Below are 70,886 nucleotides of genomic sequence, written 5' to 3'. Positions count from 1 at the left end.
CTCAAAGGGCAGGGGGAAAACTCAAAAATGCAAATAAAGCCTACTTCTCACTAAAAAGATATTTAGTTCCAAAAATATTTGAGTGGAGAAATTCATTATTGCAGCTCATTTTAACTAGAGAAGCAACCCTAAGCCTTCACACAGCCAGAAGATCACACTCTGAACACACCAAGGGCAGTTTGCAGATGTACGCCACGCTGACCATAGGGTCCAGCTTCTGAGTTCAACATAGGTAAAGAGGTAAATGCCTTTGGTGCAAAGCTATGTCAAGCTCGGTAAAATGTGTATCCATACAGATCCTAATAATAACTCATTATTTCTTGAAGAAAATGGGTTGGGGAAATAGCCACTGGGCTGGAAGAGAAGAACACATAACACATGCGAAGCTACGTAGAAACCGTAAGTAGCAGGGTTTGTTAATGTCATTAGAACATTTCAACAAAGTCTACCTCCACCAAGCTTATGAAGTCCTGCTTACAGCTGAACTCAGAGCAATTTTAACTGAAACCTAGCCCAAAAGCCTGCAAGAATCACGCTTTCAGAAACTCAAATGTGAGCACTACAAAAGCAGTTTTCCTGCCTGGAGCTTTGAATACAAGACCTTCTGTAACAGGAAAAAAAATATTTTCTGCAAAGTGATCCAATGGACTGCGGAAGCATTTAGGAGACTGCTTTAGTCAAAGTCAAAAGGGGGGGAAAAAAAAAAGGTCCATAAAATTGGAAGACAATGTGAGCAATGCAGAGCTATTCATTCAAAAATGAAAGCTGCTGCTGGGAGGGAAGGGGAAATGCCCACCACAATAGCTTTGGAAAACACTGCCCAAAACCCTCAGGAAAGAAAGAAAAAAAACACACTTTCAGAAATCGAGGATGATAAAAGTAACACAGAGGAATTACAGCAGTTGCACGCTAGGAAATAAAGACCAAAAAGAAAACCACTGTGGCCGAGCTGTTTATCCCAGCTCCCACAAGCCTGGTTTTTACCCTGTTTAATCCAAGAGTGTGTTTAGTTAACCTGGCGCGGGGGTTTGGGCAGCTCCCAGCCTCGCGCCAGGCACCAACGCAGCCCCTGGCGCTCCCCATCCCCCTGGGACGAGCCACGGGACCAGTCCAGTCGCCGCACCCGGGCTGCTGGCACCGGCACCGCGCCGCGAGGCTGGCTGCTCAGCACCGCGCTGGGGCAGCAAACAAGGAGTGAAGGATTGGTTGTGCAGGGATGGAGGTGCTTTGTCAGCCGTGTGAGCCCCTCTCCACCCTCCCACGTCTCAGAAAGAAGCTACACCTCCCAATGTAAAGGGCAAGGGCCCTCCCAGGATGGGACAACACGCACATGGAATAAATATGGGGTCGCAGATGGGAACAGTGGCACACATCTCACTTGCTCTCCCGTTATACGTAAAGAAAACGTGTGTCTGCTGCTTTGTCTCCTCCTTCCACAAATCCCTCCTTTAAAAAACTCCTTGTTGCAGGAGAGAGACAGCAGGGCATCTTTCGAGCCACCACCGACGTTACAGCGGTAAGTCTCGGCATATTTAAACGCAACCTGCTAAATCACTGGGAGACTGCGCTTCCCCTCAGCGTGGTCCTCACTGCGCAACACGGAGGTACGGAAATGCACGGCGACTGATGGGCAGCACCATTGACATCATCGCACACCATACACGTACCAGTCCTGTCCTCCTAAAGCAGCCTTTGAACAGTTCTACTTCCACTCAAAGCATGGCCAGCGAGGCCCAAAAACAGCTACTCTAGAAAAAACTTTTTTTAAAAAACGAATATTTCAGGAATGAGTTAATACACCTGGAAGTATCAGCCACCTCCTTGCACTGGCATCTTTCCAGTCTACCAAAGCCTATAGTGGGCCCTGCCACAGCAATTTTGCAAGGTTAGAGAACATACACAGGGAAGCGGACACCAAGCCACAATTCTAGAAATCTACCAGAAACCATTGCCTTCGGGCTGCCATTTCCACCTTCTTTCTCAGCCTTGTCTTCCTGCACCCTGACAGCCCGGTGCGGGACCCTCCAGCATCCTCTCAAGGGCACTTAGAGAGTAAAGTCCAACCACAGCAGCACATCAGCCAGCTGTGACTTAACTCTGCTTCTCTCTGCTGGCTAAAAGGCCAGGAGCAAAGCAAGACCAAAGATCCCATACAGCCAGAAAACTGGGATCCAAGCAAGAGGATGTAATTTCAGTTTCGTAATCATCAGCACACTGAATCCAAGTCTTCCAGCAATACTATTACTCTCATTCCCTTGCCTTTAATTACCATATCTTGAAGACCTACAAATATTTTTTATTTAATGATCCAGCAATTCTTCTCAGAACTACTTAGGATGAAAAAAAAACCCCAAAAACTAACCCTTATCAGATGAAACCAGCAGGACTCCAAAGAAGAGCACTGGCATTTGTCTAAAAAAAGTGGCACCATTCAGACAGTCTCAAGCCAGGAGCAAAGCACAGCCAAACAAGTCTTAATGAAAGCTGTATCTGAGGAAAACAAACAAGCGAACTGCAGGGAAACTCAGCCAAAAAGAAAAAGCAACACAATCCCTTGTGAACTGATAAAATATTAGATAGTTTGTTGCATTTCTAGCTTAGAGAGAAAAAACAAAATATCCTGAGTGTTTAGTTTCTTTCTAATTCTGGGATATGTTTTTTGGCAGTAAGCCTGGGTTTCACCTGAGGGTAATGAAAAAAAGGAACTAAAATCCCAACGTGAACGACAACTGAAGAGCAGCCATCTGTGTGGGTGTTTCTCTTTCCAAACCAAACTCAGAGTGAAAAGGGTTTTCCAATGAGTCAGCCAAGGAAAGAGAAACTTCATCAAGAGTCGCAGCGGGATCTGCCTTCATGCAAGTCTCAGGGCTAAAACCATTCCCCCTGCCCACTACCAGCGGCCCTCCCAGATGTCCCTCTGTCTACTGTTCCTTATCTTCCATTTTAAAAACTGCAGCAAAAGCTGCTGGGAAGCACACGATGTGTGGCAATTAATTACAGAGCAAGGCAGAAAAGAAGAATCTCAAGGATAAGTGGCAATTTAGACAGGCACCAAAGGCTGACCCTCCATGAGGGCTACATGAGGTCTCTGCCTGTGAAAGCAAACTAAAGACGCTCGAATTGGTGCCGTCATGCTGAGAGGGCCAGGTAGGCATGAACTGTGAAATGCCCAAGGAACGGATCTGCATGCCACAACTGCCCATCTGCGCTAAATGAAGATTTTAAGAACAGTGACCTGAACTTGCAAAAGCCAGCTCCGTCCTTCACTGCAGGTAACCCAGAGACAGCCCTCCCACAGCTGCAACCCCACATGACACACCGGGTCAGTGCTCAGCCACTGCCATGGCTGCTCCTTGCCCGACAGGCTACCTGGGGCTGGAGGCTGCCAGCCAAGTGCACCTCACAGCCAGCTCAAAACCCAGCACATTGCAAGCCACAAAGTTAGGCTAGAGCAGATGTAGACTTGAATTATGCTGCTCAGATTCCATTCAGCTCCCTCCAGAGCAGCTCCTCTACCGCCAATGGAGACAGGGCATTGCTTTGGACATAAACAGTGTAGATGCATGTTTGGTCCAACCCAGGACAGCTATTTTCACGGTGCTTCACCAGAGGATTACAATATATGCCCACATACTTTAAGCATAGTCCAACAATATCAGCAAAAATTTACTGATGGTAGAAATATTTTGTTACCAGAGTACTCAAAGCTCAAGGTGGACACCCACCTCCAAGCCCTCAACCACTGGAGCAAAACCCTCCTTGCTTTTTTACCTGAGGGTCAGAAGAAAAGCTGACCCAGGGATGCCCTGAGATTCCTGCTCATTCCCTAACGAGCCCTGTAAAAGGAAATTGAGCTGAATAGTCACATGCTTAAGGCCATTTAAAGTAGAGACTGCCTTTCCTAATGTATCAGAGCTCTTCTGGCCTCTGAGGGAAAGAGACAGAGAGGAAGAGAAATACCTTTCAGGCAGAATGCACTAATAAGACAGGAGTTCCCCTGAAATAATTAGCAATATAAGAAAAAAAAAAAACAACACAACAAAACCCAAAACCAACCACCCACACACTTTCTCTAAGGAAAAGCTTCAAACATATGAAACCACTATATCCATAGGTGATCAACGGTATGGCAAGCACAGGGCCGATGGCTGCAACAACACTGGGACACATGCAAGATGTTCTGCATCCCACCCGGACAGGGGATTTGCAAACAGGTTTGCAATGAGCAAGTCCCCAGAGAACCAGGGAAAACTGAGTAGCTAAAACAATCCTAATTTTCCAGCTGATACAGATGGGTTTTCAACAGGAAGATAATAGGGGTCTTAGGAAAACATAAGTCCTCCCCAGAGAGAAGAGGGTCGTTTCGGCACTTAATTTTTCCCAGTGTTCTCAGGAAGCTCAGCAGGAAATGGCAGAGACTTCCCCCACTGCATATTATTTTATTCTTTGAATTAGATTAATTCTCCCTGGGAAGATTACTGCTCTAGACAGTTGATGGGTGCTCTTACCTTGATTCTCATGATGCTTCTACTCCAGTGACTGAAACAGACACTTAAAAGTTTCATCCCCAATTCCTTCACAAAGATACAGCTCCGTTATCTGCAGGCAGTGTATACCCCACTTGGACCAAATGCAGAATACATCTAAAATCCTAGCACTACTTCCCCTCTTTCTTCTGGTTTCCAAACATTCAGAAGAAAATTGAAACTCAACAATTTCTCCTTGTTTTCCTAATGGAACCATGACAAAGCTGCTGTGCAACCAACTGCTATGGAGGGAAAAATAAAAGACAGATAAAGCAAACTGCAGAAGTTAACCTGCAGCAGCAAACAAATAATTTATGTGCCTACACATGGAGCCAAGCCTCATTTGTCAGAGAAGTAAGTATCAAAGGCTTTGAATACAGTCACCCACTCCCTGGTGTCATCCTCAGACATCTCGTGTTTGCAGCATTAACAGGTAACGGTAACAAAGACGCCTCTGTAAAAGCAATGGTGGAAATGTCAGGGGAGATGCAAGAACAACAAAAGCTCTCTGCATCTCTGACAGGTTGTTCACGTGAGAAGCCATTTCAAGACCCAGAAAGGTTCGGAGCAGTTGGTGAAAGCAATGAGGTGTATGAAGACAGTTTGTCCCTGGAGCAGCAGCTGGGGAGGAGAGGAGCAGACAGCTGCAGCAGTGCCCCATGACATCCCGCACACCACCTATTCAATTCAGGGTATCTTACAAGGGTACTCAAACAAGGGGATGATAGTGCCTGTATCATCACACAGCTCAACCCCCAGCAAGCCTCCAGCGGCTCCAAGCACGGCGCGAAAGGATAGCGCAATGCACTGCATGGACGTACTCTTCCCATGGATGCCGTGGTTAAGGTGAGTTTGCTAACTCTCTGCTCAGGGTCAGGCCAAAAGGTTGGCTGCATCGACCCCCAGACCCTGAACAGCAGTTCTCATCCATCCACTGGTGGTAACCTTTGTGGCAGCCGTCGCGAGGGAAAACAAGAGCAACCCAGATGGAATTATCCACAGCAGTAAACGCAACGCTGTTTTCAACTTGCACTACCCATCCTTACACTCCCACAACAGCGTCTCAAGCTATTTTTTCAAGTCAGTGTTTAGCTTTTCACTAATACGACATTTCCTCTCCTTCCCCAGCCCGAGTACTTGGTGAAATCACTTCTGCAAATTGCGCTGCAAATGCTGAACTTTTGCCAGTTAGACAGGGAAAGCCTCGACTAAAAATAAACCGTGTTTCAGAAAATAGATCCCTTCCTAGTACGATGAAGTAGCGGGTAATGCATGCAAGCAGACCTGCCAGCAGAACGAAACTTCCAGATTTGCATGAGAATCTCATCAAGCTCAACAGACAACTGCAATTACTGTGACTTGTCCCATCTTAAAAAAAATAGGGGGAAAAAAGGAGAGAGGTAGGGTTGAGGGAGAGGTAGGGTTGAGAGTGCTGGGGTAAATCAAGTTTCCACTTGTTTTGGCAGGAGAAGTGCCACCACCACCATTTGCCTGCATCCCCTGTGAGCCGAGCTGCTCATAACCCATACAGGACAATGAGGATGACACCACTCCCTACATGACCACTACAGGAGGTGAAAGCCTGTTACAGGAAATTCGCTGCGACTCAGGCATGTAAGAGAAAACTTGGGCTTTTGCCACCTGAGTCACCAGGAGTCTGGGCACTGACTCAGTGCGGGCTCCCTCTGACTCAGACACACCTGCGACAGCTTGCTAGCAAACAGAGGCACTCCTACCTTTGCTGTTCCCTTCTCATTACGGTTCTCCCTTTAAAAAGAGGTCTTTTACACCAGAAAATTAATTTAAGAAAAGGAAAGTACGACAGGAAGGCTTGCAGGGGAAGCACAGGTAGTGTTCTACTAACCAGCTCTGCTTCAAGCCCTGCAGCGGAGAGTACATCTGCTTGCACGGCGTGATAAACCCCAGGAAACTGGGGATGAGGTGGGAACAGCTCCGCCCTGACTCCTACTCCTCCAGCACGTTCGCTGCAACGCCCAGACAGTCCCGGACGAACCAGGTTTTCAAGAAAGATTGCTTTCCATAATGAATCCATTTCACTTTTTCAGGGATCAAGAAAGCCTCATGCTGCGAGTTACGGTTACAGCTGCCTACAAATGGGCCATTCAAGCACGCCAAATTCGAGGTAATGACAGTTTGGGGTGAGATACATCAGGAAAGACATTTGCAGAAGGAGCTTCTTTGGCTCTGTAAGCTCTTATGTCGAGCTGAAGGCTCGAGCTCAGCATGCTGCGCCAATCCCTCCTTGTCCATCGACGTTCCTGGGGCAACATCCATCTACCCGCTTCTGACCTCCCCTGAGTGACCACCAATGGCAAAATATTCCACTCCAATTCCAGTGGTTGCACACACACCTCTGGTCAGCTGGGAACATAATTCCAGTTAATAAAAAAGTAGGCTGCAACCCAGCCCTGTATTTTCTCCTCCTCAAAGCAAGGCAGGAATTGAAATGGAGGTGCCAGCGGCCCTGGCAGTGCAGTCGGGGCACCACCGAGAGCATGTTCTGCAGCTCAGTGACTACAGCCCACTCAAGCAATCCACTTACAGTGCCAAACAGTTGCAGGGAGCGCAGATGAGACTTTTCAGTTGAGCCCTGATGCCCTAAAGCCATAAATAAATCAAATAAGTCGGGCAAAAGGACGCACTGGGCAGCGCAGCAGAGGCACTACTCCACTGCTTCTGATAGCAATCAGTGGCAGAGCAGAGCAGTAATTACCCAGGGAGGAATAAACTGCTACAGGCTGTTCTTGCCATACATTAAGAAAACAACAGCAGATTTGTTCATGGTTGGATACCAAAACGAAAACAGCCTCCTCCCACTCCCGCTCAGGATGGCGGGCAGACACACGCTACCGGAGAGCTACCAAGGGCCAGCAAAGCAGGAGGGCACAGCCACGGCGCGCGCAGCCGCCACTCGACTGGGATTCCCCAGCTGGCGCTCCGGGAAGGAGAAGGCTGTGGCTGCGCCAGCAAGGAGCGTGGCCTCCCAGGAGCCACTCGGCAGCGACGCGGTGTTTGCCAATGCCTTCCTCAGAGGGCTGTCGGCAGGCTGAGTGCCAGCCCTACCTTCTGCCTGGGTGTTTCCACAACACATCTGGATGGAAACCATTCACTGCAGAGCCATCTTTCCCACAGTTATCTGTCAATCCACAACCATAAGGCAAACCTCACGCTATTGCACACCTATAGACCTTTTCCTCCTCACCAGGAGCATGGCAAACGTACCTGTGCAAAGCATCGGCTTCTCTTACGGCACCAACAAGGAACCAGAACACAATCCCCATCGGCATACAGGAACAGGCAAATCCTGTAAGCGTTAGAATAGTAATTAGCAACATTAATAAGAACCGGATGGTGAAAGGGAAGGTGCCAAGGCAACCTCATAAGAGACAGGGGGTGTTAGATGACCACCCCGAACGCACTCCTGCCCACCCAGCACAAGGCTGTCAGGGGACTTCTCCAAAATCACAGAAGGAAGCTGAGCTAAAAGGCAAGACATGGAGCCCCAAACCAAGGCTGTTCGTCCAGCAAAGCCTCCTCAACACTCAGTGCATCGAAGTTTATGTCTCCAGAGCATTTGTGCAATTTCTTCTAATTTGCAGAGCAGATGAATCTCATCTGATCTCAGAGCCAGGCTACTTCCATTTTTTCATTACTACTATTATTATTATTGATTCATCATTATGGTTTCACAATAAATGGGTTTATATCTCCCACTGATTGTTTTATAAAGCTTTTGTACATTAGTCACACAAAAGACATCTAGCAGCACTGAGCAAAGCTGTGACCGGAGTTGCCTCCTCGGGCTGCAGAAACGCCTCGCTGCAGGCATGCAAAGTGCCCGCTGCATTCTGAGAAGAGGTATCAGAAAAAAGATGTTTTACTAAAAACAACTCTATCAGCCATAAGGAGACATTTTTCTGATGATACAACTGAAGCAAAGGTCACTGCATCTAATACTGTTATACTTTTCCCGCTCTGTTCACAACAGTTTGGGGACAGCAACAAACATGGTGGATCAACAACCATCCTCAAGCACGTTGTACCGGAGAAAGGATTTGAAGTGGGGCGAGGTAAGGAAACAGGGTGGGACAACTTCTCCAGTCAAAGCACCAAACCAGCAAGGGGGAGGTACAGGTTCAGCCCAACAACATCTCACGTATTTCCTATCAACTGGACCTCATTAAGAACTGCGAGAAAGCTTGCTCATGCAGCACACTGGTTTACCTTGGACTGAGAAAAAGAGACTTGCTTGTTTTCGGTAGTCTCCATGGGTGACTCACAGACGTCAGCCGCTGCCAGCTGGTATTTAAAGAACTGAGAAAAACTGTAATCCACTTGGCCCTCCATTTTCCCCCTTCCCTTTACAGAACGGCTGAAGGCATTTCTAAGGATGAAAACAATGCTGAAGACCACAAGACCGCAGCACAGACCTTAGACTCCAGCTCCAGGCACAAATTTTCCATCACCATTTATAATTGTTCTCCCTGTTGCAGTACGCTACCACTCTAGCCAAAACACGAGAGTTATTTCCTCGTGTTGCGTGTCTCCAGGAGGGTCTTCTGTTTTCCTTTTGAAGTCAGTAACTGAACACTGTTCTAGAGTGGAACATAAAGTCTCTGTACAAAGACAGAAATAACATGACAAATCCAACCCGGCCAATAATCTTCAGTGGCAGCTTATTGATAAAAGAACGGAAAGACAACTTTCCTCCCCTAGCAAGGAAATTCATACCTTAGCTTCACATGGCTTACATCTAAAGGGGCTGCATTAGCTTTGTAGGACTTCATCTGCACGGCATCGACCCGCTCCTGCCGCAGGGCTCGGCACATGGGGCAGAGCAGCACCGCTGCCGTGCAGATAAACTTTTCTCCTTTCCTCCTCTGACTCCTTTTTCCTCTAACAACTTTCTCAATGAAATTGCTACTATTAGACAACGTTGCAGAAACATCACTGGCAAAATTCAAACTCCTCGCCTCCTGGTACTGCTGGGCAAAGCAAACAGATGTTTCTAGCTTCTCTAAGTGCTGCTGGATTTAATCAAACCCATACAAAGGTGGCCTGGCCTGCCTTCCCAGGGCAAGCACAGCTCTCAGACAAAGCATTTTGTCCCGCAGCATAGGATATACTGGAAACACAGTCGAGTGCCAGGGAATCAGCCCCCTGTTCCCAAACTCCTGTCTCACAGTGCCCAGCAGTGTCACTCACCCCAGGGCTGCTCGTCCCTGGAGACATGACCAGTGACCCCTTTCTGTCCTTGACCTTGATGTCGCAACGTGTTGCTTGTTGGCAGGCTGAACTAGTGCTGGAGAGACATGGCAATGTTTTATTTCACCTCATGCAGCAAATAAAGACTCACCAGAGTTTTAAAAAAAGTTATGAAGCATAGGAGCAGAGGACTGAGTGATATCGGGTGATCTACACAGGGAGAAGGAAGCATCACCAGATCGAGTGAAGGGTGCAAGCAAAATGATGGGGCAGAGAAATAGGAGGGCTCTGCACAGCAGGGGAGACCAGAGAATTCCCCTCATCATAAGCAGTAAAAGAGAAGGGTGGCATTGCCCAAGAGAGCAGGCATATGACTTTGGGGGACCTGCCAGGCTCCGAGCCTGAAATACCCCTGTCACAACCAGACACACCTACCATAAAATAAACCCTACTTTGAAGCTTAAATAGGGGGATGGCATGTTTCCTGCCAGCTTTGAGAAATAAAAAAACTTCTTTAAGAGGCTTATGCTAATTTTCTCCCCCCGTCCTGTGATGATCTTGCAACACCAGCAATCTCAAGTTCAAGCAAACAGCTCTGGCCCCCCATAACCAACAGCAAGGCTAAGTGTCTGAACTGCTTTTAACAGGAAGACGCACAACCCCCTTCGACACAAGCACGTATGATGAACTCCTCAGATACAGTCAGCACGTTGAAAGAGCTATCAAAACCATGCCAGCTCTCCAGCCAACAGACCTTGAGAAGTCATCATCAAGGCAATAACGTACTTGCAACAGCACCTAACACAATGCTTTTCAGTCCAACAGGGTCAGATAAACGTTCAAACAAGTCAGGCAATAAACCTACCCCCAGCCTTATGGCTAGAGGAGAACAGGACAGGAGGATTCATCCTGCTCCCTCCCAGAGAAGCACTAACACATCAGTCCTTGGTCTGCAGTGTATTTAAGCAGAGAAATCATAGAATCACAGAGTGGTTTGGGTTGGAAGGCACCATTTAAAAATCTAGTCCAACCCCCTGCTGTGGGCAGAGACATCTTGCACTAGATCAGGTTGCTCAAAGCCCCATCCAACCAGACCTTGAACACTTCCAAGGATGGGACATTCACAACTTCTCTGGGCAACCTCCTCCAGTGCCTCACCACTCTCTTCGTAGAAAATTTCTCCCTTATGTTCAATCTAATACTCTCCTTGATATGTTCAGCAGAAGATTTTATTTAAAAGATGTGCTCAAAGTCCTCCCGGAGGGATACCTCCCTTGAGTTAACTGGGAAGCAGAACGTTTTCAGCAGGTACATGAAGATATCAGTCAGTAAGCGGACCTCAAAGGTCTTACCAACACTGTAGCCTCATAGAAATACTAACACGATTTGCAATCCTTACCCCTCCTTTACAGGGAGGGAAACTAGGGTAGAAGCAGGACATGCTGTACCAGGGGCTACATGGCTGCTCTTCAGCAAGCTGTGCCCGCTCCCGCATGCTTATCAGCTTAACTGATCCAAAATCATCCTTTGCTGCCAAAACAGACAGTCCTGCCTTTTTCCACCTCCCTCTTCTACACATCCCAGTCATCTCTATGCTTGTGGTAGAAACCATCGTTTGCTTGATCCAACTGGAAGCCATCCCAGAAAGAAGATAATAAAGGGGAAGGATTTCTGGCAGGAGAACAGCCTGAGATCAGCTAAAACTGACGAGAAGCACAACCTCAGAAAGACGGCACAGTGGTACATCTGGAAACCTAGATAAGGCTACAATGCTTCAACCCATCATAGGTTTGTCTTTGCACAGGAGTGAGTCACTTAAAAACCACTGTAACAGTTCCATTCACTGCAAATATGTCCAGCCACTCACTTTTCCAAAGATCCATCCAAACAGCTACCTGAGGTCTCCAAACTAGGCTGATGCACCCAAACAGCAACACACCGCAGCTATGCAAGCCTCGCAGCTTACCAATGAATAGTGGTAAAACAAAATTTCTTCAGGAGTTTTGGGGATTTTGTGGTGGTTTGGGTTTTTTTTTGGCATGTTTCGCCATAGCTGAAGGGTGCTTGAGCTCAAATGGTTTTCAGCAGAAGAGAAGCAAGGACAGACACATATGAAGGATCTAGAAAAAGCTCTTAAGCAAAGCAGACAGCAGGACGCTGAAAATAAACACACAGAGCCCTTCACAGCACCAAAGTTCAAACCCATCTGGACATTTCCGCGGCTGTGGCGGCAGCCCATAGAAGGGATTTTCCAATTCCATGCAGAGAAACTCTGGAAAATAAGGATGGAAAAACAGAAGCACAGGCTCCAACTCCAAGCCAGTAGTTCATCCTGAGACGTGACCTCCTTCATACCACCAGGAGAGTGGCAGGAGACCACGGCACAGCCCTGTGTGTCCCCACAGGCTGACTTGTCCCTGGCACAGGGTGGCCTGAGCCCCCTCCACCTCTATCCCGCTTCTCCTCTGGCACAGGGATGGATGAAGGGGTCCTGATGGACCTAGGTGCAGCTCAGGGCACCAGAGCAGCTTCCTTCCAGCACAAGCCTTCACAGCAAGGCCAGCCACCTCACCTTCAAACCAGCAAGAGCACAACCCCCACCTAAAAAAGTACACGCCACAAAGCTGTGCTGAGTAGAGGGAGCTGATGCACCAGCATCCCAGAGGTACCATCCCAAACACCCCGGCAGCAGTCCGACAGAGCTCCCCACCCCGACCTCCTTCCAGAGGTGAAGGTGGCAGAGCTAACCCTCTCTTGTTTTTCTGAGCTCAGGCAGCATTAGTCACTCAGGCTCCTGATGAAGCTGCCCTGGGGCAGGCAAGCCTTGACTGCCATCACACCCAAACCACCAACTCCAACCACCAATTCCGCCAGCTCTCAACACAAATAGATGGGCACCGTTCAAACCCTCATGTTCAAGCCTCCTTTAAACACCCATCACAGAAACACCCAGAGCTGCTCCTCCACTTAATGCAGCTTTTTTTTCCCCACCAGAAAAAGCAAAAAGCTACTCAAACTGAGTTTCTATGGCATTAAAATCAATTAACCAGTTACCATGCAGAGCACATGCACACCCCAGAAATATCCCAAAGCATCCTTAAGAAAATCGTGGACTTTAGTACAAAGCTCAAGCTTTCACCTCTGCAGAAATTAATCTTGTCTTAGTTTGAAAGAAAAAAAAACTCTGGACAAACCACAACGGATTCATTCAGGCCAATTTTTACGTAGCAGAGTTTTCAGTCAGCAGCAACTAGCTGTAACCACAGAGTTGATGCTAGGCAGGACGCAAGAGCCATCACACGTGCAATATTTATGCTGGGACCTTTCCACTACCTGCATGTCACCTCCCAGCAGCGGGACTTGGGGCAGAGGACAGCTCCTTGGCTTGCAGGAAAAAGCAACTCATTGCACTCACTGACACGCAAGCGACCACTGGTAACAGCTGGAAGCAACGTCCATACCTGGCTTGGAAGACGAGCCAGCCCCTCGGCTGCACCTCCCCAGAGGTGTCCCAGCCCGTGACACAGCTTGGCTTTCCCCACCAGCTTTGCAGCACCAGAAGGAATCACTCTGCAACACAGCTCTGCAAGTAGACTTCTGCAGTGGGAGCAGCACCTGGTGCACAGCCTCTTTTGCTCATTTCTTAATATAATTTCTTGAAATAAACAATAAAAGCTAAATTCATGCTCTACCAGCTCAAGCAGAATACTGGCTAACCCATATTTTCATTTCAAAGCCAGCCACTTCCAGCAGTCAGGGAACATGGACTAGCAGCACTGTCTGAGCCACAGACTAAAGACCAGGGATGTGTTTCCCAGTCGAGGGCTGGAGGGGGCAACTCCCACCCTGCCCAGCCTCTCTGGGGACAGAGCTCTGTCCATCCAGCTGCCCCCATGCTGGATCCAGCACCCTGCAGCAGATAACTGCTTAACTCTCCAAGTATCGAACTGCTTTGACATGCAATGGGAAGAGATCAGTGGAGATCCAACCAGCATCCATGCCCAAGGCAGGAAAGCAGTAAGGGAAGAGATCCCTGTAAAATCCCAACAGATTACTTGGAAAACTGTTTCCTTAGACACACAGGAAGCTGACAACAGTCTACCACTGCCAAAGAGGGGCAGAGACACCCCTGTCTCCCTCCTGTTCCCTGCAGTCTGTGCTGGAGGGAAAAGCTCCAGCTGCCACCGAGCACCTGCCTGCCACCGGAGTGAGTGCTGCACACGAGAGGGCAGGACAACGATTTTCATTCTTCGACATTAAAAGCACAGTGAGGGCAACACTGCAGGAAAGCAAGCTCCCTGCCCTCTCAAGAGTCTGCAAATGCCAGAATAAATGAGGGGATTTACAGACTAAGCCCGAAAGCAACGCACGCACACTTGCCAAGTCGAGTCCACCCCTTGACTTGACACAGGCGCTGTGCAATTTTTTCCACGGAAACCGGATTACAGCACCCCACTTTAAGAGGCAGCTAATCACATTTTAAACATGTCAGCTGGAAACAAGTTCAGCCCCTTCGATGGTAAAGGTCTTCTGAAGCTCATTGGTTTTCTTAGCTACATATCCTCCTCCTGCCACTTCCTACTCCTAATTCAACTTCAAATTCCACTTGCTGTTTCTTGTGGCATCTTTCTCTGGCAATATGAGAGACCATGAGCAGCCTCCAGCCAGACCTCTTCACCACACAGAGGTATCAAAGCACAGCCATCAAGTCACCCCTCAAACAATCATCATGACTGTCCCAAAGTTGAGCAGATGCAGCGTCAGAAGGTCTCCAGCCTCAAAAATTCAGAGAAGACCCAGAGAAGCTGACTTCCTGATACCGCAACATCAATTAACGCCAAGTCCAGATGCTTGTGGCTTTTCAGATGTCTTGTTAGAGCCCAGCACTGAGGCAACATTGCTCACCAAACGTCACACTGTTCAAGGTTATCTCCAGCACTGTTCAGCATCCACAGTTCATGACCTGCACAGCCTGCCATGGAATTTACCCATAAGCTCAAGACAGACAGAAGGACAATGTTATCAAGCTCTATCTGCTCAGCCCCTAGACATCTAGAGTAAATAGGCCTGGAGTCTCCAGGAGGCCAAGCGATGGTCCTACCAGTCCTTTCTCCTAGTGAACAGTGCAATGGGTGTCAGTCCACAGCAGCTCAGGCCGTTCCTCCATAGCTGTGCTGGTACAGTTGCCTGGTCAGCTATGCAGCAAACCTGATACGGACGCAGATGTGGCTCAAAAATACTTCAGTAAAGAACAAATTCAGTACTGGGCCACCCAAACTGTTGTACCAAGGCAGTGAGAAGGTGGCTCAACCGTGCACCTCGGCCAGAAGAGCCATCAAACAAATCAATGTTTCACAGATTAGATACAGGTTTCCCTGTGAAACTCAAGCAGCAGGTCAGGGAGCAAAGAAAATAGTGATGCTTTGAAATAATTTCAGTGACTTTATCTGGTTAGCATCGTAATCAGCACCAATACTTCTGACCTACTTTATTACCATCCAGAGGAAATGAACATATTACATCCTCCCTGATAAGTCCCTTTCGTTCAGACAACGATGCCCTCACGACCAAACCTCCGTTTCGACTTACGGAACTGTGCAGAGGAGGGAAGAGAGAAACAGTAAGAAAAAAGGCACCACAGACCCAACAGTTTTCGAGAAACTGAATTTCTAAACATGCAGGTCATTTTCTTACCAGCTCACTCCTCATCTACACTGTATTGAAATGTTTGACAAGATACACAGTTCGCTATCAGTGCAACTTTGCTCCGCTCAAGCCCAAATCAGATGTCAGAGCTATGAATGCAGGAAAGGAAACCCTCAAGAATTTTATAATTCTAACTAAACTAAACTAAAACTTGAGTAGTCAGCTACGACGCAAATGGAGGAAACTTTAAAAAAAAAAAGCAATTGCACTAGCTCAGACTGATACCTGCATCCCCCCAACATCCTGCCCCACGGCGGTGAGCTGCAGACGTGGCTCTCACACGCTTGGTCAAGGCAACTGCCGGATGGGTTTCCACTGCACCCCCTCCACGCGCCTGGCAGGCTGCAGCTTTAATAGCCGGGGAAAGGCATGCAAAGCATGGCCTTCACCAATTAGCGACAGAACTGAAGGGAAGGGGAGGCAGGAGATTTAAAAACTCGCCAAGTGGCGAGTCTCAATGAGATCCCGCTGATTTCCGGCGAGCGAGCTGGCCCGAAGCACGCGCGTAAAGAAGCCAGGCATGTCTGCGCAGCTTCTGCAAATTAAAGTAAAGAGATGCGTGAGCAGGTTGCGGACTTTGGACGGCTGTCTCAGCTGCTGCTTAGTCACTGACAAAGCGAGCACCCCACTTTGCTGAACAAGCACATCTCCCCCACACCTCTCACAGCAGAGGAGGGATCAGCAAGCTGCTGAATACACCAAAAACAAGCACTTCCGAGCAAGCCGGCTTTAATTCTGCTGTCAGGATGCCAGCAGGGCCCCAAGCCCTAAGTAGAATCAGATTTGTATAGATGGACACTTGGGCAAAGCTGGCATGATGGGGGAAATGCAGGGGGCCTGAGCAACCCCAGTGCACGCTTCCTATTCACGGACCTTTTTTTACCCACCTTAGACTGACAACAATTAGTTTCCCACAAGGAAAATCCTGTGCTGAGCTCCAAAAGTGGGAGCAAGCACTCCATGTGCTTGATTTTTGGGGTACCACAGCACCACAGTTCATCAGCGCTTGTGAACACCCATCCTGCCGGAAGCACCGCTCGGCAGCCGCCGGCAGCACAGGGAAGCTCCTCTGGCATAAAGCTGAATGGTGCTGGCTCCCGTGTTTGATTTCCAGGATCCCAGCCACAAGGAGAGCTAAAAATATCCCAATTAACCATTCTTTTTCAACACAGACTCGCTTGATGGTGCCACGAGGGTATTACACAACTGCAAACAGGAAGACGTGGTCTGCAGAAAGAGAACTCGAACTGGGAAAACAGTTGGCCAGGACAGTAATTTCTGAATTCAAGCATGGACCACAACGCCCAAAAACACGGAGGAGCTTGTGCTACTTGCAATTGTGGTGGCTCGCTCTGATGTGCTTGCAAACTTTCTGGTGTGACATACATGGGGTGTCATTTTTGCTCTGCATTGATTATACGCAGCGAGCTCTTTCTGGCTATATCCCATGCAAGCTGTCTCCTGAATCGGCTGACTGCTTAGCTCTGTGTCATCCTGCATGTCAAGAGTTAAGCAGGAAACTTTTACTTCTGGTACAACCCATTGCAAAGAGACAGCTAGCTTCCGGAGCTACGTATTTCTTCACATGCAGATTTAGCAGCAACTTTTTTTATCACTGTCCAGTCTTTATGCTGACATCTAGACTTTAGACATCGTCCTGTGGGTAACACAGGGGTACATCATTCACAGCAGTGCGCCCGGGAGAGCCAGCAATCCTCTCCATTTGAGTCCGAGCATCAGCTTTACTCTGGAATTACATTTATCTCTCCGGCACTAGGTTCCCATTAATGGAATTACCAGGCAGGCTGCTTCAGACTTAGCACTCGAGAGAGGCGGGCTGGGATGGCACTGCTCCAGCCTCAACCCGCAAAGCCAGCACTGTTTCTCCATCCTCCAATGAGCTGCTGCCCTAACACGCTCGACCCGTGATGAGAGCCAGGGAAACAAAAGAAACAAACCCGAACTGTCCAGGGCAATCAATATCTTTCTAGGAACACCCAGGCCTCTTGCCAGTTTTCTTCCAACTCCAATTTAGCTCTTCTGCAGCACAGAGGGGATGGCACGCGCAGGAGCAACCCGGCAAGATGCCGAACCAGGAAGCACGGCTGGTGCTCAAGCAGACACTTACGGAGGCGAATCTGCACCAGTCCCTCTGCAAACACTGATGCTGAGGGTGTCAAAGCAAACCCACAGCTAAGGAGAGCACCTATCCACCTCGAAAGTCACGGAGCAAGCACTCGAGTCTGAACAGTTGTTTCAGAATACCTGCTGCTACGTAAAACGGGGAGGCGTACTATAGCAAACCATCCCAGATTGCTAACCTCAGCATGAGAGATTATCTTGCACATGCTAGAAAACTGCCTTCCATCACACAGCAGCTATTGCACTGCCATGCTGAGCGGTTTGCAGCATGGCATGAACCAGCCCCTTAAAACCACCCCCGCGTTACCCAGGAAAATGGACAACTAGGAGTGCTGCAGGCTGCCAAAAGCTAAAGAGGATGCAGGAACCTGACCACAAAGCTCCACCGATAGCACTGCGAATTCAGCATCTCTGGGGGCTGTTCTCTGCACAGAGCAGCTGTAGTGTTTGGGTGGGTTTTTTCCCAGTCACCTGCAAAGAGACTCCTCTGTCCTTGGCAGTGAGGGAGCTGCAAGGAGAAAACAGAGATTCACCAGCACTTGACGATGTTTGCCCCCAGGCATGGAGAGCCAGGCGCACAGCACTGCCACAGTGAGTAACAGGTAGCAAGAGGAAAGCTTATTTGCAGAGTATAGATGTGCCCATGCAACAGCTTGAGCTTTGGGAGCTGAACTACTCTCTCCTGTAATTAAAATGCAGGAGAGGAAAGTGCAGAAATTACTCCAGCGTGACTGTGAAGGACTCACAGGCTTTGAGTTTCAAAGTTGATCTTAACACACTCTTCAGAGCAATTTAACTTCTAAAAAAAAAAAAAGAAGAAAAAAAGAACTTTTATGAGAAAATATCCTGCACAAGCCTGTTATTAAACCACACAAGAAGCAATGCAGGAGGACCGTGGCTGGGGCTGATGAGGCAAGGCTGAAGGCAGTCCTCTTCCTCCCTGCCCCTGCATCTGCTCTGCCAGTTGCTCTCAGCAACATAAACAATTGAGGGAGGCAGACTGCCCGTGACAGGAAAAACACATGTTAACACCCAGGCGGTGAAACCTCACGTCTGAGAGCATCTATGCAAAACACAGCCTGAAATGTTTCTTCCAGCTCCACAGAGTCGACTTGATGTTTTGCAAAACCGAGCTGGTGAAACGCTATCGCTTGCATCGAAGGAGAGATTTGCCAGCAGGAGATACTCTCAAGCATCTCCCTATTTTCTGCACATTAGGGGGGAAAAAAAAAAAAAAAAGGAAGCCTATGGGTAAGATTACAGGGTCCCGCAGCTCAGGGTGATGTAAAAGACATAGAGGATATCAGAAAAAAAAATTACACATGTGCAATGCTCTTCAGCCTGGCACCCAGGGGAATAGTTTATCTAAGAAAATTACTTTATTTTTAAAATAATGATAAAGGGAAGGAGCCATCAGAATTATGAGTCGAGCTCCAAGATAAGAAATCATACTGCTGGATGGGTGCGGCTGCCTGCTTGTTTGGTCACTGTTGGGTTTTGGGTTTTTTTTTTAAAGATAAACATGTCTTTTAGAACATGTTTGTTGGCCAATCTTCCCTCTGCTGAAAAAAAAAAAAAGAAGCTCACAACTGTGAAAACCATAAATGAAAGGACGAAAGGCAGGACAGTTTCCAAAGAGCTGAGATCACGCCTCACGGGCCCTTTAAAGTAAGATGCAACATACTAGTACATTAAAAAGGACAAAACAGGAGTAAATTTAAAATGTCAAGTAGTTTCGATAAAGTATCATTTGGAGAAGCTTTTAAGCAAACTCTGCAAGAGGCAGAGCCTATTCACAGACTGGAACCTGTCAAGGAAAGGAAATAAATAAATTTTAAAATCTATTTTTCAATTGTAAAGCTGTTGATATATAGGAGTATTTTATCAGAAATTCACAGTCCGGAGGAGGCTAGCTCAGCAAATGCATCCAAGGAAAAAAGTAACTTGCACATCAGAGGAAGAACTAAGGTGGATCTCTTAAGAAGGGTGTAAAACTAAGCAGAGAGTAGTTTTGAATCCAACAGAACAACAGCTTGAACACGGCCCAGGTAAAAGAACAAAAGAACTGCAGGAAAGCAAACGGCCTAAAGCACCCGGGAGCTTGATGGAGCAAAAGCCACAGCAGGTCCCATTGCTCTCTCCAACTTCCCCGCTGTTCAGTGCATTGCAATAGCCTGGGGACAGGCATCACTGCCTGCAGCCCTGCCAGCTCAGCCCAGGACTTTGCTGCTCTCCCAACAGCAAGGTGTTAAGCAGCCACCACTGTGGTTATAGCACAGAAGCAATTTTGCAATCATTTTGCTTTAGAAAGCGTTTTGCACTGGCCTCCACTGCTGTTCGGTTTTGCCTTTTCTTACTCAAGAACATCAGGGGGAAGAAAAGTGCCTGAGCACAAGGCAAAAACCTAGAACGACAGGTTTTTAACCAAACCCCAGATATCGCCGCTGCTGAACACAGCTTTAAGTTAAGGTGTCAAGTTCACAAATAGTCTCCTCTTCCTCAGCATGGCGCTGGCAGAGAAAGGTCCCAATACTCTCACCTGCTTTGCTACACATGCCCTGATCAAGCGCATCCCTTTTCCCACCAAAAACAGGGCACCAAATCCCAGCCGGCTGACGCAGTCCCCCCATTAGGCTCCAGCACATGCCCTGATCCCCCATTCTGACAGGCACCCCAAGACCCCTGCTCCAGACACAGCATCTCCTTCCTCGTCCAGCAGGAAGATGCTGCCCTTAACTCTACTTCAGTAGGAGCACAAGAGCAAACGGAACCATTTCTTGAGGGAAAAGACATCATGATTCACCATGGTGCTCGATTTCACTTTTTTGGGTGCTGTTTTTAAAGGAGGTATCGCAAGGCAAGGCAGGGGGAACCAACTGCAAGTAGTGGGTTCACTGACTCAGGAACTTGAGCTGTCGCATCTCCAACTGCCCCTGCCACCCCCAGGGACCAAACCTGGCAGTCCCACCAGTGCTGCCAGCTATGTCCCAGGCGGCAGATATTTTGGGGGCTCCCCCAGCTGCCCACGGGGCACCCAGGCCACACCTGTGCCACTCTGCACATCTCCAGAGAACAGCAGGGCTGGGGAGGGCAGGCGAAGGCTCACCACCCTGTCCCCCCACGGAGAACACTTGGCCACCAGGAAGGCAAAGTCTCCCCTAATAGCAATAGAGGTGATTACAGGCAGCTCCTGCACTGTTTCACCCGGTAAGAGGGAAAAAATCCCAGTATTTGGGGTTTTTTTTGTTTTGTTCTGTTTTGATCTCAATGCAGCCCCATCACGACTCAAAGGACCACCCCAGCCCCCTGGCAGCGTCCCTGCTGGGTGCCCAGCTCCATGCTCTGAATCTCCACGGAGCCCCCTCCGAGCACACAGCCCTTCGTAGTCCTTTACCCCGCAAAACGCTTTCCCGTGCACACCAAGCCCTTTGCAGCCTTCTCGAGGCCCCCATTCGTGCAGCCCTTTGGAGACACCCCCCCCCGCATCTCATGCTTTCCCATTCGGGTTGCCCCAGATACACACCTCTCTGCAAACCCCTAGATGCTCCCGGGCACGCAGGTCTTTGCAAGCCCCCCCCCCCCCGGTCCCTGGGCACACAGCCTTTTGCACCCCCGCAGTGCCCCGGGCACACAGCTCTCTGCACACCACACCCCCCGACGCCTGCACGCTTACAGACCTCTGCAACCACCCCGGATGGCCCCAGACACATGCCCTTGGCAACCCCTTCCCCCCCCCGCGCCCGTCGCTTCCCCACGCACGCTCCCCTGAGGCTCCGCACGCCGCCGTGTCCCCGGGCGGACCCCGCCGCGCACGCCCGTGGACCTCAAGCCTTCTCTTCTCTTCTCCTCTCCCGTCCCGTCCCGTCCCGTCCCGTCCTCCCGCCCCGCCGCGCAGCCCGCTCCGAGCCCCCCGCAGCCCTTACCGCGGGGCGCCGCGCGGGCGGGCGCGAGCTCCCGGCCCCGCCGCGCATCCTCCGGCGCGCGCCCAGCCCGGACCGCCGCGCGCCGCCGCCAAGCCCCAGCCGCCGCGCTCCCGCGCAGGCGCAGTGAGAGTCCCGAACAGGAGGTGGAACTGCCCGCGCCGCACGGCGTCTCGCGAGAAGAGAATAGAAGTGCGCGGGCAGAGGTGCGTAGTCGGGCGGGGAATTAGCTCAAATGGTAGAGCGCTCGCTTAGCATGCGAGAGGTAGCGGGATCGATGCCCGCATTCTCCATATGTTTTTTTTTTTCTTTCCCTCCCCTGGGTGCGCAGGCCGCAGCACTCCAGTTTTACGATCCACGGATGCGCTTTGCTCTTTTCTTAAAAAGTCCTTAAATTCTTACTTGCTTCCTTAAAATTCCTAAAAATACATTTTCTTAACCTGCGGTTAAGGCAAGCAGGGCCCTGCAAGAGGGCCTTGTGCTTTCGCGTTTAATACTGAACTGGACCAGCAACAGGGAGCAGCGCCCGCTCCCTTTGGTGCTTCCCACGGCAGCTCCAGCCCCAGCCCTCACCTGGTCATCTCGTCCAGGAGCCGGAAAGCCCCAGAGATCCTCTCTCCTGGGAGCCTTCGATAAAGCCAAAATGTTCGTTTGCCTTTACTAAATTTGAGAAGGAATCAAAATATCTCAAGGGGGCATTGATCTACATACCATTTAGTTAAAAAACTGGAAAGATTTTGCTCAGCAAAATTATCCAGGTGCAAAGCTCAGGCAAATATTCAAATTCTTCACATTCTGATATTATTCTACTGTAACAAGCCACAAGGAATAATTAAGAAAAAGAAAGAGGATTTTAAAAACCGAAAGTGTATCGTGAAAAAAACTCAACTGCCTAGGAATGCACTCAGTTGGCACTTCCATCCCAGTTACCAGCTGAACTGGAAACCGAAGGTGAAAAACAATTCTGCGCACTTTCTCCCATTACATGCGTGAGGAAATGACCTTTCTGACAAGTTTCAATGGCAAAGAGTGGAATTCAGCTTTCAAGCTACTCACAGCCACCAGCCTGCACCTGAGTAAACTGCAAAACATCCCATCCCCAGACCTTTGCAGTGGGCCTGGAGTAGACTCATCCCTCTGCAGAGCATGCACTCTGGGCTGGTTGATGACGGAAAAGACCTGGCTCGGAGCCTACGCTCTTAAATCCCAGGGGACTTCCTAGCACATTCATCATATCCCCAAGCAGGACCTGGGGCACAATGGAAAACATCAGTGCGTGCCTTCCAAACTGACCAAACCTTCCATCAAACCACATCTTCAGAAAGAGTAAGAAGCCTTAATATTACTGGCTCTCCTTTGAAAAAGGATAAACCTGGGGAAACTCTTTTTGTCTGAATAAATCTCACGTGCAGAGATATTTGCAGAGCAGCATTACGTAGCTATGGTCTTTTTGCGCATCTATCGCCATGCTGTACCCCAGGCTCAAGTCCTGTCTGTTTTACTCTTTTAATTCCTGCAGGTCTTTGGAAGCCCTTCTAACCCCACTGCCCTTCTTTATAGGCAGCATGGATGTTTAAATAAGACTATTCCCAATTAATTCCCAATAGCCCAAAGAAGAACTGGATTGAAGAGAGGATGCAGTGGCTTTTCAAAGTGATTATTTGGCACAAATATCCATGAATTCTCATGGGCAGTCTCATGGAGACTAGAGAGAGATGTTTCCACTGACAGTGGACATTTACCAGTCCATTCCAGAAAATGGCAAACCGAAGTCTGAAAAACAGGTAAGTGTATGATTGTTGGGGTTTTTTTAGCCTGAAAATTTCATTCTTGCCTTTTAAAGCTGATTTACTCTCAGGCTTCTGAGTCCCAGAGAAACTCATGAAATAACCAGCTGTCGCTACAACAGTCTTCAAAGCTTCAGCAAGCGATTCAAGTCTTCCTACGCAGCAGGATTTAACAGGAAAGTGAAATCCATCGCAGTCTCCTATTTCATCAGCTGCTACGCAGCCGTCATGAGGAGACGCTACTGCGAAATACATTTGTGTCTATGGTCTGGTCCTCTCATTTTCCCCTCCAGCTTCGGCCTCATCTCAACCCTCAACCCCTGCGACGTCTCGGTGGCCACGGGCAGGCTCGGGATGACGGAACAGAGGGCGGACCTACGTCAGTCTGACCAAACCGGTGCAGCATCGCCCTCTGCAGCCCGGCAGGCAGCACCGAGGCAAAAGGTGCAGCAGAAAAGCAGGGCTGGGTGAAAAATTCCCCTGGCCGCACTTTTTCTGCCGGTCAATGCAGTGCGGCGGTTGATGAACACGTCTGGAAAGACCCATTTTACTGGGGCCCCGTTTTCACTGCACCCACAGTGAAAGGCAGTGTACGCAGGGATAAAATGTTATGCATATGCTCACAGCGCTATTTTGTTATAATTATTCCCACCCCTCAAAAAATAAAACCAGAGAGGAACAAAGAGACCAGTTTTCTTTTACAAGAACAAGATGACCACATCAGAACAGCTAAAAATTCCTCCCTAATTGCTTTCTTGTGGGAATCTATAATGAGCTGCCACAGTATGGAGTATCCATATGTGTGTGTGCATGAATGCAAGTCGGGGTGAGCATTTGCCTGTATTTGCCAAGGGGCCCAAAGCTTCCTCAGCCACCTCACAGCTCCCAGCCACATGCTACCAGCATCTGTTTATCGACCTCCCTTTTTATTTTTTTTTTGGTTTCCAAGGCACCAGCTAAGCCACAGTGTCGGGTTCTCCACCCTGGCTCCACAGATGTTTTCGCTCCCCAGTGCTTTATCAGCCGGCTGGCTCTTCAGGAATGACCCAGGTTTTGCATTTCCTCCCCCTACAAAGCCTTACTTCAAGTCACACACAAGCTCAAGAAACAAATGGCTTGAACAATGGATCAAGTAGGAGTTAAAACAAGGCTTTCAGCGCAACAAATGGAGCTGGGCACATGCTTACAACTCACTGTTTTGGTCGCCACGGCTGAATTTATGTAATGAATTTGCTGGTAGGCATTGCATGGTCAAGTTAGCAACAGATCTGTCACGACCCTGAAAATTTTATTGCCTTTAATTGCAATTAAGTATATGCACAGAGGCATCATGAGAGCAGAGAAGAGAGAATTGGAAACTGCTAGAGAGGGAAAAGGCAAAGCTTTCAGCTTACACTAATGAGCTTTATTTAAGTATCCTTTTGTAAGTTTGCTCTAGGGTTATGTGCATAAATTTAGCTGTAAAACAAAGTCATCTTAAATGCAGAGACATATGTCAACTTTCCAGGACACGAGACTTCCCCTTGCTGGGTCCATGCCAGCCATGCCCACGAGTGGCAGGGACGCAGCGGACAGCACCATGCTCTCCTGCCCTGGTACAAAGGCCAAAAGAGGAGGAGGTCCCAAAAAAAGGGAGATAAGTTTGAATGACCTCGAAAAGGACATGGGGAAACACTGATAACGAAAAAGTGTACACAGGGCAGACGTCACCATCGGACTCCTCAGAGAGTCAGGCCTGAGTCTGTGCAAAAGCCCAAATGGATGTACCTTCCATGCCAGGACCCTTCCACTGTTAACATGGAAAGACATACACGTGCATTTCTCACTGGTGTTTGCTGTTGGTTTACTCAGCCCCGTTTTGCATAGTTTCCTCTGGAGTTGTGTGTATGTCAGTGAGTAGGACAGCCTGGTCCTGCTTGCTGAGGAAAGGGCAATAGATTTTTCCTGAGATGCCTTTTGTTGTTGTCGTGGTTTTAGGCTGATCCAGCAACTAAACTCACACAGTCTCTCCTTCTCCAGTAAAGTAGAGAGGAGAGAAAAAAAAAAAAACAAACAACCAAAGGGACTGAGGGTTGAGACAAGAACAGAGGGAGCACCCACCAACCATGGTCCCGGGCAAAGCAGACAGGGCTTTCTCAAAGCAAAACAGTTTATTAATGGTTACTTAGACGGACAAAGGGAAACAAAACCGGTTACTCGAGAGGACAGAAAGAAACAAAACCAGATTTTAAAACCGACACCTTCCCCTCCCCCTTTCCTTTTCCTCCCGGCTCTACCTCCTCCCCCCAGCAGCACAGGGGGCAGGGACTGGGGGAGTGCAGGTCAGTTCATTCCGTGCTGTTACTGCTGCTTCTTTCTTAAAGGAGGAGGAGTCCTTACACCCTTTTCCCCTGCTCCAATGGATCCCCTACCCACGAGGAAAAATCCACAAACTTCTCCAGCGTGAGTCCAGCCCACTGGAAACAATCCTTCCCCACAGATTGCTCCGGTGTGGGCTTTACCACAGTCTCGGATTCTTAGGGAGTTGTAGCCACTCGCTCCAGCATGGGTCGTCACGCAGACTCCAGATGCCTCTCTGCCTTGTCGTGCATCCCAACACGACCATCCTCAGGCTCAGGCATCTTCCCTCCACGGTCTGCGAGTGGGTCTCTGCTCCACCGAGGCCGTCCTGGTTGCAGGGGGGCCGCCTGCCATCTCACCACCAGCCGCAGGGGAAACTCGGCTCCGGCACACCTCCTCCCGCTCCATCCTCACTGACCTGCTGTCGATGCGGCTGTTTCTCTCAGATCTCAGTCCTCTCCAGGTGAACTCAGCCCAGTGGGCACCCCGGGAGTGGGGTGCCCCCGAGTTCCCCAGCTGGCTCCACCACCGCCATTCTCCGTGGGCGGCGCCGGCCCGACGCAGGCAGCTGCCCGGCCGGGAGCCAGGGAGCGGGGGCAGTGCCCTCCTCCCTTCTCTGCTTGCTCCTGGGCAAAGCACCTTTTCCGGTTCCTTTGTCCTGACTTAAATAGGGCAATTCGCAGAGGCGCCCTATTGGCTCAACCCTGAGGGGGATGGCAGTCTGATCTGGTGGCCAGAACTAAGCCTAACCTGGTTCCAAAACTGGGGAGGTCACAGGGAGCAAAACCCCTCTCCTGCCACCAGAACCCCACCCCCTCCACATCAAACCATGACAGTTGTCCCCACAGTGAGGGCAGCCAAAGGGATAACAGGGAGAAAGAAGCTGATAACATCTTGGCATGGCTACCTGGCTTGTGAATCTAGTTTTTCACTAGCACAGACCAGTGTGTAGTGGTGACCCTTTGTCCAGGGCAGGAGGTCTACAGAAGGTCCACGTGACATAAACCACTCTGAAATCTCTAACAAACACTAGACTTTGTCCTTTAGAGACTCCTGATGTTGGTGGCGGAGTAGGAACCGAGAGCAGTGAGGTGCCAGCAGTGGCTGGATAGGAAGTGACACCTTTGCTGTCGGGCTGAATGACAGGTGTCTGATTTCAAATTACCTGGTGGACAGGGATGATGCAATCTCTGGCCAGCATTCGCTCACTTCCTAACACTAGTGGTCTTCCTGAGAGCATCATGCCATGCAAGAAGGGAAGAGACATCCTTCACTGGCTGCAGCACCCCGCCCATCTGCCTGCCAGGGAGTCTTCTGGCAAGCACCACAGCCAGAAGCTCGTGCTATCCCCAAGCTTGTGGCTGGGGTTCAGCAGGTTTCAGGTCAGACCCAAGGGCACGAGGACTGTTCTAGGAACCCCTTCGCATGGACAACCCTGTTTTTCCAGGGAGGGAATGGGGAAGAGGTGCACCCCCTGGCATTCAACTCTCTTCTGGGCACTAAGGAAGGTGGGTTTTAGCTCTTTGAGCTCTTCTGGTGATCGGTTCCCATCTCCTCCAGAAGAATGATAATAAAGGCAACTGGGGCGAAAACCTCTACTGCTCTCCCTGGGGTCCAACAAAGGCCGTGCCTCTCACTCTGTGCCACCATCTCCTCTGCTGGCATCAGCAGCCACCGGAGGGGAAAACAGAGCTGGCCTTCTGCCTCCGGTTCATTTTCAGTCTGTTGAAACATTAATTAATCTTCACACTGTTGAGAATGGGGGAGAAAGTGGGTTACTTCAACCTGCAATTAGCGTGTGATGCAGCTTGAGCGATGGCAAGGTAATCCTCAGGGAGAGCGAGAGCCAGTGGGAGTTTGAGAGGAGGAGGTGTAGGACGGGGGGCCCTGCTTGCTGCTGAGAGGAAGTTTTAGGGAGGCACGACCAGGGCTGTTCCCAGGGAACCCTTCCAGGCTCCATGAGCATCCAGCTTGCACAGGAGCAGAGTGCTGCCCACGCAGCCTGAGTTAACCCCTAGGTGAGGTGGCAAGGAGACAGTAACGTGCTCAGCATCACTCCCCATCCAGGCAGGACAGGGCTTGTCTGAGAAATGGATAAATTATTTGCAAACTCCAGCATCTCTGTCTACACTTTAACACTGTGGTGGCCTCATTTTTGGATGGATCCTTCAATGGTAACTCCTCCCTTGCTCTGGGCTAAATCCTGGCGAGTGGCTACATGATCAGAGGTAAGAAGTCAAAGCTGCCTCTATCATCATCAGGTTTTGTGGGATATGAGCACTGTCACTAAGCCAGGTACAACTGTGTGTGGAGTGCAGCTCCACGAGCCCCTGAAGAGCTGCCCCGGGAGGAAAAAAGCCGTCACAACCCAAAACTGCTTTTCTCCCTCTAGCAGGCACCATGTGTACAACAGCAGAGGTTGCGTGGTAACGGCAGCAGGAAGGCGTCAGCTCTGCCCTCCTCGCTCCCCGCAGAGCGCCGAGAAGAGCGAGGTATGTATCAGCAGCAAAACCGGGCTCTTAAACTCCCCAAACTTTCCCTTCTGCTTACTGGGGAAAAATCGCACGTTGCGATTCTAGAGCTGTGCATGGTAGGGGCTGCTTTGTGGCGAACGGCTGGTTGTGATTAATTGAACTGTTGTGTAAGGCAGGGGGATGGGAATGGGGTGTTTGTAGGAAGAAGAAACTGGGGGAGACGCAAAGATTTTGGGAGGGAGGAAGGGAGGCAACTCAGTACGTCACTTAGAAAGCTCTTGGCACTTCAAAACCTTTCTTTGCTCTGTCTTGTGAAAGTCTGAACGAGCTCTTACCGGGACTAAAAGTACTGGGAAACAATAGGGAGACAGGGAGTCGCCGGCAGCCAGAGGAGGAAGCGAGCCGAGCGATGACGAACGCTTTCCAGCCCCAACCAGGCGCTGGCACCCTCGCTCCCGCTGTGGGACGGATGTGCGGGCGAGCCACTGATCACCGCGCTGGGGTGAGCGCAGCAGCACGGGGAAAGCCCCGGGAGGGTGACAGTTATCAAAACTCTGACGCGCCTGTCCTCCATTGCTCTCGTGGCTTCGTTTCAAACAGCTTAGAGGAGAGGCCTTTGTGCCAGCGAAGTCCAGCTCGTCTGCTCATCAACATGTTGTGCTAATGAGGGAGACAGAATAGGAGAGAAGATGTGTGACAGATAGGACTGGTGAAAGGGATGGAGAAGGGGGACATCCCAGGACCTCCAAGCTGGCCCCTATATGCAGCTGTCTGGCAAGCTGGAAGTCAGGGAGACCACTGAGGAATGGATATTTTTGTTGTCGTTCCCAGTTCAAACCGTTCCCAGTTCCGACCTCCCCGGGGAAGTACAAGGAGGGGGTTCTGTCTCTCCTGGCCAAGGCCCCTCTGTGTTGCCTCTCCCCTGCATGACCTGCATGCATCCCCATTGCGCTCCAGGTCCCACATGGGGCAGAGGTTGCCCTCCCAGCCCGGGTGGGACACCTTCGTCTTTAACGTTTGATCCTCCGATCCCTTGAGCATCCCCTTGCTACAGGGATTTCCCCCTCTCCTGTCTTGTTTTCTGAGTATCTCAGTGTTCCTGCTCTGGGCTGAGATAGGGGTGGATGGGGAAAAGGGGCAACCGGGGATGGAGGAAAAGGGAAAGGGAGGAAAAAGAGGAAGAAATAAAGGAAGTAAGGGAGAACATGAAAATGAGGGAAGGAATAGGGAAAGAGGAGGGAAAGAGGAGGGAAAGGGGGGGAAAAGGAGGGCAGAAGGGTGGAAAAGGAACAAAGAGGGAAGGGGGAAAGAAAGGAGAAGGAGGAAAAAGAAAGAAAAGAGAACTGGGGAGAGCACAAGAAAAAGAGGCAAGGAAGGGAGAAAGAAGAGAGGAAGGGAAGAAAAAGAGGGAAGAAAGAGGGAAGGGGAGGAGGGAGACAACAGAGGGAAAAGAGAAGAAAAGAAGGGAGGAAAAAGAGGGAAGTGGAGAAAGCACAGGAAAAAGAGGGAAGGACGAGGATATACAGGAGACAGATGACGAATAGGGGAGGGGGGAAAGGAGGGAGGAAAAAGAGGGAAAAGAGAGGCAAGAGGTAAAAGACGGGAGGAGAAAGGGGGGGAAGAGGGAAGCAAGGAGAAGTCAGAAAAAAAACGAGGAAGGGGGAGAAGTGACAGAGGGGGCAGGAAAACAAGGAGAGAGGCGGAAAAGGGAGGGGAAAGCGGAAGAAAAGGAGAAAGAAACAGGGAAGGGGGGGTGGGTGCAAAAAAGGGGGCGGCAGAGGGAAGAAGGAGACAAATCCCGCCTGTCGCGCTCCGTGCTCCGCCCGCCGCGCTCCGCCCCGCTCGGCTCCGCGCCGCCGCGCCCGCCCCGCGGAGAGCAGCCGGGGCGGGGCGGGCAGGCGGAGCGGCGGTAGGACCGGCGGGGCCGGGAGCAGCCGGGCCGGGGGAAGGGGCGGGCCGGTTCCGGCGGTAGTTGCGGCGCAAGAAATGCGGGGGCGGGGGGGAAGGCTGTGAGCACCGGCGGCAGCGGCCTGCCCCGGGGGGACTGGGCAGGGAAGAGCAGCCATGGCGGGTGCGGGACCGAGCCGGTGCTCGGAGATACGGTGCCCCGAAACGGGGTTGTCCCTCCGCTTGCAGGAAGGTGCAGACCTTGGTGGGGAGGAAGCCCACCTTTTTTTGTGCTGAGGGAGGTGAAACAGGGAAAAAAATACAGTGAGGGAACTCGGGAGGCGTTTGCTGAAATTATGTAATTGGTTTCTTTTGCGCTGTTCTCTCACTTACTTGCGCTGGTTTGGGCCGGCACTGGTTTTTAACACCGCCTTCAAGCCCCGCCACGCGTGGGGCTGCGGTGCGCACCCGCCGAGGACGCGGCCCGCGGCTGCTGACGGCGCCGCGCCTCGGCCGTGGGAGCGGGGGGGCCGAGCGCGTCCCTGGGCGCAGCTGGCGCCGTGCCCGCCGTCCTTCGCGGGGTTTCGGAGTGTGGAGTCAGCGCCTCCCGAGGCACTTCCTCGCCCCGCGTGGGTGAGGGGGTCTGTGGTGGGTGAGACCTGATGTTGTACGCTCGGACAGCGAGCTTGCCTCCCTCGCAAGCCTGCTTTGGGATGCCCTTGATTTTATGGTAAAAGGGGGTGACTGAGCCGGGAGAAGACAGCGATGAAATGCAGTCAGTAACTGCCTGGTGGTTGGGGTTTTTTTACTGTTCACATTCCAATGTGATAGCTCAGGAGATTTTTTTTTTGTTTTTGTTTTACAAACACCCTGTAGTCTGAGTCATGTTAGCAAAGCCAAGACACTAGGACTGCATTTTGTCACCTACTGGAGTGCCGCCTTTAGTACTAAAGTCTACAATGTAGACTCAGCCTAGAGCTCAGCTATTGGCCTCGGTCTACTTTTGTGAATGTTTACCAAGAGCTGCTCTGCGAGGTGCTGTGTTTACATCAGTTCAGAAATGCAGTTTGACTGCAAAGCGAAAGACGTCCCTGCTTATCAGCTTCTCTGTACTTGAACTTGCCCAGCCAGAGGGACCTTTCGAAGCTTAGATATCAAATCATGGAATAATGCTTCTCCCATCTGCATAGGTTCCACCTCTAACGTACAGACAGGTGGCCAGCAGGACTTTTAATCTGAGCGCAGGCAATTCTCGTGCTCATCTTGTTCATTCACCCAAAAATACCCTCATTTTAAGTATAGCTCAAGGTCCCCCAATCAATCAGGTGTGCCACACTGGTAATAGTCAGCGGCTATGTGGCTCAGTAGTGTGCCAGTGGGAGAGTAGCACCAGTGCTAGAAACCTCATTCTGGTTACGCTTCCTTGGAGAGGGAGGGAATGTCTTACTCTCACGCAAGCAGCGTTGAGATAACAAGCTGTATCTCTCCAGGATGCGTGTGCTTTTTGCCTCTCGGAGGAGGGCTTTGCCAAATCCCAGCCAAAAACCACTCCAATACTGCTGGGTCATACTGGTGCTTGCAGCAGGCTGGTGTTAGAAAAACACAGTCTGTCCTCTTTGCACAGAGAAACTCTGTCTTCGCCACACTCGTGGCTGAGAGCTGGAGGGTTGCTGATGGTTGTTGCTGCTCAGTCAATGAAAAAAAAAGGTTGATTTTTATGTTGGTTTTTTTTTCAGATCTTGTTTCAGCTGTCAAAATGGAGCTTGACATCCAGTGTGAGGAGATGAGTCCATCTAGATGGGCTGAACTTCTGTCCACAATGAAATCCTGCAAAACCATCAGGTAGTAACTAGTTGCGTATCATCTCTTCTAAGTAAGAACTGTTGCGTTTCTCATGTGTTTTTCAGCTGCAGAACTGTTGACCTATGACAGAAATTGTACAGTAACAGGAATGATTCTGCCTACTTTTAGCTAGAAATTTAATTTAAAAGGGAAAAAGAACACCCTCTTGCAAAGTGTTTTTAACTACAGATAAGCATCCTTTGGTATGAAGGAATGCTGCCCTTGTTCTATGGTGTGCTCATTAGGTTGCACGCTCTCTGGGCTGCAGGTCAGATGCTGTCAAATAACTGTTACTTAATAGTCACGCACAAGCCACATGCTGTCAGCTTTTAATTCTTCAGTTGGCCTTCCAAAGTGTTGAGCAAACCAGTGTGAGGGAACCAACTCCTGGTGTGTAAGCTCCAGCACTCTTCCCCTCTGCTGGCTGGGAATTCACACCCCACGGGCTGGCATCGTCTTGCTTGGGCTGGAGAGGATGGGCCACATCAAGACAGCAATGGCTTGGAGGACGTCAAGCAGGCTGAACGTGCCTTGCTTTTGTTTTGCAAAGGAGCTTTTTGCAGGCAAGCTTCACGGGCCTGACCATGACTTCCCAAGGTCTGCTTTGGATGGCAGAAGGCAGTGGAATGGTTGCCTCTTGGGCTGGGCTGCTCAGGACATAGTGGATGAGAGTGGCTGTGGCACGGATTGTTAGTTGGTGTTGAACATGATCCCATTGGGAGCCAAGTCTTCTTGCGAGAGGGAGGGAAGGAGAAGCCTACTAGAGCCTCAGTTTTCATAGTGTTATCTAAGGAGAAATGACCAGACAACTTTTGGCAGTCCTGGCTGTGGCTGTGCCTGGGGCTGGAGGGTTCTTCATGCCACCTTCCTTTTCCCCAGTGTCTTTTCTGTCTCCCTGTACACCTCTCTGCCTCTCCTGGGCTCCTGATCCTTTTCTTGGTTCTCCTTCCAATTCAACTTCCTCCCATCAATTTAGCAACAACTAGAAAAATGTAGATGTCCAGTGAGAGAAGCCACTGCCACACCACAAACTTGCAGTTCGTGTACTGAGAGTCACGTCAGAGAGAGACGGTGCAGACTGTCGTGACTCACCTACACGAGACCAAACTGCCGATGGGTGTCTCTGGGGCTGGCTGAAGACCCAGCTTGGCTGGTGTCTGTGCAGAACCAGTCTGACAGCCTATAAGCTGGCCTCTGGTTAGACGTGGCTTCAGAAACCGGGTGGTTTGTCACTGTCAATTTTTAAATGAAAGTGCATCCTTCAGCTTAAGCCCTGCCAAGGGGGAATGGCTTGAGTCACGTACCTCATTCTGTGTAGCATGGAGGTCTGTGGCTTGGGGAACTGCTGTCCAGCCCCTCCGGCACTGCAGCCCTGCAGAGAGAGCATGTCTTGGTTTGGGCCATGCTTTGCCCGACAGGCCACACACATACTTATGGAGGCATCCCAGGGACTGCAGAGAAGTAAATTACCCACTTTGCTTTCACAGAGAATGCTCTCCATCCAGGGAGAACAGAGCAACCCCAAGGACTAAAGTGCTCCTTCTCTCCTCCTCTTTCAGGCTGGATGACTGCAATCTCTCCACCAGTAACTGTAAGGATCTCTCCTCCATCATCAATACGAATCCATTCCTTACAGAGCTGAAGCTGAACAACAACGAACTGGGAGATGAAGGCATTGAATACCTGTGTAAAGGGTTGCTGATGCCAAGCTGTAGCCTACAGAAGTTATGGTAAAGCCCCCTTGATTGTCTTGCTATAACATGCTTGCGGTCTACTGCAAGTGAATTCATGAGGCAAACTAGTATGTGATGGTAGTAAGAGCCATGCCAGTGTTTCTCAGCAATTACCTAGGTCAGATGGCTGGAAAATCTCAGAAGTTTTTATCTAAGTGGTATATTTATTGGAAAACTCCAGATCATCAGTCTGTCTTCCTTTGTCTTCCAGCACTGAGGGAAAGCAGGTAGGGTTTTCCCAGCCAAGCGAAGGCTTTCTGGAGACTTTCTTCAGAAAAGGTAGCAGATCTTCGCCTGGCCCACGCAGCTGCATTGTCTGTGTAGGCTGGTTTAAACAAAAGGACAGCCACAGAGGGCCCCGCTCTGCCGTTAGCACATATGTGATGTTTTCACAAATGCATTTTTCAGAGGGCTCTTCCGCCAGTTGTAAGCACAACTTTTAGTGTCTGGTCCAGTTTGTTCGCTCCTTTCTCTAGGAGCCAAGCAAAACAGTATTCTCCTGAGCCTTGGCATTTCAAGAGCTGTCAGTCTTTCTGCACTTCACCAGACTGGCTCTGCCTCAAGCCTTGTCTTAGCTGGGCAGGGCCAGCTTGGTTCAAGACAGCCTGTTTTGCAGGGGCACCTGCACCACATTATGGCATTAGTGGGCTTCCTTCAGCAACCATGGTGCAGGAGCTTTAGTCAAAGGCAGTGGCTGCTGCCCCTGCTCCTCAGTGACCCTCAAAGAGATGCTACCTTCTCTGTCCAGTATCTCTTCTGTGGGGTACTGGAGTCCTTCAGCTCCTAAGGTGGGTCTAGGATCTTCGTGACCCTACCTTGTGAAAATAATTTCCCTTTTAGATCAGATAGGCCTGCTTCAAAGTCCCTGTGCCCCCTGGAATGAGGAGTCACTGACAAATAAATGGAAAGTTGACTGTGAAGCAAATCAAGCTGCAGCTCTCTGATGGGCCTTCAAGAAATAAGTATGATACTCTGTGCTGGAAAACTAACACAAGTGATTTTTCATAGAGTTTGTCCTAAGCTTCGAACTTCTCCAGATGCTCAAGTAACAGCCTGGATTAGGCTGTTTTAGTTCTGTAGAAGCATAATCGTCCATTTTTGGGGTTCTGGTAAGGTGCCTTAGAGAATAAAAGAGGAACCAAACCCAAGGCAAACTTAGTACCATCACGGACAACACCTCTCCATTGCTAGAAATTCTTGCCCGATAATACTGAACACACCAGCACAATTCCTACACTACTGCTCCCAGCCTGAGTACTGAAGGATCAGTTTCATAGATCCTTCTTGTAGTATACCATTAAGCTTCTAAATTATATCCAGAGATTTAAGCCAAGTTGGACGAGATTTTTACTTTTAGCTGCTCTGGATCACGTTTCCAGAGGGGGCAAGAAATTGTAAGATGCCATTGCTTTATCTCTGGGATAAGCCTCGCGATGATTAAAACACTTCTATAAACCGATTGCAGTGCTGTTTAATGTGGGATGGATCCTTCTTCTGCTAGAGGTGCTATATGAGTGATTACGCTGAAGGAAACATGGGAGCTGTTGGTCATGCTACAAGTATAATACTAGCTGATAAAATAGTATGGCACACCTGTAAAATAGCAGTACCTACCTGGACATAACACTTTCTAGAGGGTTACACACTGTCAGTGCCATGGTGTCCTTTCCAAGCTCAAACCTCAGCAGATGCACCTCTCTGAGAAGAGTCTGTGTAATTCTGGGGGTCCATTACCCTCAGCCCAGTTACCTCTCTCCTTCAGGCTGCAAAACTGCAATCTGACGAGTGCCAGCTGTGAGACTCTCCGCTCCGTCCTCAGCGCACAGCCGTCCCTGACAGAGCTGCACGTAGGTGATAACAAACTGGGAACTGCTGGAGTGAAGGTGCTGTGTCAAGGGATGATGAACCCCAACTGTAAGCTGCAGAAGCTACAGTAAGTAGTCACAGGGCTTTTTTTGATCATCGGACAGGTCATGCTGGTCTTTCCCTTGAGACAAGCAGGAGTTTTGTTGCCAAAAGTCTATTTTTTCCTGTTTTATCTGAAATTATGTCGTGCTTATTCATGCTGTTAGGTCTTGTGGGTTTGTAAGAGCTTGGTGTCTATTCCCATAGGCTTTGTTTAGCCCTCCCGGCAGTGGTGGCTGTTAATTCAGGACCTCTCAGATGCCCAGGGAAAGTCTGTTTCTGCTGAATTTGGTCATTGTTTTATGGCTATGGTTTATTCGCAGCCCCCAGCTCCTCCCAGGAAGGCTCAGTGGCGAGGCTGTGTGATGTGTTGTAACGCAAAACTCGGTCCAATGCTGTGTTCCAAGGCAGCCTGTGCATTGGTTTAATGGAGGACTAGTGTAAAAACGGGGTGGCTAATTAGTCTTCCTAAGGTCCCCTGGGTTCTAGCTTAAGAATTAATGCTTCCAGAAATGAACAGGGAGGTGCTGTTAAAAACTCTTACAGTTACCTCTGTTTTCGTACGTTGCCTGGTCTCAACTCAATCTTGGCATGTTTTCTGCCTTGGCTAGTGCACACTTTGCCCAGCTGATATCTTGCTGGTAGGAGGAGGTGATGAAGATGGTTGTTTTTTCCCTGGACTTCTTTTCTTCTTGCAGGCTGGAGTACTGCGAACTCACCGCTGATATTGTGGAAGCTCTCAATGCTGCCCTGCAAAGCAAGCCCACCCTGAAGGAGCTCAGCCTGAGTAACAACACGCTGGGAGATACAGCTGTAAAGCAGCTGTGCTGGGGACTGGTGGAGGCAAGCTGCAACCTAGAGTTACTACAGTAAGGAAGAGCTGGTCATCTCTAACTGCAACTAGTCCTGCTGCTAGTCATACCATCCATAAGACAGGAAAAATTATTGTCAGGAATGCTTGAAATTTAGCCCAGTTTTTTTTCTGGGTCAGGTTTCTGTAACTGTAAACTGCAAGCAGATGTCTGGGGCTTTCAATTTTGGGATCTTTTGGCCTTTTTTTAGCATAGGATTCTGAGCTCACTCTTATATGGATGTTGGTACAGTGTGAACATGTATCCCAGGTTAAACCTGCAATTACAAAGGGTGACTGCTCCCCACTGTCTCAGAGCTCAGCAGCAGTCGCCCTCAGGGGCTCCAGTTCTTAACCTCGAATTACCAGCCAGCTGAGTATATTTATTCAAATCCCTTTTTTGCTTCAAAACAGAGAAGCTGGATTTGGGCTCATATCTGGGATAAAGCCCCTGAAGGGGTTTGGGGGAGACACACGATTCATTTTATCTTGCCCCTGTGCTTCAGCAGGGGTTGACTGCCAGGGACTCACTGTGTGATACAGCCAAAAGTTCCTCTTTAAAAGGACAGTTGATATAGAGGGGGAGTTTGGCAAAAATGTGAACGGGTGGGTCAGAGTAAAAGCATCTGCAGCCTCGGGGAGTGCAGGGGCAGTGTGTTGCCTCACCCAGAGCCTGTCTAGGACACCTGTATGATCTCTGAGCCCTGCAGGGTCCAGCAACGCCCAGCTGAGCTGCACTGGTTTGCAGCAGTGAACCAGCCAATAGCCCCTTCTCAGTCTGAACTGGGGGTGTTGGGGCGGATTGAACACAGCAGAGCAGCAGCCCCAACTGTGCTTTTTTCTGCAGCCTGGAGAACTGTGGCATAACCAGCGATAGCTGCCGGGAGATTAGCGCTGTTCTCAGTAACAAGTCATCACTGACAGACCTCTCCGTGGGGGATAACAAGATCGGGGACTCCGGCCTGGCTTTGCTGTGCCAGGGACTGTTACATCCTAACTGCAAAATCCAGAAGCTATGGTAAGGGTAGGCAGAGATCATCTAAGTCCCTCTTGAAGCCTCTGAGCTCCTTCCGTTGTGCTGCTGGTTTGCTCCTGAGCTGCAAGTTTCTCAGTTACACCCCCTAGTGAAACAAGAATGTCTCTGCTGCAAATGAGTTACTTCTCCACACTGGGTGGAGGACACCATGAAAGAGCAGGACCGCACTGAAATTGTTTGGATCAAATTCTGAGGAGAGAGGAATGGAAGTTTGTGATGGCGTTGTCTTGGCTTCCTGTTGAGTTATCTGTCTACTAAAATTGCATTTTCCTATTTCTTTTTTGTGTTTTTGTGTTACAAACGGAGCTTTTGGTGCAACAGACGGAAAGTAAGGAGAAAGCTGTGTGGTATGATGTATGAATGGGTTTTGTAAAGGAGAGAAGAAAATTAAATGGCGTAACCAGAAATTCAGAATACTAAAATGGACTTCTAATCTAAGTCATTCTTGGCGGAAAATAATATTTTGTTCTTCCCTGCAGGTTATGGGACTGTGATCTCACAAGTGCTAGCTGTAGAGATCTCTCCAGACTCATCAGTACAAAAGAGACCCTCACAGAGATCAGTCTGATAGACAATAACCTGAGAGACTCAGGGATGGAAATGCTGTGTCAGGCGCTCAAGGATCCCAGATCTAAACTCCAGGAGCTATGGTGAGCTGCTGTCAAGTTTCACATACCCACTGCCTTCTTTGGAGACCTCACTGGAGAAAAATGTAGGTGAAGTTGTGCCCACCAGCTAGATCCTCAGTTGCAATGGTTTCAGGAACAACTTCTGACAGTTGTTGTTACCTAAAGGATTTAGACTTACAGAGCTAAAGATATTTGTATTTCTAAACTCGTAGACACTTTGAAGATGTGCCCCATAGTTATCCTGGTATAAGCAATAGGAGACCAAGCATCGCTTGCAGAGCTTCTGTCTAATTTACTTTATTGTGCAACAAATGGCAGCTAAGAGACTTTTGAAGTTTGAAAGGCCTTGTGTAATAGCAAGATGAGTGCTGTGATCAGATATCTCCAAGCTCTAATGACATAAACCGTTCTCAGCATCCTCTCTGCTGACAGTGTTACCTTTAGGCTGGCTGGTCAGGTGTCATGTGGCTGCAAGAGGAGAATTGTTCTTTTACACAGAACTTGAACAAGCAGCACTTGGAGCTTTCCTGCATTGCAAGTTCAGCTCCTGCCCACAGGAGTGCACAGAGAGGAGCTGAGATTGACTGAGAGCAGCACGCTTTGCTCTGAAATTCCTCTGCTTTATGGTCAGGTGCTTTTCCTAGGTGCGTGCTCTGAGGCAGGCGTCCCAAATATAAAGAGTAGGAGAGGTACTGCTTAGAAAGGATCAAGCAGATGAAGGGTTGAGGCTGTGGGAAGGCTTTGGTTCTTGTTGCCACTGTCTGGGCTCCTGTGAAGCAAATGTGAAGAAGTGAACAGTGCCTGATACTCTCTAGATCTCCCCTCTAGATCTCATGTTGCTCTTACCTTGCAGGATTAGGGAGTGTGGGCTCACGACTGCTTGCTGCAAGGCTGTCAGCTCTGCTCTCAGCGTGAACAAGCACTTGAAAGTACTGCACATCGGCGAGAACAAGCTGGGAGATGCAGGTGTTGAAGTCATGTGTGAAGGGCTTCTGCACCCCAACTGCAACATCCAGTCCCTATGGTAAGGTGCACCCTCAGAAGTCGTCTTCTCTCGTGCTGTGTTACCCTTCGGAGAATGGCGTGCAGAGAAAGGAAGATAGCACTAGACGGTAGCAGGGTGTTTTTTTGCTCACATGAAACAATTCATACTACAAACTGACGTTTAACTAGTCTACTAGCAAGTAAATGGAAGCCACAAGTGCTTCCATGTATCCTGTCACTCGTGGTCTCTTGCAAGTACAGTCACAGTGCAAAGCCTACCTGAACTCACCAGTTGCCTCCTGCTTCCCATAGTCTCTATGGGTGCCAGTGCAAGCGCTGGTCCAGCCTTACCAGCAGGAGCAGGAGGCCAGCTGCAGCATCACCTCTAGCCCGGTGATGGGACTTACCTTCCCCATCTCCCTGTTCCCTTCCCAGGTGGGCACCGAGCTCTGGACTGGTGTGGTTGTGACCTGTGTGATGCTTGGGGCACTGTACTTGGCTCCTCCACGCCATTTGACAGAAGCCGGAGCTGTCCTCCAATGCCCGAGACTCACAGTGAATGAATTGAGCAGATGAGTCATTGCAGACATCAGTAAGACTTGAAGTCTCTGCCCAGAAAGATATGGTTGCTGAGCAGCTAAAGCTACTTGGTTCTCAGCTGAGGCCTTAGTTGCCCTTTTTTAGAGAGATGATTGCAAGTCTCATGTAATAAACTTCAGAGATGATTTATGGTTAATTTAAACCAAAGGGAAGGTTATGCATGATGTTGAAGTTGGGAATGTCTTCTTAGGGTTCCTTCTCCCCTTGTAGCCACACACTGTTAAACCCTAAAGGACTTTTAGGTGTTCAGCAGTCATCACAAGGACAGCTGTCTCTGTGGAAAGACCATGGACCAGCCCCTGCTGAAGTCTTGGAGATGCCAGCCTAATGGGAATCTCTGGTCCGTGCTAGGGATGTCCACACCTGCTGCCCAAGCGTGGGCTGGTGGGCTGGCCTCTGGAGCCATCGCTCGCTGCACTGGCCCCTCATCCTCTCCCCACAGGCTGGGTAACTGCGATCTCACGGCAGCCTGCTGTGCAGCCCTCGCCACTGTCATGTCCACCAAGCAGTGCCTTACCGAGCTGGACCTGAGCTACAACTCTCTGGAAGATGAAGGCGTCAGGAAGATATGTGAAGCCTTGAGGAATCCCAGCTGCAATGTGCAGCAGTTAATGTGAGAGATGTTTGTGGTCCTGCTTGCTTTCCCCCTGGCAGGTAGTGAGCTCCAGCAAGCTGGGGGGCTGCAGGGAGGGGGCTGCAAGCACCAGCTCTTTGGGAATTGCACCCGGTGACCCAGGGCGGGTCAAATGCCATCTGCATGTTGCAAAACACTCCTTGTCCCTTCCAAGTGAAATGACCACAGTGCCTTGGTCTGCTTTGGTCCATAGGGCCCAGGAACAAGGAGAAGCTTGTGCTGGGGAGGAAGTAATAGGGTCATAGAATCATAGAATCGTCTGGTTGGAAGAGACCTTCAAGATCATGAAGTCCAACCATTCACCCTGCACTGTCAGGGTCCCTAAACCATGTTGCTCAACACCAAATCCACACGGTTTTTAAACACCTCCAGGGATGGGGACTCCACCACCTCCCTGGGTAGCCTGTTCCAATACTTCACAACCCTCTCTGTAAAGAAATTCTTCCTGATATTTAACCTAAATTTACCCTGACATAACTTGAGGCCATTCCCTCTCGTCCTGTCATTCATAATGTGGGAGACCGACCCCCATCTCCCTACAACTTCCTTTCAGGTAATTGTAGAGAGCGATAAGGTCCCCCCTGAGCCTCCTCTTCTCCAGACTAAACAGTCCCAGCTCCCTCAGCCGCTCCTCATAGGACAAGTTCTCTAAACCCTTCACTAGTTTTGTTGCCCTTCTCTGAACCCACTCCAGCACCTCAACGTCCTTCTTGAAGTGAGGGGCCCAAAAGTGGACACAGTACTCAAGGTGTGGCCTCACCAGTGCTGAGTATAGGGGGACAATCACTTCCCTGCTCCTGCTGGCCACACTGCTTCTGATACATGCCAGGATACAGGGTCCTATGTTGTAGGGCATGTTTCTGGCTGTTGGGCCAGACTCAAACCTTCCTGTTATATGATCTTCACATACCAGCCATCTGTGCATCTTTCTTTCTTTGATGGGAGGATCCTCACTAAACCAGCTTGCCTTTTTGTTTGGATGTAGTTTGTACGACATTTTCTGGAGTTCTGAAGTGGATGATGAACTGAGAGCCCTGGAAGAGTCCAAGCCTGAAGTGAAGATCGTTTCGTGAGTGGTGACTGCCTGCAGAGCAACGTCAAAGCAACGTCCTCTCCTTAATCTGAACTTTTTCATATATAAAGATAATTAACTTAATAGAAAATTTGCTTATACCAAAAACAATTGTGGATTCCCTGAGTGGATGTCCGGTGAGCTGATCAGCCTACTGTGCATCTCTGGATGTACTAACTCCGAGGCTCATGAAAGTGTCCTACATTTTCACTGCAGCATTACTATCCTTGAAATAAACAATTACCAGGCATCTTCTAGAAGTGGATCTCTACCCTTTAGGAGCTCTTTAATCCTATAATCCCTTCTAATGCATTAGTTAGGCTTAAAGAGAGCTCCTTTCTAAAGTCAGGAGGAGAACTACCTTCTTTATTATTACTAGGTGGTGCTTTTGCCAGTTCTCTGGGGAAGGCTCTCCAAAAAAACAAAAGTTTTTTAATCTGAAATGGAGCTCTCCCCTGCCTTTCCCTAGAAGAGTTCTTGGAAAAGCAGTGGTGGCCAAGGCACTAGAGAAGAAAGAAATGAACAGCTGTCCAGCTGCGTAACTTCAAAATTGGTGTCCCTTGAAAAGTGATTTTCCTACAAACAAAAGATGCTATGTGCATTTCTGCTAGTATGGGAAATTATTAAATGGTTTGATATGTTTGCTCTGGCAAGAGTAGTTCTACAGGAACTTTAATAAAGTCTGTTTGCAAATAATTAAATGCTTCGTTTTTCTACTTATAACAAGAAAAAGAAGATATCTCTCTCTGTTTCTCCTTTAAGACCAATCCATCACTTCTAAACTGCAATACTACTACTACTTTGTTTTACATGTTTAGTTTTGGTAAGTTCCTAGCTGAAGCATGTCAGGAGAAAATCTTGGTCAAGGCCTTAGATGGGCAGCAAGCCTAGAAGACATTCTTCTGGTTTCAGGGGACACTGACTGGGTTTTCTTGCCCAGTCAGTTTTAATAAACCTTGTTCTAAGGAAAAATGCAGCTATTGCACACCTAAAACATGGAAGAACAAATGTAGCTTTAAAATGCAGGAGACAAACCTGGCGTTGCGCTGGGGTGGCCTTGCAGGAGGAATGCTGAAAAAATCCCATTCACCAACCTCTCTTCCTAGAGCAGTCACATGGTGTTTCGTTCACTTGCAAATTCTATCTGGGCACCCAAGTTGAAGGTGTTTTCCGGGCTTTGGCTTGTGATGCTCACACATTCATCCTGTGGAGGCTCTAACTGGCTTTTCTTTGACTTAAGGAAAGCTTTGTCCTAAGGATAGTTTCTACCGTAGCCGTCACAAATCTCAAATGGTGCCTGAGAAGTAGCTTACTTGTGTCTTCAGGCAGGTGTGAAGAATAGGATTTGTTTTTTCCTCAACATGTGTCTGTCTTCAGCTGCCCGAAATGCTAAGAAAACCAGTCCTTTTTGCTTCAAGAGCTATTTGGTCTTCTCCATGGAGGGCAGAAACAGTTCTTGTGTTTAGAAACCTGTGCATCCTGAGGGGCTCTTAAATAGGGTTTTCACATTCATCGTCTTTCCTGGACTTGCCATGCGTGGGCTCATTTCAAGCTGGGGGAGAAGATAGGGCTGAAGAGGAGCGAGAGCATGTGTAGGGGAAGCCACAGAAATCCAGCATCTGGCTGGGTGTAAAGACAGCACTTGGAAAAAATAAAGCAAACATTAGAAGTGGATTTCTGAGAGTACCTGGTGTAGTGGGTAGAAGAGGATTCCTGAGAGACAGCGGAGCTGCTCCTTGGCTGCTCCCAAAGCAGGTGGTGGTCAGGAAGGTTGAGGGTGAGATAGTTTGCAAGCAAATCCTCCCTCAGCCCCATCTAGCTGGCAGGCTGGGCTGAGGACTGTGTCAACCAAAGTCAAACCTGGGCCAAAGCATCCCGCAGCCAGCACCCGTGCGTCGGCAGCACCCATGTGTCAGCAGCACTCGCACATTGGCAGCACCCGTGCTTGGCAGCACCTGTGCATCAGCAGCACCCGCGCATTGGTATTGGCAGCACCCGTGCATGGGCAGCACCTGTGCGTCAGCAGCACCTGTGCATCGGCAGCACCTGCGTGTTGGCAGCACCTGTGCATTGGCATTGGCAGCACCTGTGCATGAGCAGCACCTGTGGGTCGGCAGCATCTGTGCATCGGCAGCACCCATGCGTTGGCAGCACCTGCACGTTGGCAGCACCCGTGCATTGGCAGCACTTGCGCGTCGGCAGCACCTGTGCATCAGCAGCACCTGTGCATCAGCAGCACCCATGCATTGGCAGCACCTGTGCATTGGCATTGGCAGCACCTGTGCATGGGCAGCACCCGTGCTTGGCAGCACGTGCTCCCTGCAGCATCCCCCGTGCTCCCTACCCAGGGGGTGGCACTCTCCCCTCGCATGACAGTGCAAGACACACGCTGCTGCCGGCCTCCGGAGCTGCCACGCCTGGAAAATGCCTCTTCTTCCTCTCTGCAGGCAGAGGAACACTGAGAGTCTGCCACCACGGCCCCACCACAGGTGTGCAGCCTCCGACGGCACGATCCTACCTGGGGATAAGCCCCACACCTGCCTTGATTCCCGGGGTGGTTTCGCATTCCGTGCAAAAATGCAGACAGGGGTTGGAAAGGTCTCTGCAGCATGTGCCACTTGTCCAGTTACCGGATTCAGCAAGAAAAAACACAGGAGTCACATTTTTCCATTTCAATGAGCTTCGAGCGTCTCGGGCAAGGCCAGCCTGGCAGAGCTCTGCAGGTCCACCCAGGATGGGAGCAACCTGTGCACTCAGACCATGTGCTGTGCTTTAGGACAATGGGAAGTCTTGTGCTTGGCTCTAAAAACCAGATATAAATCCTGGGGTCCAGGAGCAAGCCACTGTAGTGAGAGACACTTGTGCTCATGAACAAGTCTCAAGCAATGATTTGTATTCCTAAGAACTCATCTGTTTTTATTCATCTATTAGTTGGTCCAACTCACTTCCTTGACAAACTTTGTCTGTCACAACTGTGGACTTCGGGGAGTTGAAACACAGAGACATTTGCTCCTGCATTTTAGACGTGTGGGTCTTCACCATTTTAAGCTCAAAGGAGTAGGCAGTAATTGGGTCACAAACCTTTCATGTAACCAGATATTAGGCTGGCAGTCAAAGCCTTGCTCATACCAAGTTCACAGCTGGAGCACTGAGCAGCTCCTGGGATGTCACAGTCACATTCTGTTTCCCAGCCAGGGCAAATGGTTGGACTCACTGTAGCAGTGGTTTGAAAATACTGACTTTCTACTAGCAAGGGGTGAGTTTCACCTGGTGTAATGAAGCTTAAACATAAAATGATGCAGCCAAAATAGAGGGTTAAGAAATCCAGGTATGACTTTCAGTTTTAAGCAAATACTAGAAGCTTAAAAAACATGCCCCTTGAAATCAAATAGCAGAGAACTTAAATCCAGAGAAAGCAGGTTTGTATTTAGTTCCCAGTAACATCAACAGTATTTCAGAGCATGTTAAAATTTCCGGTTCGTAGTTTAGGATTCTGCAGTAAACTTAATTTTTCACTCATCATAGCATATGATCTGGAGCAGGGAGGTCACAGGTGTCCAGTTAACATGGCCAGAAGCAGGTAAGCAAACATTACTGGCCTTGCAAACAGGTTATACCCCAACTAAACCTGCTACTTGGCTTTGAAAGAGCATCCCTGACTGCTGCCTGGGCTTTCCAGGAAGGAGCTCCAGCACAGCAAGGCCCCAGGCACCAGCTCCAAGTAATACGGATGCTAACAGCAATTTCAGTGCTCCAGTTGAATCCGAAAGGGGAAATCGAGCCAACTATGTTTGAAGAGTTAACCACAGCTCCCCTCTTTCTTTGAAAACAGAGCTTGCCATCTGGGTCACTCCCAATCCTCTATTAAAGTAGTCTGAAAGGAAGTTACTTCTTGCCTGAGTTCCGCTTTTGCACAGAAAAGTATGGTTTTTCATTATCATTTCCAACATACCTCTTCCTTTCTGTGTGCTTAGTTCCTCAGTCACCCCATCCTCCCCAGCATCTCCTCTTCGTTTCATCTCTTTTACCAATGGGGAAAACACACACTGACAAAAAACCAAAAAAACCTTGGGGTGGAAGTCCCTCTCCCCATAAGGCAAGAAGAGTTTTGACCTACTTTACCCGTTCCCTTGCTCACAGTTGCAAACAAAACACGGACATCGTCGGTTTCTCCACCTGGGGCACAGTACCACAGCCCCCTCCTTCCTCGCTTCTCCCACTCCTCGGGCACCCACACCATAGATGCTACCACATCAGATGCATTCCCAGGTTGGCAAGGACTTACAAATTGACAGCTTTATCCCTATGGGAGGTTAGCCTTGCCTCTCTCAGCTAATGCCAGCTGCATCCACCCAGGGAGGAAATGCAGCCCTGTCAGGAGGAAGAAATGCAATGGGTCAGTTGCCTGCACGGATGATCAGCCTTTCCAAGCTAGAGGGCAAATCAGTGGCACGTGGGATTCAGGACCATGTAGCTGGGGGGATGGAAACTTTAATCAGCCAATACTGTGTCACAGCCTATCTCATTTGCAATTAAAGGCAGCCATGCAGTGGGAGAGATGAATTGTTGGCAATTTCTCAAGTGCTTGAAGATGTTCTGCTCTCGTTGAGACCCCACCTGGAATACTGCGTTCAGCTCTGGAGTCCCCAATGCAAGAAGGACAAGGAGCTGCTGGAGCAGGTCCAGAGGAAGGCCACAAAGATGATCCGAGGGCTGGAGCATCTCTGTTATGAAGACAGGCTGAGAGAGTTGGGGCTGTTCAGCCTGGAGAAGAGAAGGCTCCGGGGTGATCTTATTGCAGCTTTCCAGTACCTAAAGGGGGCCTACAAGAAAGCTGGAGAGGGACTTTTTCCAAGGGCATGTAGTGATAGGACAAGGGGCAAAGGCTTTAAAGTGAAAGAGGGTAGATTTAGATTAGATATAAGGAAGAAATTTTTCACTCTGAGGGTGGTGAGGCACTGGAACAGGTTGCCCAGAGAAGTTGTGGCTGCCCCATCCCTGGAAGTGTTCAAGGCCAGGTTGGATGAGGCTTTGAGCAACCTGGTGTAGTGGAGGGTTTCCTTGCCCATGGCAGGGGAGTTGGAACTAGATGATCTTTGAGGTCCCTTCCAACCCAAACCATTCTATGATTCTATGTTCCAGAGCAGACGCTTAACAAAAGTGCTATGATGGGCTGCCCTGCCATCACACTGGCATACAGAGCCCATAATATCCACAGAGGGAAATAAAGCACCAGCACAGCTGTTGTTTGCATGTGCACCCTACAAGCAACTCACGCAAATCCTCCAGCACTGCTCACTGTTTCCTACCTCACTGATAATTATCACATCCCAAGAACCATGACATGTCATCAGGACAGTGCACAGACCCAAAGTATCCCGCAAAGTCAGCCCTTCCCACCCCAACTTACTTCTTTACACCATACGTAATGGTTTTGCCTTGGTTCACACTTCACTTAGATGCTTAGTAAAGACCCTAATTATGCTTTGCAGATGATTAAAGCACCTCTGCTTCTGGGTACAGAAATACTCCCCAGGCCATGTTGTAATTGTCTAGGAAGCATTGCCATGACTTCTAGGTGTAGCTTGGCTAATTGAACTCCTTGTAGCTGGGTTAGACGCATCACCTCATCTCCAATGTGCAGTAATCACAAATCAAGTAGTGAGGCTGCAATTGCAGATAATTAGAATATAAAGCACCAAAGAGTTTCCTCCGTGACACCTCCCACAAAGAGGGAAAAAAAAGACTGTTTTGTTCATCCCTGACTGCAGTGGGGAGCTGCTGCTTTCTTCACAGCAGGCTCCCAGGGGATCCATGCTCCCTTCTGTGCCACAGTGTGCAAAGCAAATCTAAATTAGACCTGCTACATGGCATGGAGCCATGTCAGGATCCTAACTACAGCAGGATCAAAGACAGCTGTAATCCCATCAAGGTGGGTTAGAGTCAGCTAATGAATGCTCTGGGGAAGAAATCCGGCTGGATTTGGATGGCTTGATAGAGAGCAAACAGAGCTCCTGAGGCTAGAGAGACAGAATGGGACTGATGCAAGGCTTCTCAGGGAAAATTGAAGCCCAGGGAGGGCTTCAGATTGAGGAATGGTGGATTGAGGAATGGAATGATTGAGGAAATCAGATGAGGAAGGAAGGAAAGCATTGGAGGATGGTGTTCTACCTCCTTTCTCACTTCCCTCCACAGTTCACATAACACCATCTTCTGAAATAGAGAACCATATCTGCTTTTCAGATGGCTCATTCCCTCTAAGTGTTTAAAGCATCTTTAGACTCCTGGATTTTATGCCTGGTGGCCCTGGAAGGGTATGGGATGGCATTGGCACAGCTGGGACTATGGATTTAGCTCCAGTAGTTTGTGCAAAGACTTCCCATTCACTGCTGGCATCCAGCTGCAACAGCCCCAGCTCCAACATCCACGGGACATGCTTGTCAGAAAAAGAAATCTTTGGCTTTGAGTAGAGAAAGAAGAGTTAAAACTGCAGAGCAAAAGCAGATGAAAAGCATGTACTCTTAGCCCACTCATTATCCTGTACTTTTTACGGGCTTGCAGAGCTGGGAGGACTTCACATACCAATATGGATTGGTTTCACCAAGAGCAGTGAAGAGTTACAAATGCTCTCCTTCAAGCTTCTAGAGGCTCAGCCTTTCTCCTTTGTGTCCTGCCCAGCACCTGCTGGGCCTGTGCTGGGAGCTGCAAGGGAGCTCAGTGTGGAGCAGCTCTCACTGTGACTCTGACGGCCAGATTTTCCAAGCAGGCAGCCAAAACACCAGCCCTCCGCAGTTTTGCTGGAATTAGTTAAGCAGCAACCTCTCCACCACATAGTTCCCCATGTAAGCCCTGTTCTGAGCCGGCTTCGTCAGTATTGGCTCCCATCTTGCTGAGTAGGGTGATAACTTGTTTTTCTAGTAAAGCAAACCGATCTCTTACCACGTCAGTGGCAGCGTGGCATGCTCCCAAGGACCTGCTTTTACACTGTTTCTGAAGGCATAATTTTTGTTTAAGTTGCCCAGTGTTGAGTTAGGCACCTGGGAGGAACTGGGAAGGGGATCCTCTTGGTTTTGCAGGGAATTACAATTATGTCCGCAGCCTGCGGGACTCTGGCAGGGCTGTTGATGCTCTGGGAGGGCAGCCAAGCTCTTTCTGGGGTCACCCCTCATGAGGCTGCAGTGCTTTTGGAGGGGGGCTTGGGAAAAGAGGAGAAGGGCGAGATGTTTTCTGTAACTGGCAGAGTTGCAAATGTATGTGAGCAGGAGCGCCTGGTCTGCTCTAGGCTGTCATTCGCAGGATGGAACAAGTTGCAGCCCAGTTTCGGTGCTGGAGCCATGAGGAGGACAGGGAGATGCCGGACTAGGCATGATGGTTATGGAGGCATTCAGCTGCACTCTGTCCTCTTATTTAAGTATATGCTATGTAGTTCAGATGCAGGTTCTTAAAAGTAGTGTCTCTCAGGTGAATGACAGCCAGTTAATGAGTTTGTTTGAAAATGTGAGGGTTGACTGCCCCCAGAGAACTCAGTGATGGTTAACAACATTAGAAGGTTTTTCTAGTACAAGCCAATCAGTGCATGGTCTCCTGTCCCTCCCTTGTTCACTCATGCCCTTACAAGGCAGCAGGCAAGACTCCTCTGCCTTCAGGATGTTGTCGCAGGAGGATGTCAGGGTCTAGTTGATAATGCCAACGTGTCCTCAGCTAATAGATTCTCCAAAATCTCCGCGCCCTGGTGAGAGTTCACTCTGCACCAGCAGAAATGTGCTGTTCCCCTCACTGATGTGATGGTACCCTCAGCTTGATTACTATTTTCCTTCCCCAGGACAGACATTCAATCCTTCAACATCCCTGCTGTTGTGTGAGTTGAAAGCATGCCCAAGGATCACATCTGTGTGAAGCTTTGGGCAGCCATCTGTACACGGCGGCTTTGTACCCACTGGGTGAGCACAGAGTCATTATGGGCACTTGTATCGATGGGCAAAATCTGGCTATGCTCTTTGCCTGGAGGTTTTGGGGATCTGCCAAGCCTGCTAGTGGAAGGAGGCTCAGATTCATAAGCGCAAGTGTAAGGACAGGTCAGCACAAAAAGAGGTCGTGTTGTAAGGCCTCCTCCCAGGGAGAAACTTTGCTAGTCTAAAGACAGTATCTCGTTGCAGGTTAGTAATGAGCTAAATTTCTTGGGCAGGCTCCTCTTGGTCCCATTTTTTTTCAGGAAGGTAATTATTGGGAAGTGTTTATTTAGACTGAGATCTAGGTCTCACTCACAGAAGGGTGTTTCTGCCAGTCACCTCCTGTTCTTTGCTACTGCTCCATCTCCAGCAGTGATTGCTGGTGGTACGTTTTGCAGTGCCCCAGCAGTTGCGTGGGGTTCTGCACCAAAGGTGGGGATAATACAGTCAGTGATGAGAAATCAGAGAAGGAAATACCTGGTACAAACATCAACTTGTTCTGAGGTGAAGAAATCATGAATACTCAGATCTTCTGTGCAGGAAGTTTGACTAAACTGATTTCTGCTTTAAAGCTTGTTTTGGGATGCACAAACCAACAGCAATTTCTTGAAACAGCTCTTATCCAAAGCTGAGCACTGTTTCTTCTTGGCTCTTGTTTGCTAGAGGTGGGTAAAATGTTTGCTCCCCTGGCAAGATTAGTGTTTTAATCTCACCTTAAGCAATCACAAAGGACAGACAGAAGTGCTATTCCCTACCAGAGCTTTATTGTCAATGGGTGTAAAGGAGCGGACAGGAAGGGCTGCTCATACGCAAGCTTCCCATCCTTTCTCCTTTTTGGTTGGATTCAATCCTCCCCTGAAAAGGGTGATAAAGCTTTTGAGACATTCTTATCCTGAGGGCACTGGGCAAATCCCTTCCTCTAGTCCTCATTCTGATTACTCCGGCCAAGCAAGGACGAAAGGCTATGCCAAGCCATAGTCCAACAGACTACCATTCATCTTGGAGCGAAGCAGCATAGACAAGCCCAAACTAAGCTGCTGCTTCTTCCTAGGGCTGTCAAGTTCCTTCCAGGGGCAGATGACCAACCTCTAGATCCCTTTCTCCAAATTTCCAGAGACCCTTCCCTTGTCTCCTGTTACAGAGACGCATCAGGCTCTCACACCCGCCCAACAGATCAACAAGTGGGTACCCCAATCCTGCTTCTCGCTGTCTCTCCTCCTTTTCCCAGTGTCTCCTTTGCCTGCCTTAGACCTCCCAGAGTTGCCCTACAAACTACAGCTCCCTGAGCGTCTTTGCTGCCTGAACAGGTCTGCAAGTGAGTTGCTATTTACTGCAAGCACAGCTGAAACGAAGGCACAAAGATCTCCTTATCTGATGAATCTGCCTGCTAAGCCAGCAGCTTCATGGCTACTGACCAGCACATTTCTCATCAGCATGGCAAGCAAATCAAGCTGGTGACCTCCCAGACACCAGTGTCATCACAGCAACCCAGCCAGGTGGATGCCAATCCCATAACCCCGCAAAGGGTTTTCTTTGGATCAAATCCAACAAGCCAGATCCAGTGAACCAGACAGACTTGGCCCTTGGTAGTACAATCTCATGATTGCAGGGAAGAGCAGGATAAGGCTCAGGGAAAGGGAACAAAGTTGGGGAGAGATCTGAAGCAACTTCTGTAGGGGAAAGGACTGGCTGAGCTAGGACTACCTGCCCTGGGAAAGGGCAGCTGAGGGACAGGAGAGAGGTCCAACATCAGGAGTGTCTGGAAAGGGTGAACAGAGAACGACTCTCCACTGTTCTTTTGCCAGTTCAGGATCCAGGCAATGACAAATTAAACCATCATGTGAGAAGCCAACTAACTAAAGTTCTTGTGTTGCATGGGAGAACTTCTTGGTTGGTAGAGGATAGTGTGGAAGCTAGCATCTGACACAGCTTAAAAAGTCAATCGGATGAATAAATAGAAATAAAAAAATCCACGGAAGCTTATCAGAAGCAAGTAAGGCCCTTAGCTGCATACTGCAGGAGGCTGGAGGAATATTTTGGGGGAAAGTATCATTGGGTGCTTACCTTGGTCTTATACTGTCTGCAAGGATCTGCTGTCAGGCATTGTCACAAGGTGATAAGCAGAATGGCAAGTAACCAGAAGGCAGCCAGCAGTTGTGAAGCAGCGATATATGGAGGGCAAGGAAGCAGGCTGAAAAAAAATTGCTTGAAAATCACAGGTGCCTCACATTTCTAGTGGCATTCTGTCTGAGAAGATCATAAGCTGCTTCATGAATTGCTCTGGACAAAAGCAGAGCAGTCCAGCAGATGCCTGTCTGTGTGACAATGATGAGGACAGATCTGTGACAAGGTGGTACTGACCCTGTGAGCACAAGCACAGGTAAGTAACATTACTGACAAGTTCCTCTGAGGGCAACATGATGTCTGGGTCTGAGCTGCAGGTTGTCTATGTATACAGACCTTTTGCTGCTTGGCTTGTGCAACGTGGAGAGGCAATACTAGCAATGCTGAGCCCATCTTTCTCTCTCTGAGGAACAAGACGTGATACCGAAGAGCTCTGTCATGCTCAACTTGCACAGTCACAGATGCCCTTTTCCGATAGCTGGAAGCAAGAGATCTTGCTCCTGGTGATCTTGACCATCTTAACTTGCCAGGTGTGCAGCTCCAGAAATGCAACAGGACTGGAAAAAGTAAGTATTGGGCAACAATGCTCAGCGGCCACTAGGAGCCTGAGTTTCTGCTACTCTTTCCTCTCAACAAGCATCTTCCACCCTGAACTAGACACAGGAGCTGAGCAACATCCAGCTGCCACCATTTCTGTCATAGTCACTCTGTGGCAAGCTGCACGTCCAAGATCTCCATCACCAGATAGGTAAGGGAGCAGATTCCTCTTGTTAAAATGAAGTTGGTTCTATGTGTGAGAAGATGAGAAGTGGGAAACTGAGGCAGGTCACCTCTCCTGATTGTTACCTGCAAGATGAAGAAACAAGGCATACGTTACAAGATCCTGCAAGCATGTCCTGCCCATACAGTCGTTGTAGCCTTGCCACAAGCCAGCTGCTTCTTCACGAGGCCAGAGGCATAAGCACAGCTTCCTCTGTCCTCTCCAGCCCAACTGTTATCTCATGCTCCAGGTCATGTCAGGCTCACCAAATCTTTCTCACTGGCCACAGTTCTTCCCAGCCTCCTGTCACCCAGCTTCAGCAACCCCACTCTTCTTGGATGACTTCTACAAAAGAAAAAATAAAATAAAGTAAAATAAAATAAGGTTTTTTTTTTTAAAAAATCTAATAAAAATCTCTCCCACCTGTTTCTTCCTCCTCTTCCCTTCTAAGCTGTTCAAGGTTACAAGCTGTGACCATGGCTCACCCCACTTCTCTTGCCCAGAAGCATCAGGCCTGTGTGCCATCTGAGCACAGCTTGCTAGACTGCTCCAAGGTGCATTTTTATCGTAAGCAGGTTGCAGGTCTGTCCCAGAAAGTCTAAACCATATGGTATTCACACCAGGTGGTCAGTGCCATCACCTGCCTGATGGCAATGTTAACAGTGGACCCTTCAGCAAGTCCCACCAACAAGGTCTCGCTGGTGACAGCACTGTCCTTGCAGGAAGAGAGGTTGAGCGAGGCCGTAGGATCCACTGTCCTACCCATGCCCCAGGTGCTGGGGAAGGAACACTTTCCACTGAACTGAGATCTTTCCCAGCTGGATTAACCCTTCCCTCCAGGACAGGGCTATACATGAACTAAAGCAAATTTAAAACCATGTTACAGCAGTGTCTTCATGCACTGCACAAATCTTTGGGGTACTCTATGTGAACATTCTGCTTTCCAGAGACAGGATCCTCAGGAGTTTTTAAACTCTGGGCACTTTAAACGCTTTCACAAGCTGCCAAATAGAAATCCCACTCCAAGACTCTTGTCATCATTCCTAAATGTCCCCATCTCCAAGCTGGATGGCACTTATTCAGCTTTTCTCTATTCTACAGAGAAGAGATGCCACAGCGAAGGCTGGGTTAGGATAAAGGTAAACAACAGCATTTGGGGAAAGAGAATACCACCTCTTCTGCATGACACCGCTAAACAGAGCAATGTGGATATTAAGGCAAGTAGACTGATGCTAAGGCAAAGTCAAGAGCCATGCCCATTTTCAGAAACCCTACAGGGCCAAGCGATGGACTGACTGACAGTCTGGTGGAAAACAAGACCCAAAAACCTGTGGCAAGAAAACCTACAAAGAGAAAGACTCTCCGGCTAAAAGGAATGGAAGGAGATGCAGACTAGTCTAGACTAGACTAGACTACAATATATATAAAATATAATATTGCTCTTCCACTTATATCTATGTAACATAAAATATTGCTCTTCCACTTTAACAGAAACTCTTCACATGTGGTAACGGGGCCACATGTGCACCTGGGCCACACGTCCACTTGTCCCTGTTTCCCTGGCAGGATTAGACAGTCTCAGAGACACCCAACAGGGAGGTGGGGAGCAAAGCACAGATGCAGCAGTTCAGCAGCCAGACCCACTGCCATGATTTTACAGGCATTGCAGCCCACCCACAGCACCTGTGCACTCCATTCCCATCTTCCATTGCCCCTCAGCCTCCCAGAGGGTACCAGAAGTAGCCTGGTTAAGTTCTGCTGGCAAATTCAGATTTTGACCTCTCATAAATAGGGCTGCTGGGATGCTTCAGCTCTTCAGGCCACAAGCAAAACACAGGAGATGGTAGATAGGTATCACAGTGTGCAACAGGGACCTTTGCTCCTGTTTCCAGGTGCATTAAGGAGAGTTGCAGACCTTATCAAGTCCGTTGTTGAGGGAAATTAAAACACTGGCAGAGCAATTCCTGGGGAAAATATTGCAAAAAATCTCCTCTCACTTGATCAGAACTTTGATCTGCTTGCCTCTCATTTATCCATCTCTTAAATTTTTACTGAAAAAAGAAGCAATGGCAAACCTTTCCCATCCCCTCTCCCTCCCCCATGACTGAAGAGACCCAGTTTCTTCTCTGCCTCCCGCCTGTGACTCTGTCATTGGACGTGGTTTCCAGTAAAACGAATTCCTCAAGTTCCTGGTGACCTTCCTGCAGCTGGCCAGGGCTCACGGCGGGAGGAGGAGGCAAAGGAAGCTGTGCTGCGCAGCGCAGCAGCGGGAGGAGAGCCGGCTCAGCCACCGGAGAGAGGGGACAGCACGGAAATACCACTGGCAGCTGCTAAGGGCAAAGTGGCTATTAGGGGGTTGCAGCTGCTCCTCTCAAATTAAGAAAAGCACAGAAAGAAAAGCATAGCAAGAGGGGGAAAAAAAGGCTGAGCGCACCCATCCCGCATGGCGATCACTGCTCCGCTGTGCTCGCTCCCTGCTGCAGCACAGCTGTTGGACACCGACGTGCCTTTTGCTCACTGTCCAGCCTGAGCTTACACACGACTCCTGAGCATGGCCAGGCTCTTTTCAGATCCTTCTTCCCCACGGTCTGATCCAGGACTAGATGCTTGCGCCATGCCAGAGAGCTGACCTGCCAGGAGAGGGGACCATACAGGGCGCTGGCGGTGCCACACAAGCTCTTGCAGGTCCCCTGGCTCTACTGCAAAGGCACCAGGTCCAAACATGCCACCTTCTCTTCCTGCTGTTGCAGGAAAAGGAGGCAAGTTCAACACTACCAGATTATAAAAGACGCGTATCTCTCTTTTCCTCTTGTACTCGTTTTCCTTAGGTGGAGGTGTTAAGAACTGAGCCGGATGAGCCATGCACATGCCCCATCTCCTCCTCCAGCAGGACCAAGGCCTTCAGTGGTACCAGCAGTGATTTGCACTCCTGCCCCACTCCTGGGGCATGCTGACGTTCTCCCTCCTCTACTACAGAGAGCAATGGGAGCTGCTTTTGACTGGGCTGGCAGCCGGGGCCACAGGTGTGCCGAGTCCACTGTCTGGATCCAACTGGTGAGGCAGGTCTGACTGCGGAGACAGGTCCCATCCCACAACCCCAGCCTCAGTGCGTGGTCCAAGAGTGGCAAAGCCGGGTGGCGAAGAACTGCAGCAGGCCAGCCTTTGGGGACCACTTCGTCTGCTCTCTGCAGGGTGCCGAGGTGGAGAATAGCACCCTGAAGCCGTAGATCAGACAGGGTGCTAGCTCAGTAGACATAGAGGAGTATGCCTTGGCCAGAGAAGAAACATGTAACGGCCTCTGGAGATGCCCCCTTCTCTTACTTCTCTGAGGAGTCAGAGACCTTGTCAGTAGGTCCTCGCAGAGCACAGCTCTTTGGCCACGTGAATAAGACCAAGGTTGCCAATTCCCAACAGCAGCAGCCCCAAGGGTCAGAAAGCCTGGACCCTTAAACACTTGAGCTTTCAAAAGGGTGCCCTACTAGTTTCTTGGGCATTTTATTTTTGGGCTGTGCAATACTGATGTAAGGAGGGATTTGATTTCCCTGAAATTCATGTTTCCCAGTGCTCTGTGTTCTCCAGTCCTTTGCCACAGGCATGCCCCGTTGGAATGTGCTTGGATGGCACAGTCCTGCAGCAGGATGTGCAAAGAAGCTGAGGGCTGGGCTGAGTACCTGTGCTGCGGAAATCGTACAGCGCAGGGAGGGCAGAGCCGGCTCTGGTGGAGACAACGTGGAGAGCAGAAGCAGCCTACAACTGCTCTTTTCCCTAACTTTTTGTTATGCTTGCTTGGCTGTTTCTGACTTGCCTCTTTTAGAGATGGTTTGGGTCTAGCTGCAGATGTAACACTGCAGATGTACCTGTGCACACCCGCGGATTTTAAGTGCACGTGGTGCCTTGGCGACAGAGAGCTGTGACACATCCTCTGGACTGGGGTGGATTTGAAATGTGTGCTGAGGGGACAGCAGCGAAGATATTACTGGTGAAATCCACAGCAGACCCGTCATTTTGCAACCAACTATTTGATGTGAATGATCTACAGACACCATGAGCCAGCAGTAGGAAAGCGCATGAAGCTGAAGTCTGATCCAAGAGGAACGGGTCAAGGATCTGCTTCGCCAACTGAATGCCCACAAGTCTATGGGGCCTGATGGTATCCACCCGAGAGTCCTGAGAGAGCTGGCGGATGTCATTGCCAAACCCCTGTCCATTATCTTTGGGCAGTCTTGGCGCACTGGGGAAGTTCCGCTGGACTGGAGGCTGGCGGATGTTACCCCCATTTACAAAAAAGGGTGGAAGGAGGATCTGGGGAACTACAGGCCTGTCAGTCTGACCTCGGTGACGGGCAAAGTCATGGAACAGGTTATCTTGAGTGCTATTAATGAGCACATACAGGTTAACTGGGTGATCAGGCCCAGTCAACATGGGTTTATGAAAGGCAGGTCTTGCCAATCAAACCTGATCACCTTCTATGATGGGGTGACCCGCCTGGTTGACGAGGGAAGGGCTGTGGATGTAGCTATAGGCTCGGGGAAGAGTGGCTGGAGAGCTGCCTGGCGGAGAAGGCCCTGGGGGTGTTGGTTGACTACCGGCTTGATATGAGCCAGCAGTGTGCCCAGGTGGCCAAAAAGGCCAATGGGATACTGGCGTGTATCCAGAACAGTGTGACCAGCAGGAACAGGGAAGTGATCCTGCCCCTGTACTCGGCACTGGTGAGGCCGCACCTGGAATATTGTGTCCAGTTTTGGGCCCCTCGCTTTAAGAGAGATATTGAGCTCCCGGAGCGGGTCCAAAGAAGGGCGACTAAACTGGTCAAGGGGCTGGAAAATAAAACTTATGGGGAGTGGCTGAGGGAGTTGGGGCTGTTTAGCCTGGAGAAGAGGAGGCTGAGGGGAGACCTGATTACAGCCTACAAATACTTGAGAAGGGATGGTGGGGAGGTAGGGGAAGGGCTCTTTACATTAGTGATGGGTGATAGAACAAGAGGAAATGGGTATAAGCTTAGTCAGGGGAGATTCAGGTTGGATGTTAGAAAGTATTTCTTCTCTGAAAGGGTTGTCAGCCACTGGAATAGGCTGCCCAGGGAGGTGGTTGAGTCCCCATCCCTGGATGTGTTTAAGAACAGGGTGGATAAACTACTTAGGGATATCATTTAATGGGAGATTAGGGACGGTTGGACTGGATGATCTCTAAGGTCTTTTCCAACCTAGAAATCTATGAAATCTATGAAATCTATGAAATCTTTGTACTTGGAACCCCTTGCCACATCACACCGTGGTGGCCAGGAGCTCAGCTGGAGGCAGAAGGAAGCAGATCACCTAGAAATCTGGAGTTGCACTAACAGCAGGATAAAACCAAAGCAGTTCTGCAGAGCTGGTACAAACTCCCAGGTCTCGAGGTGTTAGCTAGAGGTGTGCTCAGCCAGAGGTAGATGGCTTTCCCAGGGGCACGTAGTCCTATAAGGGTCTCTGGCAGATTTTGCTCCCTCCCAGGAGCAGTCAGCAATTGCCATTTCAAGAGACATCAGTGGACTAGACAGCTTGCAGATCAGAAACTGAACGGTGATTCTCACAAGTTGCTACAGATCTCATGTTTCTTGACAAGTGTCCAGTTGCACATTACTTCAAAGCCCCTTTGATTTGGCCTTGAAGTTTCCCTGTGGTAGCAGCAGTGCGTCCGGGAAGCTTAGACCAGACATGGGAAATGGCCACGCACTGGAGAGCCACATGCTGGAGAAACAGCTGTGGAGGGAGGACACAAAGAGGGCACTGAAGCAATGTGTGAGCATGTGCAGTGATGGCCTTAAGCTGCCATGCAGCAAGTGTGGGCAGCTGCCAGAGGACATGCCCTTGGGCAAGGGGATTCCAGCACCTGTCCACTCCTCCAGCCAGCCCTGGCAGGGAGCAAACCTCGGACAGAAGAGGGGCAGGACTCAGCAAGATGAGAGGGGCCATAGCCTCCACACAGCCTGTTCGAGATGGTCTGAGAAAGGGGTCAAGGTGAGGTAATGCTGCTTGATGTTCCAGCAGGCAGATGTCCAAGAGCAGTAGGGTGTTAGCAGAGGTGGAAGCATAGCAGGAGAGGTTTTTTGGGTGATACCTCTGAAAGAAACCATCTGAATTTTACTTCTTGGCATGGGCCTTCTTTGCTATCATGACAGTGCAATTCTGACTCCCCTAAAAGCCCATAGGTGAGAATCAAAACATGAAAACAGGCCCTAAAGGCAGGTAGCTCCCCTCGATTGAGGTTCGGCTGTGGTCCATGTGGATGCACTTGTGGCACACCTCCATCCTGCACCTCACTCCCATGGTGAGGGCGCTTTTCCCCTCTCTCCCACAGGTTCAACGGATCAACAAATACTCCAGAAACGCTGCTCTGGGGAATTTAGGGTCACCCTGAGTGAACTAAAGGCCTCCGAAAGCTTGGGTTTATGTGAAGAGCTGCAGAAGATTACAAAGGTGACTCTTTCACATGGCCTTGCCCTGTGTGCCCGCACAGTGGCCCTGGAGCTGCATGTCAATACAGCTGTCCCTTCATTTTATTCATGAAAAATCCCACTCTGCATCCTTGGGGACCATCTGTGTGATATTCATGGTAGCAGAGCTCTTCTGCTGCCAGCACACTTGTCAGGTAGGATCTGCAGGAAGACAGGGCTTTACAGGGATGGAGTTTGAAATCGTAGCTCAAAGGTGAGATCTCCAGGGAAGGATGAAGGCATATTGATAACCAAACTTATGTTGCAGCACCTTCTCTGCCCACACAGACAAGAGTTCACTGTGCATTACACTGGTGGCGAGACTGATGGCCCAAAGTGAAGACACGTGATGTGTTCCAACAAGAAATTAATAGCAATGTAAAAATGTTAGAGGTGTATTTAAAGTGGTTGCTAATGACAGTAGTGTACTTCATAACAGAGAACAAGTGGCATCTCAAGTCCAGCAACCTGAACAATAACTGTTTGTAAGAAACATCTATTCATTCCTTATACATGGGAAGCTGATGAAAAAGATAAGCAACATGAATATAATTCCAGATCTAGCTCTCATAGTACCCTAACATGGCAAAGTCGACAGCCTGTGGGGCTTCCTGTGGCCCTTTGGAAAAAAATACCACGGTGCTATCAGAATTAGTACTTTAGTATCATAAAATTAGCACAGATGCACATGGATGTAGTCTGTACTGTACTACGTCGTGTAATCATGTTTGATTGGGCTCAAAACTCAGAAGATACCATTACATTCAGGTTATCCAGACACAGGAGAACACGGGCTCTTCTACTCCCTAGGAGAAAGGGAAACTGCCACACTGAACAAATAAAGAGCAGATGCTGGAAATCATTAAAAACTTAAAAAGCGGAAATTCAGTCTCAAGAAAAACACTAAAGAGCAGGATATGGCCAGCATGCTGTGGTGATCCTGTAGCTTCTGTTGCTAAGGCCCCAAAAACACACTCACGAGCTGCAGGAAGGTTGACCTGTGGCCTTGGTGGCTGCAGAGGTTGTTGTGTTGGATGTCTGCTCACCACATGCCCATATGTCTTCCACAGCATGTTGTAGGAGAAGTGATTGTGTTGCTGAAGTGCCTGGCCATCGCTCAGAGGACAGAGGTCAATCTGCTCAAGGTAAAAACTACATTCCCTCGAAGCACTGCAGATAAGAGTAAGAGTTGTATATCTGCTATTATTGCTGCTTCAGTCTTTATTCTGCTGACTGCTTCCTTTACCTTACCCACCCAGCGGGATGGGGAGATGTTGGAGAGAAAGGTCCATTGCACCCCAACAAGAGCTGCTGGATCAGACCACAAGTCTGTCTAGCCTAGGGACTGTCTCTGACAGAGGACAAAGTAGTATGGAAAGAAGACAGACATAAGTGATCCTCCCAGTCTGTACTTCACCCTGACTCTTCCAGTTCAGGGCTGAGAGATTTCTTGAGCTGGAATTGGTTTCTGTGTATTCATAAATCCCCCATGGAGTTCTCCCTGCACTCCATCAGTCTCCTCTTGAGTCCATGCTAGTATTTAGCATCCACAGAGCTCTGCGACAGGGACTTCCACCCAAACCTCTGGGAAGAAACACCTTCCCTTGGTAGCCCTGACCTTGCTGCCTCCATCTGCTGCCCACAACAAAGCTGCCGTGCTGCCATGAGCTGGTGTGCAGCCCCCTGCTCATGTCAGCAAGGTGGTCACCTGATGTTAGATCCCGTGAGGTTTGACACGGGAGCTGCTTTTGTTGGCTCATCGCAGTAACACTGTGCCCAGCTACCTCTCAGGCAATGCCTTCCACTCCTCTTCCCTCTGTCACAGGACTGGAATCCCATTTCTCTGCTCTGTGGAGACCTGAAGACCAAACTTCATCACAGTCCTGTTGCCCTCAGTATAGAGCCAATTTGTTTTTCCTCTTGAGGATGCCTCGGGGTGGGGGAAGTGCAGAGATGTTACAGGGCTCCTTGGGGATGTAACCAGAGCATCACTATCATCCTTCAATCTCCACTTACGAGATGTCCCTCTGAGGCCATGGACCCTTCAGAGCAGCCTTAGAGACACTCTGCATTGCAGATAAGCTGTATACGACTCCCTAACCTGACAAGGCTGAAGTGGAGCTACCTTTTTCTCCTGTAACCCAACATTTGATGCACAACAAGGGCCTTCAAATTTTGGCCCTTGTTTTATGTGGGTTTCTCCCCTGCACCATCCAGCTAGTTGAAGGAGTGGAGGGAGGGGAAGATCCAACCATTTTCCTTCTGTGGCGCTCAGCAAGTAAGCAGTAAGAAGGTAGGCAGACCTTTCGCTTGCCTCACTTTATGTCCTGCTCTCCCTCTTAGTTGTGTGTCCAAGGTCCCCTCTTGGGACTGGAAGAAGCAGAGCAGATTTTGAATTCTTGAGCTGATCTCTCCTGGGCTGAACTCTTCTCACAGCCTTAAATGCTCAAAAGATCTTCTTGTCTGCACCTCTAGAGCCGCTGTTTTCCATTTCACTAATTAAATACAGGCGAATCAATCGCAAAGGCTCCTCTCTGTTGTTTTTGAGCTTTGCTGTAGATGTTGGATTTAGCATAAGCACTTACAGGGCTAATAGGAGCAAATCCTTTCCTCCATCACTCTGTTTCTACTAACCTCAGAGATTGTTCCACTATAGAGACTACTCTGAGGTAGTCCTTGTTAAATCATGCTCTACTATTATAGGATGGTGAGGACCCACTAGACCTCATGATAAAGTCCATCCAGCAGCCCATAGCTAAATGGGGGGAGGGGGGGTGTGTCCTCTGCAGCAGTCGCACATGGTGGATCTGACCAGGTTTTCTTTCATGAAGACAAGCCAAGGCAGCACTCACAGTGGGTAAATGTAAAAAAAGATGGATCAGAGCCTGAAATTCTTGCTTCCTAAGACATGAACAGAGGTATCAGTCTTTTTTGTCTTTCTCCCACTCCTTGCTGCTGCTCCTGGTAGGGAAACGGTTTTTCATCTTTGCTGATCCCATGTCATCTTTATGATAGCAGCAGGGTTTCAGCAGCGCCTTGAGTTGGAGATTTCCTATGGAAGGAAGTAGAGCCTGCCCTGAAGTGCTCACTATGAACAGGCAAGAGGAAAAAGAGTTGGGAAGGAAGAGTCAATAATCCTTTTTATAAGATAGACAAGCACTAAAAGGTTAATTGATTTGTCTAAGCTCAAATAAGAAATGTAGCTGGGAGCCTGAATTTGTACTGAGATCCTCTCCAGCACATGAGAAAGCTATCATAATTTTTTTCCTAGTAGCCTTCCAGGTTTGGCTTATTGGGACTTCAAAGTTTGTTACAGATAGAGTGTCCCATGTCATCTTTGTGACAGCAGCAGGGTCTCAGCAGAATGAAAATAGAGGCCCTGGGTCTATTGGAGTGAAACAGTCTTGGTGTGAGCACCATGGTTCTTGCACAGGACGGATTGCTAACGGGAAAGTACCGCCTTTCTCTACTCCAAGATGCCAGTCAGGGGCTTTCATTAGCAGTAGAGCCATGCCAAAACTGAACACAGACACTGTGGGCATGAAGGTGATGTGTTATCTCTGACCTCCCTGCAGAGGCAACTTCTTGTGCCTCTTGGGGAGAGACATCTCCCTCCAGGGAAGGATGCTGCTCCCTGCACCCGGGAGGGTGGCTGCTGCACTGGAAAGAAAGCAACTGGCAGCACTGTCAAGGTGACCACGGCTGCAGGGCTCTTCCCTGGCTCCATGTCCAAACACATGGAACACCAAAGCGAGACACATCAGTTGTCTGCCCACCTCGTACCATCCTTCTGCTGCAGGAACCTCTGACGGACGCTGGAGAAGTGCTGGAGCTGGAGCTACCTCTTTGCCCTCCTCCTCCCCACTCCAGCTGGATCTGACAACTCAAGTGTTTCCTGCACTCTGAAGTGGAGTGTTTAATATACCTGCTGACATTTTCACTGCCATTAATTCTGATGAATCTGGATATTCTTACTATCTGTATTCATTTAGTCGTCTTCTGAATCTTGATGTGTTTTGTCCTTCGGGAATTCCTGGGGCACGTTCATTGCATGTCATAGGGGAAAATAACTTAAAGAAAAAAAGATTTTTCACAGCTTAAATTCTCCTTTCACCTGTCTCCCTGTCCTGGTCTGATAAGAGAGACTCATTTGTCATTCTCTATACTCCCTGCATGTCTTCTAACTGATTTCCCAGGCTTTCAAAGTCTCAAATTCCCTCACATAAGAGCCATCCTCTGCCTTGCCTGCAGGCAGGTGTGGGTTGGAACTTTGGTGTTCCTTTGTTTTACATTTTTTCTTAGTGGCATTGCTTAAAAATCCTAACCCCTCTCCCAGTCACAAGACATGTAAGGTCTCACCTTCTGAGAAATCTGTTAAACGTGTGCGTGAGTTTTGCATAGAGTACAACTGAAAAAAAGGAAGTGCTCTAGGTCACAAAGACTTATGTTGTGGGAAGCAAGTGAGAGGAGGCCAGTAGAAAAGTGGTGGGAGGAGGTGCTGATGTTGAAATGGGTGCTCCTGCAGCTGTCTCCACCTTTGCACAGCTCTTCTTGTGTTTGCTTGCCCTAGGAAATGTCGTGAGTTGCAACACAGATCTGACTCCCTGGTCCTGTGAAGGCAGGAAGGATGAAGCTTGGAGGAGGGAGGCTGGAGGAAGGCTGTGATGTGCTGCAGGCTGGTGGTGATGTGCGAGCTGGGATGAGGTGTCTCAGAGAGGCCAGTATCCAACTATCTGAGATGCAAAGCCCAGACAGGACAGTGGGAGTGGATGACGACTCAGGGGTGCTTGCAGGAGGTGAACAGGATGGTGGCTTCTGAGTGGTGGAAGCTCTCCAGGTAAACAGCATCACAGAGCTGCAAGAAGTTAATAGAAAGGAGTTGCTGTTTCTCTCATCCTCTATCCTCCCCTCCCTGGAGAGGCCAAGCATAGTTTGGTTGGCTTTGGGGTCTCCTTCCTTTCATCCATGACCACCTTCAGCCCTTCCAGACTTTAATCTCCAATGTTGTCCAGATACAGCAGCAGCAGCCGCAGCAGCGTCCCTTTCCTGACAAAGGATGCCTGTGGCCCTGCCTGCTGCTGCACCTGGGCCAAAGGCTTTCTCTGGCCTCTCTGGGGACATGCCGCTCACTCATGTCTTCTGCAGTGGTTGATTTTCCTCTCCTAAACACCAAACATTGAATTTCACTTGAAATCGGTCAGGTACTTCACTGTGCTGCCTTTGCATGAGAGCACATGGGCAACAGGTCTGACTCCAGATGGAGCCAAGCAATGACAAGTTGAGGAAGAAAAAGTGGCTTGTAAATAAATAGATAGTATTTACATATTATATATGTATCATATTATATATATTAATTAACCATAGAATCATAGAATGGTTTGAGTTGGAAGGGACCTCAAAGATCATCTAGTTCCAACTCCCCTGCCATGGGCAGGGACACCCTCCACTACACCAGGTTGCCCAAAGCCTCATCCAACCTGGCCTTGAACACTTCCAGGGATGGGGCATCTACAACTCTGTACTTCTAAAGAAGTACAAAATATTTAAATAAATAAATGTGTACAGGAGTACAGATAGGTGAGCAAATCCTACCAGAAAAATATCACTCGAGCAAAGTCCTGTCAAGCCACAGAGCCATAACCTTCACTTCCTTCTCATGCAGATTTCCCCATCTGAAGGTGAACATGCAGAGAAGCGAGCCTCTGGAGTACAGGTGAGCACACTGTTCAGGAGACAGTTATCCCACTCTCAATGTAATGACTCAGTGTGTTCATACTGTTAAACTATTAAGATAATTTAATAATTAAGATAAACCACAACAGCTTCTCTAATTAGCCTCTGGCAGCTTTAGGTTTGGAGCAATTAACATGAATCGGAGACTTGTTTCTGTGCAATTGCTGGTCCTGGTTGTCGGCGCGTCCGACGGGTCTGGGTGTGCCCAGGAGAGCTCTGCACGCCGGCTGCAGGCTCCAGGGCTTCCGCAGCTCCTCCTGCCCACCTGCAGCAGCTAAGGTGACGCCGTTCCAGGGATCGCAAAGCAGAACGCCCTACTGAAGTAGCACAAACATTTTTGGGAAGAGCCCCAGGAAACATGCAGTGCCTGGGGACAGCCCAAAGGCAGCACCAGTACAGAACAGAACTGTGAAGGCTCTTCCCTTTGGTATGGGCAGCTGCAGTGAGAGGTCTTCAATACTTGGGGTTATTCCTTGTTTTTTCCAGGGTTTGTGCTTCCTCTTTGGAGCTCCTCTTCCGGCTTAGTCATGCCAGGCTCTCGGGCAGGTACCAGCAGATCTGCATCAAATCGATGTGCAGCTGCTTTGCTGGAGTCCGGTGGGGTCAGTGCAGGACAGGACCCGGTGCAATTCAGCCCGAGACCAGCAGCACCCCCGGCACTGCTGGGCTTTCTTCCCACAGGCATCATGCACTGCAGGGAAGACAAACTCTTCCCTACATGTGGCTGGGATGGAGGGGCGGAAGAAGGGGGATTCCTCTCCTTGAGCCCAGAGGAGCTGGCACTCAAGGACAGCCGTGCCAGGCACGTGGGTTTGGGCACGGAGCTGCAGCTCACTTGCATTGCACGGTGGAGTGGGAGGGGGCAGGTGGAGAATCAGGACGGGGTGTCCCTTGAGCTGTGCATAGCTCCTGCAGTGCCTGGGGGACAAGAGTGTCATGCACTTTGCTTTTCTGTTATAAACAGGCCTAGAGGCATCTTCTCTAACTAGTGTGTGGGCAGCCCCAGCAAAACACTGTGTACATGGGCTTGAAGCAACATAGCCAGTTCAAACACACCCAGACACCAAAGTACTCAGGTCCCATTTGCTCTACACTCAAGAGCCGAACATGATAGACCTCCCCAGGCTATGGCAAATCTCGGATTCAGCTGTGGAGACAAATTTTGGGGCCCAACCAGTCCAGCATTTAGTTTTGAGTCCTCTAAGGCACAGTTTCCAGTGCCATGCTGCCATTCAGCTGGTGGGAAGGACTCTGAAGGCAGTCAGGCAGTGCCGCTGAACACTCTGAGAGCTCTGGCATCCAAGTCTTGGTCCCAGCCAGGAGAGTCTGCAACCAAGGCTTGGCTGCTGGGAGCCAAAATGCAGATGATCATGAATTTGCCCCCATTGAACAGCACCTTCCTTCAGCTACTGGTCAGGCAAAAATGATTTCAGAGGTGCTGGCAGCCAGCCCTGAGCACGTGTGCAGGGCTGAGCAGCCTCTGATCGGCTCAGCTTGTTAATCTGCCTGCACGTGCCACATGCCTCCTCTCCAGGAGCTCCCAGCTGCTTTGGTGTCTGGCAAACCTCCCATGCCCACCCTTCCCTCCCTCCTCCTCTCTAAGCACCTGCTTTCTGCAGCAAGGGAGGAAGTGGGTGCCTGTCTCTCCCCTTCCATGCAGGCCCAATCTTCATGCAGTGCAAGTCCTGCTCCCCAGACATGTCTGCCCAGTTGAAAGCAAGAGACAAAAAGGACCTGCCCCGAGCATGCGCTGTGCATCAAGCCTGGGCATCTCCCCTGCCATTCTCACGCTCCCTGCACTGCTGGACTTTTGCCAGCCCTCCCGTGCTGTCCCACCAAGACCCCAAAGTTGTTCCCAATCATGGTCCTTGCACCCCACATGGGCCTTTTGGGTGAGCAAAAGCCACCCAGAATCCCACCCAAGCTCACCCCTTTCCCCCTGCCCGCAGCAGCCAGCCTGGCGGCAGCGTTCCCACCTGCCCCTCCCCGGATGCCCCTCCCAGGCTCTGCTCCTCCGGCCTCCGCAGCTGTGTCCTGGGGGACAGTGGCAGCTGCTGGTGGGGGGAGTGAGGATCTTGCGAAGTGCCAATTTGTGATGGGCTGCCACAGGAAGGAGTCAAAACCCACTGATGCTCCCCCTGCTTGGCTGCCTCCAGACCTCAGCTAACCCGCCCGGGCAGGGGCGGGCATCTTCAGCAGCAGTTCAGACCTCCCGAGGGCCGAGGCAGATCTGGTGCCACTCCCTTGCTGTCGTCCAGAAAAAGCAGCTCTAGGATGATGCTAATCCTGGCACAGTCGTGTTTGCTGGTGAGGCGAAGCAGTCCACTCACCTGTTCCCCTCCTCCCACCCCTCCCTGCTTGCTGGTGCCTGCTGCTACTAAAACCAGTAGCCACTTTTCTCTGGAAAACACCAGCATATGATTGTTCCTAATCTGGCATGGCCAAAGCAGTCCTGATAAACACAATCCCTCACCAGGCATGTTCATGACGACCTTGGACAGAAGCTGCTGCTGCTGACCCTCCCCAGCAGTGCCAGCTGAGCCTCGCTCCTTCAGAAATCCCCAGCATCTTGCTCAAACCTTGCCTCCAGCACGCAGGACCTGATGCTGGGCCGCACCTCCCACCCAGACTGAAGTCCTAGAGCAAGATTAAACCATCACAGCCATTAGGACATCAAAAGGAAGTCAGAAAGTGCCCCTGACCGTGTCTGCCCACACCCAGCACATACCCCCATACATCTCTCTCACACTCTGCACTGGGATATGATAGCTCTGGGAGCTCCTCCATGTATTTTAGGATTTTTCTGCACTTGCAAGGACAGAAGTAGTGTGTGCTTGGGCCAGCTCCATGACTGCTTCCTCACCTGATGTCACACCACTACCATATGGTCCTTGTTCGGCTCCATGAGGTGGTGGCAGTGCACAGCCCCCGTCCCGGCAAGCAAAGCAGGGGTTGTACCAACAGCCAGCAGTGAGGACCTGTGCTTCCTTACCCTGTGTTTACTCCACATGAACAAAACGCAAATATAAAATAAATAAAAAAAGAAAAAAACCTGCAGGGAACCAGCAGGGGACCAGGCAGACTCTGCGTCGCTGTGCCAGCCCTCTCAGGGCCCACAGCAGCATTGCCCAGATGGCAGCCAGCAGAAGAAAGAGCAGGTGGTCCCTCATGAGAATAGCAGCATCAGCCTGACCCATGAGCCTCCAAGGTCTGCTTGGCCCCAGATAAGCATCCACTTCCCACACACCCCTTATCTCCTTTTCCAAGGCTCTCATCGCTGAATCTGAGTTGCTTCATGACTGATTCAACTTTTCCAACAAACCAGCTGGGAGGTGAATGCTATCCCATGTAAGAGATAAGGGCACACTGACCAAAATCACACAGAAAGCCTGTTATAAAAGAAGTAAGAGAATTTAAACCTTTGGAGCCCTGATTTTGCTTGTTAGTCACAGACGGAGGCTTTACTCCATGTGGGAGCACAGCTGAACCCAGTACAAGTCATTTCTCACTGAGGACCTGTCAGGAGAACATCTTGTCTGTAACCACTCCGTGGCCATGGCAAAAATGAGAAGATGAAGGCTGCTACCTGGTGGGAGCGTAATGTTTGCAATCCTGGGATAAAATGAAGTTTTCAAAAATCCCAAGAGGTTGGGAGAGTGGAGGGGGAATAAAAGGCAATCACATCCTTTGGAGAAACAAGTCTGAGCTTCTTATGCCTCTGAGATTTGGTGCAGGGGCCAAAGGCAATGATTTGGTCCGCCTTGCTTTGTCTGCAGCCCCATGTCCCTGTGTATCCACCAGTGAGAAAGCTGAGGAGAGCTGAGGCTCAGCTTTTCCCTGCTGGGAATCTGCCGGTGCCTGGCGAGCATCCCCCTGCGAGCCAAGCCCGGCTTTCGGACCCAGCAGGCACAAGATCCGCGCTCGCTCCCAGCAGCCTTCCTGGCTGCCGCAGGGAAAGCCCAGTGCCCTGTGGCTCCTGGCACCCCTCCAGCCACCTCCGCTCGCCTGCTTCCTGGCTGCAGGGAGTACGGCGGAGGTTGGACAAAAAACGCATCCGGACGGAGAGGAGGAATTCCTGACCGGAATGCATGCACCATCCAACTTCTGGCTTGAACAGTATCTCGCTGCAGTTGCAATGGGGACACTGATATGGCAGAAAAAACTATGCTGGAAACAAGGTGTGTGTGGGGGGAGGATGGGGCAGGGAGAGGAAGAAGCCGTGTAAGCAAAAGGAGGAAATGTTACGGCAAGTCAAACAAGACTCCAGGGAGAGGTTTCCTTTAGATATGTCATGGTTTATCCCAGCCAAGACCAGGACAAGGTACCAGTGATCCAGTCAAACACAGACTTCAATTTGTTCTTTGAAGACAAATTAAGACCCTGGTTCGCTCAGTCCATGGCTGAAAAAGCCTTGGGAATGAGCCCCTCCATTGCCCTCTCCTGGAGCCAGCTCTGGTTCCACAGGGATGGTTTTGCTGCCCGAACACAGATGGGCAAGAGTGAGAGAAAAAATTAAATCTGCTGCATGCTTTTTGGTGTCCCAGCAATTGAAGACCCAATCTAACATCTTAAAGGCACCTAATTTTCCCCAAAGCCTGATTACACCCTGGAAAACTCACCAGAGTGGCAGGTTTAGGCATCCAAACCCCACAACTCTCATTTTAAAGCATCCGGCACAGATACAAAAGACATCTGTGGTCCAGGCTGTCTATTTTTATAATGTCTTTTTAACAATATAGAGACTTTCTAGTCCATAAAAGGATGTCTAGAGAGACACTACGGAAATGGCCAAGGCTCCAGCTCCAATACACCGGGCAGATAACCCAGTGTCGAGCTTCAAAGCAGAGCATTGGCTTGGGGGCAGCCCCTTGTGCTCTCCAGGGAATTAGCAGCACTGTGAGGCAAAAATAGCAGCTCTGCCCTCACCACAGCAGCGCCACGGCCAGACTGGGAATGGAGGGTAAAAGTGCCAAACTTAGCCAGTTTCGTGAACTGAACCGCAACTCATTTTCTCACCTGTGAGACAGGTTTGGGCTACATGGGCAGAGCTCTGTGGGGCAGCTTGCACCTTTTCTGCACACAGTGTATGCTGCTGGGCACAGAGCTCCTACCGGATTCACTCTCCCACTGGATTCACTCTCCCCCAGCCCTGCTCCGGCAGCTCAGCAACCCTAATGCATGTTGAGTTTTTCTTATTCTCACTCAAAAGAAGCCTGGAAATGCTTCTCGGAGCCTTATCTCCAAGGGCAGCAATCTAACACTTTTTGGTTTTTTTCAGTTAAGCAAAACTGACAGCTGGAAAAATACATTTAAGTGAGTATTAAGAGGTATTGATAAGAAGAGTCCTGGAATGAATTCAGCTGGTGCAGACTGCAGCGTGCCCTGCATGTACGCAGAGCCCATGCCATACAAACAGCTGTGGATGGGAAGCAAGTCCCTTCAGCCCAGCAGCGTGAAATGCTTTGAGAAGGCAGCTAGACCGAAAACCCAGCCCCTGTGGCTCGAAGACCAACTAGCCAGTGGGATATATATATAAAAATATACATATATATATATACACACACACACATATATAGAATTGTAGAATCATAGAATGGTTTGGGTTGGAAGGGACCTCAAAGATCAGCCAGTTCCAACCCCCCTGCCATGGCCAGGGACACCCTTCACTACACCAGGTTGCCCAAAGCCTCATCCAGCCTGGCCTTGAACACTTCCAGGGATGGGGCACCTACAACTTCTCTGGGCAACCTGTTCCAGTGCCTCATCACCCTCAGAGTGAAAAATTTCTTTCTTATATCTAATCAAAATCTGCCCTCTTTCAGTTTAAAGCCATTGCCTCTTGCCCTATCACTACATGCCCTTGGAAAAAGTCCCTCTCAAGCTTTCTTGTAGGCCCCCTTTAAGTACTGGAAGGCTGCAATAAGATCACCCTGGAGCCTTCTCTTCTCCAGGCTGAACAGCCCCAACTCTGTCAGCCTGTCTTCATAGCAGAGGTGCTCCAGCCCTCGGATCATCTTCGTGGCCCTCCTCTGGACTCGCTCCAGCAGCTCCATGTCCTTCTTGTGCTGGGGACTCCAGAGCTGAACACAGTATTCCAGGTGGGGTCTCACAAGAGCTGAGTAGAGGGGCAGAATCCCCTCCCTCGACCTGCTGGCCACACTTTTCTTGATGCAGCCCAGGACACGGTTGGCTTTCTGGGCTGCCAGTGCACGTATATATTCCAGAGCATTCGCTTAATAGTACCATGAGCTTTTTAACTAGAATAACTCTTTGCTTGAAAATTAAAAAACCCCAAACCACAGTGGTTCTATGTTTGTACTGCTGTTTAGCAGTACAGCGACCGTCCAGAGCCTGGGCAGCAGAAAGGCTTCAAGGAGACAGAGCAATGTGGCTTCTTCCAACAAATCCTCCCTAGGAAATTCCCTCCTAGGGGAATAGGAGAGCGACATCTCAGTCTCTAGCTTCATTCTGACCTTTCCAGCACACATTTTGACAATGTTGCTCCAAGATTAGTCCCCACGTGCACAAAGAGTCGTGGTGAATGGAGTTAAATCC

The 70,886-nt window shown here is 49.6% G+C and overlaps 1 protein-coding gene and 1 non-coding gene across 2 annotated transcripts; both read left to right on the top strand.

Moving 5' to 3' along the window:
* Positions 1-21,740: 21,740 nt before the first annotated feature.
* On the top strand, positions 21,741-21,813 carry TRNAA-AGC (transfer RNA alanine (anticodon AGC)). The gene has a single exon. It is a non-coding gene; the product is annotated as a tRNA-Ala (tRNA).
* An 8,198-nt stretch (positions 21,814-30,011) lies between these two features.
* On the top strand, positions 30,012-41,933 carry RNH1 (ribonuclease/angiogenin inhibitor 1). The gene is made up of 10 exons (XM_086613506.1): positions 30,012-30,030; positions 31,745-31,850; positions 33,410-33,580; positions 35,346-35,516; positions 36,187-36,357; positions 37,186-37,356; positions 37,854-38,024; positions 38,857-39,027; positions 40,030-40,200; positions 41,207-41,933. The coding sequence occupies exons 2-10, from the start codon at positions 31,765-31,767 to the stop codon at positions 41,292-41,294; spliced, it is 1,371 nt and encodes a 456-aa protein (XP_086469632.1). The 5' UTR covers positions 30,012-30,030; positions 31,745-31,764; the 3' UTR covers positions 41,295-41,933.
* The last annotated feature ends 28,953 nt before the right edge of the window (positions 41,934-70,886 follow it).

This window comes from Tauraco erythrolophus, chromosome 6 (genome assembly GCF_009769465.1).
Source record: "Tauraco erythrolophus isolate bTauEry1 chromosome 6, bTauEry1.pri, whole genome shotgun sequence".
NCBI lineage: Eukaryota > Metazoa > Chordata > Aves > Musophagiformes > Musophagidae > Tauraco > Tauraco erythrolophus.
Note: the sequence above shows the minus strand (reverse complement) of the source record. Positions and strands in the feature narration are given on the sequence as shown.

Bases quoted from the DNA above. Each gene is read 5' to 3' on its own strand.
- RNH1 (XM_086613506.1), top strand. From the start codon at position 31,765: ATGGAGCTTGACATCCAGTGTGAGGAGATGAGTCCATCTAGATGGGCT. The intron at 38,025-38,856 runs GTGAGCTGCTGT...CTTACCTTGCAG, and splicing joins TCTAAACTCCAGGAGCTATG to GATTAGGGAGTGTGGGCTCA. The intron at 39,028-40,029 runs GTAAGGTGCACC...CTCTCCCCACAG, and splicing joins TGCAACATCCAGTCCCTATG to GCTGGGTAACTGCGATCTCA.